The 72,089-nt window shown below is 45.5% G+C and overlaps 4 non-coding genes across 4 annotated transcripts; 2 read left to right on the top strand and 2 right to left on the bottom strand.

The window, feature by feature from the left end:
- Window positions 1–29,224: 29,224 nt before the first annotated feature.
- On the top strand, window positions 29,225–29,307 carry TRNAL-CAG (transfer RNA leucine (anticodon CAG)). The gene has a single exon. It is a non-coding gene; the product is annotated as a tRNA-Leu (tRNA).
- A 328-nt stretch (window positions 29,308–29,635) lies between these two features.
- On the bottom strand, window positions 29,636–29,708 carry TRNAF-GAA (transfer RNA phenylalanine (anticodon GAA)). Its single transcript has one exon. It is a non-coding gene; the product is annotated as a tRNA-Phe (tRNA).
- A 785-nt stretch (window positions 29,709–30,493) lies between these two features.
- Window positions 30,494–30,566, bottom strand: TRNAR-CCU (transfer RNA arginine (anticodon CCU)). Its single transcript has one exon. It is a non-coding gene; the product is annotated as a tRNA-Arg (tRNA).
- A 290-nt stretch (window positions 30,567–30,856) lies between these two features.
- On the top strand, window positions 30,857–30,938 carry TRNAL-UAG (transfer RNA leucine (anticodon UAG)). The gene has a single exon. It is a non-coding gene; the product is annotated as a tRNA-Leu (tRNA).
- The last annotated feature ends 41,151 nt before the right edge of the window (window positions 30,939–72,089 follow it).

The raw sequence follows: 72,089 nt of genomic DNA, 5'->3' as shown, positions 1-72,089 counted from the left end.
CAGGTGCAGCCTGTGATCGGTTACAAAGCCTACAGCAGCACTGAATGTGCGTTCTGAAAGAACGCTGGATGCAGGACAGGCCAGTAGCTCAATTGCATACTGTGCAAGCTCTAGCCAGTGATCCATCCTCAAGACCCAATAACAAAGAGGATTTTCGGTGGGAAATGTGTCCAAGTCTGATCTTTCCCCTAGGTATTCCTGCACCGTGTAAATCAGGCGCTGGTGATGGTTGCTGGAACCAATCATACCTTGGGGCTGTGGACTAAAAAATTGTCTGAACGCATCGGTCAGACGGCCACCTTCTCCACTGCTCCTTCCGTGACTGACCGAAGCCTCAGCAACACGTTGTCCAGGACCAGGAATTTTTAACCTCCCAGTCTCTGGGAACGCATTGCACAGACCTTTCTGCAAGGCCTTCTGAAGATGTTTCATCCTTGGCTCCCTCTGCGATGGCAAGATAAGGTCCACAACCTTACCCTTGTAAGGTGGATCAAGGAGTGTTGCCAGCCAGTAATGATCCCTCTCCTTCCGCAGGCTTTGCAGGATCAGGGAGGCCATGCAGCGTAGGTTAGCTGAGGCATTCGGTCTGGAGTCCACTGGGTCACTAAGGACGACATGATCTGCAGCCACCTCCTCCCAGCCATGTACAAGTCCATGGGTTTCTTGGGACTGTAAATGATCCCTTAAAGACTGCTGCGGATGCGGAGTGCTAAGCTCCACCTCCATGCTGACACAATCCTCCTCCTTCTCGTCCTCTTCCTGTGTGATTGGCAGGCCAGCAGGAACACTCTCTGGATAAAGGGGGCCTTGAGAGGTAAGAAAGTCCTTCTCTTCCTGCCTCAAGTGCCCTGTCCAACAGGTGGACAAGAGGGCGAGGTTGTTTGCCTATGTCAGCTTAGAGTGCCTATCCTGTCCCTACGCGTGACTTCATCAGGGCTTCCCCTGATGAAGTCACGTGGTTGTGACGTCACACGTAGGGATTAGATAGGCACTGTAAGCTGACGTAAGCAAACAAGCTTGTTGCTCATGGAGATACATTTGTTTATACTTGTGTTACCCCCACCATTGTTATATTACCTCCATTGTTATATTAATAAATACCATACATTGGTAAAACTACTACACTATCCTGCACCCACTTTCTTTTATTACTCCTGCATCCACTGAGGGACAAAGACAAACATAGAACCCACATTGGTCCAGGAATACAAGGGAGAAGAAACAGCTACTACCAGGGTTTACTTATATGCCGTTACCTCATTACCGTAAGGTAAGAGGCCACTTCTCACTTGTGTGTTTTTTACACGAAGAGGAGACACCTATTCCTCCAGCACTTCACTTTGCTATTTACACATTGGAATGTTTATCCACACTAAGAAGAAAAGATTCTAATAGACTTTCATTCACAATCTGATTACATTGTGCACACTTTGGATTTGTTTGGATCAGCTATAGTTTACTGGAGTTGGCACTATTTTACTATTGAGTGTATTTTGCACACTGTATTGCATTTTGCACAGGTTATCTGCATTTTGCAAGGGTTATTTTCACTTTGCACAGGACGATTTATATTGCTGATTTTGCACATTCTTGCAATTTTGCACGGTGATCGTTTGTGTTTGTTCGTTTGCAATTCTGCACAAGCTTGTTTATTTGCACAGATTGGTTCATTTGCACATATTATACACCCAGTATATTTATGTCAGTGTTTTTTAGTCATTTATTTTTGGCACTTTGCACTTTGATATCACTTAATATTCTGGTTGTCACAAATTATTTACCTTATAGTAATAACATAACGGTGTTATTAGCAATTTTCACACTCTGCACGTTTATGTATATGATTGACTTATTTAATTTACATTTGTATTGCTACCTGTAGCAATTATTTTCCCTTATTTACTAATTACTGGGAACAGCGCAGCAACCCCCCTCCCCTCCATCTATCGTCCCAGTTTGACAACTGGGGTTGAGGTTGCGGGGCTTGATCAGTCATCCGTTCCTTACCGTCGCTATTGAAGGAGAGTGTTGCCTGTCAGTGCCATCTCAGTGCTGCCCATCAGTGCCGTATGTCAGTGCCATCTCAGTGCTGCCCATCAGTGCCATTTCAGTGCTGCCCATCAGTGCTGCCCATCAGTGCCTGCCATCAGTGCCGCCTGTCAGTGTCAGTCTCACCTATCAGTGTCATCTCAGTGCTGCCCATCAGTGCCATTTCAGTGCTGCCCATCAGTGCCATCTCAGTGCTGCTTGTCACTGCTGCCCATCATTGCCACCTCAATGCTGCCTGTCAGTGCCCATCATTACCACCTCAGTGCTGCCTGTCAGTGCCACCTCAGTGCTGCCCATCAGTGCCACCTGTCAGTGCTGCATATCAGTGCCATCTGTCAGTACTGCCTGTCAGTGCCACCCCATCAATGCTCATCAGTGTAGTCCCTCAGTGCCCATTAGTGCAGCTTATCAATGCGCATTAGTGAAGGAGAAAATAACATATTTGCAAAATCTTAAATAACAAAAAAAGTTGTTATTTAAGATAAGGGAGAGGAAGATGTAGGGAGAGGTTGCTCTGTGGAGCAGGGACAGACTGTAGTGACACAAATCACTAGCTATTAGGTCCACAAAAGTCCCTTTAAGGACTGGTATAGGTGTACAGTATATAGGGTTCTGGTGCACTGCTGCTGACTGCTGTGCTGGTGATTGCTGAGTGCACTGCTGACCGATTTTGCAGCTATCTTTTGTCAGTGTAGGGACAGGACGCTGTGTGGAGCAGGGACAGTCAGTTTAATCACTAGCTATTACTATTAGGGCCACAAAGGTCCTTTTAAGGACTGGTATAGGTGTACAGTATATAGGGTTCTGGTGCACTGCTGCTGACTGCTGTGCTGCTGATTGCTGAGTGCACTGCTGACCGATTCTACAGCTGTCTTTTGTCAGTGTAGGGACAGGACGCTGTGTGGAGCAGGGACCATCAGTTTAATTAATAGCTATTACTATTAGGTCCACAAAGGTCCTTTTAAGGACTGGTATAGGTGTACAGTATATAGGGTTGTACACGTATAATATACTTTCTTTCAAATATACAAAGTATATTATGGTGCACTGCTGACTGATGTGCTGCTGATTGCTGCCCGATTCTGCAGCTGTCTTTTATCAGTGTAGGGACTGAGGGACAGTTTGGTGTTCTGAGCAGGGACAGTTTGCAAATCACTAGCTACTAGGTCCACAAAGGTCCTTTTATAGGTGTACAGTATATATGGTTGTACACATATAATATACTTTCTTTCAAATATACAAAGTATATTATGGTCTACTGCTGACTGCTGTGCTGCTGATTGCTGCCCGATTCTGAAGCTGTCTTTTATCAGTGTAGGGACTGAAGGACAGTTTGGTGTTCTGTGCAGGGACAGTCTGCAAATCACTAGCTACTAGGTCCACAAAGGTCCTTTTATAGGTGTACAGTAAATAGGGTTGTACACGTATAATATACTTTCTTTCAAATATAGACAGCATATTATACTTGACTGCTGTGCTGCTGAGCTGATTGCTGCCCGATTCTGCAGCTGTCTTTTATCAGTGTAGGGACTGAGGGACAGTTTGGTGTTCTGAGCAGGGACAGTCTGCAAATCACTAGCTACTAGGTCCACAAAGGTCCTTTTATTGGTGTACAATATATAGGGTTGTACACGTATAATATACTTTCTTTCAAATATAGAAAGCATATTATAGTGCACTGCATGCAGTGCTGCTGACTGATTCTGCAGCTGTCGTTTCTCATTGTAGGGAGGGACAGTTTGGTTTTTGGAGCCAGGACAGTCTGCAATTCACTAGCTACTAGCTAGCTACTATTAGGTCCACAAAGGTCCCTTTAAGGACTGGTAAAGGTGTACTATTTGGTGTGCAGTATATAGTGGTGTAATACACGTATAAAATACTTGCACATATAGAAAGCATAGTATAGTGCATTTCCATGTTATATACCTTCTTCCACATACATACTGCACTTCTCTAGAGACTTTCGTCACAGGGTCATTTAAAAAATGACAGGCAGAGGAAGAGGCAGGCCCATCCACAGGGGTGGTAGGGGTAGGGCAGGAGCAACAGGCTTGAGCCAAAGTGGCAAATTGCAGAAGGCACGTGCGATTACGTCAAAGGATGCACCAGACTTGGTTGAGTGGCTCACTTAGCCTTACTCTTCTGCACCCTCCTCATCCTCTCAATCTGCACCCTCTTCTTCACTCTCTGCTGTGTGCACCCCCAAAGACACTACCACCAACACCACCACAACCACCATATACCCTCCGCTTGAGTCACAGGAATTATTTTCTGATCCATCACAAGACATTGCCGATGCGCAGCCACTCTTGGCATTGGATCAGGAAGAGGAGGTGGCAACAACCGCCACTCAGCAGTCTGATGACAGTACCCAGATCAGCCCAAGGAGGAGGTTGGTCCCCAGTGTTACTGCCTACTCGAGATCTCTAATTATAGCGGTGGGGAAGGTGACGTCGATAATGATGTGTCTAGTGATGTCACGTGGGTACCCACAAGAGAGGAAGAGGAGGAGAGTTCAGAGGCAGATATGGACCAGCAGATAGGGAGGAGAAGCAGGCAGAACTTAGATTGCACAGGAGGGACAAAGCAGACTGCTAATGTATCAGGAGCGAGGCATCAATCATGTATGGTCACATCTGGTGCTCCCAGGATGCTGGCACATGGCTCCGCAGTGTGGGCTTTTTTTAACGTGTCCGCTGCTGACAATAGTGTTGCCATCTGCAGCCTTTGCAGTCAACGCATAAGTCACGGTAAGCCCAACACTCACCTAGGGACGACTGCCTTAAGAAGGCACATGAGCTGCCATCACTGAGCCCAATAGGAGCAACGGAACCCACAAAGCCACACTCCAGGCTCTCACTGTCCAGCCTCGTCTTCTACTTCTCCTTCTCCTCTCTCCTCACAATTGTCTCCACTCCACCTTCCATCATGCCATCCTCAAGTTTTTCTGGAAAAAGGCAGGCTTCCGTGGGCCAAATGTTTGAGCGTAAAAAAATGATGACGCTGGATAACCCTCTTGCCCAATGGTTGACGGCTGGCTTGTCAGAACTGATAGCCCAACAACTACTGACATATAAACTGGTATAACTTTTACTGCCCACTGGGTGAACCTTCTGACGGCCGTCAAGCATGTAACCCGTGGCACCCATGTAGATTTGGTTTTACCGTCATGGATTGCATGCAGGCCTGCCTCTTCTTCTCCTCCTCCTACTCCATCCTCCTCCCTCTCCTCCTCGGCTGACTCCTCCTTTTTCGCTGCTAGCGTCTCTTCCGCTGTGCCGCCCAAGCTCCCCAGAACCTATTCGACATACCAGGTGAGACGTTGCCATGCTGTGTCTGTTGTGCCTGGAAGCCAAGAGCCACACTGGCCCTGCACTCCTTTCAGCTTTGCTTTCACAGGCAGATCAGTGGCTAACACCGCTCAATTTGACAGTTGGTAAAGTGGTGTGTGACAACGGTGCCAATCTGCTTAGCGCATTGAAACAGGGCAAAATTACGCACATGCCATGCATGGCACACGTCTTAAACTTGGTCGTGCAGCGATTCGTTGTCAAATACCCTGGGGTCCAGGACATCTTGCGGCAGGCAAGGAAAATCTCGGCGACACAATCTGCCGGTCAGACGTTTTATTTGCGATTGTCTGACGCGATGGAACTCAACCTTCTATAGGCTTGATATGCTGCTCCAGCAGAAACGTGCACCTGTACGAACTCTGTGGCAGAACAGGTTCTGGGGAGCTTGGTTTTTTTTCGCATGCAGACTTCTGCGGCCATTTGATGAGATCACCAAACTGGTCAGTCACAGCCATGGCGCCATCAGTGGTATCGTACCTTATGCCTTCTTTATGGAGCGTGCATTGCATCGTGTCATTGATCAAGCCATGGAGGAGCAGGAGCAGGAAGATGAGGAAGTCACAATGCTGGATGAATTCCCAGGGGGCTTCTCTATCTGAGACAAGTCAACAACAGGAGTCTTAAGAGGAGTCAGAGGAGGATGGTGCCGGGGAGGATGTGGAGGAGGGGCAAGAAGAGCATGCTTTAAACCTTTCTGGGATCCCTGTTGTTGTGCGTGGATGGGGAGAGGAGAACGAGAAGGACAACATTATCCTGGATGATGGGCAGGAGCCAGGCCACCACACCACATCCAGTTTAGTGCAAATGGGGGCCTTCATGCTCCAGTGTTTTAACAGGGACCCCCGTATAAAAAGCATAAAAGGTCAAGGACCAGTACTGGGTGGCAACGTACTTAGACCCCCGGTACAAACACAAAATGGCGGAAATGTTACCACCATCACAGAGGGCTGTCAGAATGGAGCACTTACAGGCCTTGCTTCGAATATGTAACCAGTAGACCATGTATATGCATAACTCTATAAACGATTTATTTAATCAAGCACACAGACTTTTTTTCTACCTTTTGGATCACTTCCTTGTACAAAAAAAGCACACCGTACTATATGCTCGTACCCTCCTGTTTGAAGAGGTTGAGCGGTGTCATATTTTTGGGTCCCGCAGCAAGTTGCTGGTATCAGTGCTGTTGTCAGTACTCTCTATCTCGGTGCTGGTGTCAGTGCTCTCTCTCTATCTCGGTGCTGGTGTCAGTGCTCTCTATCACGGTGCTAGTGTGGTGTCAGTGCTCTCTATCTCGGTGCTGGTGTGGTCTCAGTGCTCTCTATCACGGTGCTGGTGTGGTCTCAGTGCTCTCTATCATGGTGCTGGTGTCAGTGCTCTCTATCATGGTGCTGGTGTGGTGTCAGTGCTCTCTATCTCGGTGCTAGTGTGGTGTCAGTGCTCTCTATCTCGATGCTGGTGTGGTGTCAGTGCTCTCTATCTCAGTGCTGGTGTGGTGTCAGTGCTCTCTATCATGGTGCTGTTGTGGTGTCAGTGCCCTCTATCTCTGTGCTGGTGTGGTCTCAGTGCTCTCTATCACGGTGCTGGTGTGGTGTTAGTGCCCTCCATCTCGATGCTGGTGTGGTCTCAGTTCTCGGTGCTGGTGTCAGTGCTCTCTATCTCGGTGCTGGTGTGGTCTCAGTGCTCTCTATCTCGGTGCTGGTGTGGTCTCAGTGCTCTCTATCACGGTGCTGTTGTGTCAGTGCTCTCTATCTCGGTGCTGGTGTGGTCTCAGTGCTCTCTATCTCGGTGCTGGTGTGGTCTCAGTGCCCTCTATCTCGGTGCTGGTGTGGTCTCAGTGCCCTCTATCTTGGTGCTGGTGTGGTTGCAGTGCTCTCTATCACGGTGCTGGTGTCAGTGCTCTCTATCACCGTGCTGTTGTGGTGTCAGTGCTCTCTATCTCGGTGCTGGTGTGGTCTCAGTGCTCTCTATCACGCTGCTGGTGTGTTCTCAGTGCTCTCTATCTCGGTGCTGGTGTGGTGTCAGTGCTCTCTATCACGTTGCTGGTGTCAGTGCTCTCTATCACGGTGCTGGTGTGGTGTCAGTGCCCTCTATCTCGGTGCTGGTGTGGTCTCGGTGCTCTCTATCACGGTGCTGGTGTGGTCTCAGTGCCCTCTATCTCGGTGCTGGTGTGGTCTCAGTGCTTTCTATCACGGTGCTGGTGTCAGTGCTCTCTATCACGGTGCTGGTGTGGTCTCAGTGCTCTCTATCTCGGTGCTGGTGTGGTCTCAGTGCTCTCTATCTCGGTGCTGGTGTGGTCTCAGTGCTCTCTATCTCGGTGCTGGTGTGGCCTCAGTGCTCTCTATCACGGTGCTGGTGTGGTCTCAGTGCTCTCTTTCTCGGTGCTGGTGTGGTCTCAGTTCTCTCTATCACGGTGCTGGTGTGGTCTCAGTGCTCTCTATCATGGTGCTGGTGTCAGTGCTCTCTATCATGGTGCTGGTGTGGTGTCAGTGCTCTCTATCTCGGTGCTAGTGTGGTGTCAGTGCTCTCTATCTCGATGCTGGTGTGGTGTCAGTGCTCTCTATCTCAGTGCTGGTGTGGTGTCAGTGCTCTCTATCATGGTGCTGTTGTGGTGTCAGTGCCCTCTATCTCTGTGCTGGTGTGGTCTCAGTGCTCTCTATCACGGTGCTGGTGTGGTGTTAGTGCCCTCCATCTCGATGCTGGTGTGGTCTCAGTTCTCGGTGCTGGTGTCAGTGCTCTCTATCTCGGTGCTGGTGTGGTCTCAGTGCTCTCTATCTCGGTGCTGGTGTGGTCTCAGTGCTCTCTATCACGGTGCTGTTGTGTCAGTGCTCTCTATCTCGGTGCTGGTGTGGTCTCAGTGCTCTCTATCTCGGTGCTGGTGTGGTCTCAGTGCCCTCTATCTCGGTGCTGGTGTGGTCTCAGTGCCCTCTATCTTGGTGCTGGTGTGGTTGCAGTGCTCTCTATCACGGTGCTGGTGTCAGTGCTCTCTATCACCGTGCTGTTGTGGTGTCAGTGCTCTCTATCTCGGTGCTGGTGTGGTCTCAGTGCTCTCTATCACGCTGCTGGTGTGTTCTCAGTGCTCTCTATCTCGGTGCTGGTGTGGTGTCAGTGCTCTCTATCACGTTGCTGGTGTCAGTGCTCTCTATCACGGTGCTGGTGTGGTGTCAGTGCCCTCTATCTCGGTGCTGGTGTGGTCTCAGTGCTCTCTATCACGGTGCTGGTGTGGTCTCAGTGCCCTCTATCTCGGTGCTGGTGTGGTCTCAGTGCTTTCTATCACGGTGCTGGTGTCAGTGCTCTCTATCACGGTGCTGGTGTGGTCTCAGTGCTCTCTATCTCGGTGCTGGTGTGGTCTCAGTGCTCTCTATCTCGGTGCTGGTGTGGTCTCAGTGCTCTCTATCTCGGTGCTGGTGTGGCCTCAGTGCTCTCTATCACGGTGCTGGTGTGGTCTCAGTGCTCTCTTTCTCGGTGCTGGTGTGGTCTCAGTTCTCTCTATCTCGGTGCTGGTGTGGCCTCAGTGCTCTCTATCACGGTGCTGGTGTGGTGTCAGTGCTCTCTATCATGGTGCTGGTGTCAGTGCTCTCTCTCACGGTGCTGGTGTGGTCTCAGTGCCCTCTATCTCGGTGCTGGTGTGGTGTCAGTGCTCTCTATCTCGGTGCTGGTGTGGTCTCAGTGCTCTCTATCTCGGTGCTGGTGTGGTCTCAGTGCTCTCTATCACGGTGCTGGTGTGATCTCAGTGCTCTCTGTCTCAGTGCTGGTGTGGTCTCAGTGCTCTCTATCACGGTGCTGGTGTGGTCTCAGTGCTCTCTATCACGGTGCTGGTGTGGTCTCAGTGCCCTCTATCTCGGTGCTGGTGTGGTGTCAGCGCTCTCTATCTCGGTGCTGGTGTGGTTTTAGTGCTCTCTATCACGCTGCTGGTGTGGTCTCAGTGCTCTCTATCTCGGTGCTGGTGTGGTGTCAGTGCTCTCTATCACGGTGCTGGTGTCAGTGCTCTCTATCACGGTGCTGGTGTGGTGTCAGTGCCCTCTATCTCGGTGCTGGTGTGGTCTCAGTGCTCTCTATCACGGTGCTGGTGTGGTGTCAGTGCCCTCTATCTCGGTGCTGGTGTGGTCTCAGTGCTCTCTATCACGGTGCTGGTGTCAGTGCTCTCTATCTCGGTGCTGGTGTCAGTGCTCTCTATCTCGGTGCTGGTGTCAGTGCTCTCTATCTCGGTGCAGGTGTCAGTTCTCAGTCTCTATTGCGGTGCTAGTGTCAGTTTTCTATCTCAGTGCTAGTGTCAGTGAGGGAGATAGCAGCGGAGAAGTCAATCAGCAGGCAGTGCCAGCACCATGGCTGAGGATCAGCACTGGACTTGCACCTCTGGACCACCGCAGTGGAGACCTGCATAGGTGGGGGTAAGGAGCGGGCAGAGGGAGGGGCTCAAGCACAGGTTGGCACACTGGGACACTGGGACACTGTGTGCATCCTGTCATTGCAGGATGCACACATACAGTGATATTGCACATGAACAAAAACCATCACAAACACACAAAGAAATAGTTACAAACACATACCGATATTACACATACACAGAAACCATGACACCCAAACAATAGAAATTACTTTCTCGTCTCGACTGCGGAGGTACTTCACCATAAAAGGTTGAGAAACGCTGCCATAGGGGACATGTATCAAAAAAACATGTGCAAAAAAGTTTTTAAAACAACCGTTTTTTTCAGGAGCATTGATTTTACTAATGCGTAAAGTGAAACAATAAAAATGAAATATTTCTTTAACCACTACAATACAGGGCACTTTCGCCCCCTTCCTTCCCAGACCAATTTTCAGCTTTCATCGCTCTCGCAATTTCAATGACAATTGCGTGGTCATGCTATGCTCTACCCAAATGAAATTTTTATCATTTTGTTTGCACAAATAGAGCTTTATTTTGGTGATATTTACTCAGGAATCCGTTTTAGATTTTTTGCAAAAAAAGAGCGGAAATTTGGAAATAAAACAATATTTTCTTCTTTCTATTTTAAAAGAAATCCAATAAAATCAAATTTTGTCATACATTTGAGCCAAAATGTATTCTGCTAAATGTTTTTGGTAAAAAAAAAATCAGTTAAGTGTATAATAACTGGTTTGTGTGATCACGGACATATGTACGCAAATGATCATGTACAGATGTGTACATGTATGTGTACAGATGTGTGTAGGTGATCACGGACATATGTGTGCAGATAATCATTGGGACATGTGATTTTAGTGGGACATATATGGGGGACATGTGTTTTTATTATTTGGGGACATGTGTGTTTTGGGGACCTGTGTGTTTTACACTAGGCTGGTTATCAGTGAGTAAAAAGCTGTAAAAAGCAGCTCATACTCACTGATCACCAGCCGGCTGCAGCGATCCGCTCTCTTCTCCTCAGCGACGACTTTCATGTGAGGAAAGGAGAGCTGATTGCCTAGCATTGATTGGACAGGGGCCGTCATGTGATCAAGAGGGCCAATCACAGAGCCCTCCTGCCGATGCGAGATGCGCCGTGTCCGGGAGACACAAGAGCGCCGGGATCTCACCGATGTGCGGGCATGCGCGTGCGCGATCCCCCTCCTTCTGAAGGACCTTCCTGAACATCCAGTCAGAAGGAGAGAGCTCCCACCCAGCCACCCAGCCATATATATACATTGGCCGGGTAGGAAGTAGTTAAATATCGTGCCTGGGGCCCCCTTAGCCTGCTTGTAACTTAGCGCATCTATGCAATGTATAGAACAGTGCCTCAGGAAAATTACATTTTTAAAGAAAAAAGTAAAATTTTAACTTGCTCACGGCTGTAATGTATTGCCAGCTTCCGGCATATATATATATATATATATATATATATATTATATAGGATGCCAAGGTTGGGTCCTCATAGCACCAATATTTTGGGTTATGGCCCCTTTAAGGGAAGTGTGGTAGTATTCAGGGAGTCACCCAGGATGGGTGAGGAAAAAAAAAAAAGCCACAACCGACCCACCTTCATGGGAGGCTCCCGCCATCTGACACGTCTTCGATGTGAGAGTTCTTATATAACTGAGATGACGTAACCGGATGACCTTGCCCTGCTTCCCCGTGGCATCAGAGAGGGCGGGGCACCCAGTTACATCAGCGGGTGGCCCCGCCCTCAGTTTTATAAGAGCTGTCACAGCGGAGAAGCACCAGGCGGTGGGAGCCTCCCATGGAGGTAGGTCGTTTGCAGCTTTTTTTTTTTTTGGTCCGTCGGGCGGCGTGAATTTACTTTGTGGGCCATTTTTATTTTTTTATTTTTTAATAAAGGACTTGTCCCAAGCTGTTACCAATTCACATAGGGGGAGGCCAGGATCTGGGGATCCCCTTGTTAAAGGGAGCTTCCAGATTACGATAAGCCCCCGGCCCACAGACCCCCACAACCAACGGGCAAGGGTTGTGGGGATGAGGCCCTTGTTCAGGAGGAGGGTGCTCTCTCGCCCGCCCCCTCCCTTTCCTGTGGCCTGCCAGGTTGAGTGCTCTGATAAGATCCCATGTCATTTTTTTACATTTTGGTGCAGGGTTCCCCTTAAAATCTATACCAGACCTTAAGGGCCTGGTATGGATTTTGGGGGGACCCCTACACCATTTAAAAAAAAAAAAATTGGGCGCAGAGTTCCCCTTAATTTTCATATCAGACCCAAATGGCCTGATATGGGTTTTAGGGGGACACTCATGCAATTTAAAAAAAAAAAATGATTCGGGGGTTCCTGGTAAAGGACGGGGAGGGGTGTCCCATGCTCTTTTTTTTAAATTATCTGTATCTATATTGCCGAGACCCTACAATTCATTACAGCCGCAATCCGTTTTAAAATTACATTTTTTCCTTTAGAAATGTCATGTTGCTGTGGTTCTAAACAGGGCAAAAATGCCCCACTTTACAGGCATACTATAGACACCCCCCAGGCCCGATATTTAAAGGAATATTTCATTTTTATTGTTTCACTTTAAGCATTAAAAAACCACTGCTCCCGAAAAACAAAAAAAAAATTGCATTGATACATGTCCCCTGCGGCAGGACCCGGGTCCCCAAACACTTTTTATGACAATTACTTGCATATAAGCCTTTAAAATCGTCACTTTTGATTATTCATTCGTGTCCCATAGACTTTAACAGTGTTCGTGTGTTCTGCCAAATTTTTTGCCTTTTCACATGTTCTGGTGCAAACCAAACAGGAGGGTGTTCAGCTCATCCCTATTGAAGAGCAAGAAATAAATAAAGATAAAGAATACGTGAATAAACTTAAACAATTCATATTTAAGGCCAATTCAAACCACATGCAGTCTAGTGTGTTTTTTTTCTGCATCAAAAACCCATAGAAAGTAGGTTATATACAGTGATGGGACTGTACTGGAAGGCCGCGTACACACGGGCGGACTGTTCGCCCAACTTTGTCCGCTGAACAGTGTTTGGGCGGACAGTCCGCTCGTGTGTGGGCTTTCAGCGGACAGTTTCAGCGGACAGTTGGACGGACAAGGTTTTTCGGAATTTCCGAAAAACTGTCCGCTGAAACCTTGTTTCAGCGAACAGTCCGCCCGTGTGTAGGCTTGTTCGTCAAACAAAGTTGCGCGCATGCTCAGAAAGGATTTTCACGCCGAAAGCTATAATGCAGTGTATAGGACGTCGTATTTTTCGTCCCGTCGTACGTGCCGTTCACGTCATCGCGCACGGTTTCAGCAAACTGTTCGTCCGTCATGTGTGGCCATGTCCGTCCATGCTAAGTTTGAGCGGACTGTTTGCCGAAACTGTTGGACGGACAAAGTTGGGCGAACAGTCCGCGCGTGTGTACGCGGCCGAACACTGTCAAAAACACACTAGAACATCCAGGATGTTCCTAAATGTACCAAAAACACACTGTAACACACATGTACTTACTTATTTAAGGTTAAGAAAAAAGAGGGAGGAAAAAATGCACAGGACAGCATCAAAAATGCATCAAAAACACGCATGCAGAAAAGCATCTGGAACACATCCGGTCTGCGTTTCTATGGCGTGAACTGGCCCTTATGCCCTGTACACATGACCAGACTTTCCAGCAGACTAGAGTCCGACGGACTTCCGCCAGAATTTCGGCCCCAGATCCGGGACCCCCACCCTATGTGAATGAGTATGGGGTAACACACTACACAGGTTTTTTAAATCGTTTATTAGGCAGCTCTGGGGGTCTTTTGCCAACTTCGGGGGTGTTCTTCCGACTTCTCCACGCTTTCCGGTTCTTCTCCCGCTCTCCTCCGCTATCTTCTTCCAGCTCTTTTGCTAGCGCTGGCCCGGTAGACCCCCGAAGTCGGAAGACCCCCGGAACTGCTTAATAAACTATTTTAAAAACCTGTGTAGTGTGTTTTTTTTTATTGACACATTTTCCCCCAGGTGAATGGGTAGGAGTACGATGTACCCCATACTTATTCACATAGGATGGGGGGCCGGGATCTGGGGGTCCCCTTATTAAAGGGGGCAAGCCCCCCACCCGCAGACCTCGACAACCAATGGCCAGGGTTGTCGGGAAAAGGCACTTATCCTCATCAACATGGGGACAAGGTGCTTTGGGTGGGGGGCCCGCAGGGCACCCCCCTTCCCCAAAGCACCCACCCCCCCATGTTGAGGGCATACGGCCTGGTATGGCTCATGAAGGGGGGGTGCTCGCTCGTCCCCACCCCCTTTCCTGACTGGCTGGGCTGCGTGCTCGGATAAGCGTCTGGTATGGATTTTGGGGGGACCCCCACGCCATTTTTTCGGCATAGGGGCTTCCCCTTAAAATCCATAACAGACCAAAGGGCCTTGGAGGGGCATTCCCTTTCGCACTCGCTGCAACAGTAAAATTTGTTTATTCTATTGCAGCCAGCGCGAGATGTACAGTACCCTGTCACGGAGAACCAGCGTGATAGGATCACGCTGGAAACATTGTCGCAAGCAGGTGCTGTAGCTGCCCGTACGTCTTTTTTGGTCCGTTGGACCAGCATACAGACAAACGAGTTTCACACTAGGAACTGAGTCTGGTAACGTTTCGGCAGGAAAATTTAAAACATGTTCTATTTCTAAAGTCCATCAGATTTTTGGCATGCAAAGGTCCGATGGGGCCCACACATGATCGGAATGTCCGATGGATTCGTTCCGTTGGACCTTTGCTTTTAAAAAGTCTGGTCGTATGTACGTGGCATAAGATTAAAATATAATGCAATCCAACATGGAAAAGCTCCCTCTTGTGGCTGTATACAATATCAACACTACATAAAAAATACATACAGACATCACAGTGCATACTCAAAATATATGCATAGAAATACAAAATCATTATATATATATAATATGATATAGTGAGTTTGTATTTCTATGGATGTATTTTGAATATGCACTGTGATGTCTGTATATATTTTTTATGTAGTGTTGATATTGTATACAGCCACAAGAGGGAGCTTTTCCATCTTGGATATATATATATATATATATATATATATATATATATATATATATATATATATATATATATATATACGTGTGTGTTTTATCTATAAAAAGTTAATATACCACAACAAATTTAAAGAAGAAAAACAGAAAATGAAAAATAAAAGCAGTAAATAAATCAAAATAAATTATTAAAAATAACATTGAAAAAAAAAAATTATGAAAAAAATATCACCTTTGATTTTGTAGTATAGTGTCCTATAGAAAATGTTGCTTATGAAAGGAAAGCAAAGGTTTTCTGACAAATCTATTGGGGTGTACTCATTTGTGCTGAGCACTGTATGTCGCTAGCAGAGGAATATTACTCATCAAACAGTATCACAAGGTGAAATTATCCAGGTGAAAAGTGCACTTAATCCTCGATGAGTTAGTCAGCGGATAGAACTGACAATGGGGTAGTAATGATGAGAATCATCCATATAACATGGGATTAGCTACAGTAAATAACCACCTAGAATCAAAATTCCACAGCGATGGATATATTGAAAAAGATGGCAACAGGATGGATAAGGAGATAAGGAGATAAGGGGCAAATGGTTATGCTACTTTCACACTGTGGCCGTGTTGGCAGTAAATCGCTGCTAAAATGTTTTAGCTGCACCTTACTGTAGTTTTTGTGGTGCTTTTCAGCCGCTAGCAGGGGGTTGAAAGCGTCCTTGTTGGGGTGATTCCAAAGCGCCTTTCAGGCGCTTTTCATTCATTCGAAAAATGACACTTACAGGACTTTTTTCCCATCCCGCAAGTGCACCGCCCCAGTGTAAAAGCACTCGGGCGTTCACACTGGGGTGGCATGGTAGGCAGTTTTCAGGCGCTTTACAGGTGCTATTTCTAGCGCTAAAACGCCTGAAAACTGTCTTCAGTGTGAAACCAGAGTTCAGCAGGAGAGTGCAGACAGGCATGGGCAGGGGGAGAGATAACAGGCAGTGTACTCTCAGACACAAATGTGCATAAAATCTTCCTTCAAGTGCCTCTCAACCTTCGAAAACACTCTCATGCATATACTCAACTACTCATGAAGTCAAACCTGTCTGTGGGAAATACACTCCTCTATGTGGGAGAACTGAAGGACTCCTCCAATAACACAGGTGGACACTAATAAGAGGTAATGGCGGGGGATGGGGTGCTCCAGCCCAAGTTATCTGGTCAGGACCCATACAATATACAAACAAATCAGACTTTGAGGGGGGGGGGCACACTCTAAAATGTATTGCATTAAAGATTGTGCAGCTATAAGACCATACAAACAGAAAATTGGATTACAGCGCACATCCAAAAATGTAATTTAATGTTATCTCTTTTATGAAGCACACTGTTTCTTGCCAATACGCCTTTATTTTTGGGCATTCCCACCAGATATGCACCAGTGTTGCCCTTTGATTGCAATTCCTCCAGCGTAGTGGTGAACTCTCCGTTAGTATTTCTATTTTCTCACCGGGGTCAAGTACCATCTAGCTAACAATTTGTAGTTAATTTCGATGGTATTCATGTCCCAAACATTCTTATATGCGGCTCCAATCATCTTCTCAACTTGGCAGTCATCGAATTTTAAATCCAAATCTTTTTCTTATTGGTCTATATAGGCCTGTCTTCCTTGTCCTTCTAAATCTGATAATATTCCATCCACTTTTGATATTCCATTTTTTAGTGGCTGTTGTGTGTAGCAGAGCTTTTCCAAGAACATCTTCTCCCCTTTGTCCCGTATTGGATGTGGTAGTGATTTTACAAAGTTTTATTTGAAGCTGATTCCATTCGCTTATCTTCCATCCTTTCGATTTTTCTATTTCTTGTCGTGTTTTGGTCTTACCCATTGTGATAACATTTTTCAATTGAGGATTGTTTATTTTCCGTGTGGTGAATATCTCTCTCCTCAGTGAAAAAAAATTGGTTCCCGTGAGGGCCATTAAGGGAGAATTGTACTCCCATTTTTCTTTCCGATACACTGTGTCCCAAATTTTAAAAACATTTTTAGTCAGGTCGTGTGTGTCCTGGTCCAGTATCCTATATTTTCATGTTAACCAAATATTTTTGTGTAATGTACTTCTACTTATTGTTTTTTCTATCTCTACCCACTTTTTCCCACTATTTTCATTTGTCCACTCTATCATGCGTGCTAAAACTACTGCTTTATAATATCTATTTATGTCTGGGGTTGCCAGTCCCCCATGTTCCCTTTTCCTAGCGATAAGTGCAAATTTTATTCTTGGCTTTTTATTTTGCCAAATATATTTTATAAGCATTTTTTTTATTTTCTTGAAGAAGCTCTGCGGTATCCCTATTGGTAACATCTGAAATTTGTACATTACTTTTGGTAAAATTACCATTTTAACCACTTACAGACCGGACCATTTTGCTGGTCAAAGACCAGACCACTTTTTGCGATTCGGCACTGCGTCACTTTAACTGACAATTGCGTGGTCGTGCGATGTGGCTTCCAAACAAAATGTACACCCTTTTTTTCCCACAAATAGAGCTTTCTTTTGGTGGTATTTGATCACCCCTGCGGTTTTTATTTTTTGCGCTATATACAAAAATAGAGCGACAATTTTGAAAAAAAAAACGCATTATTTTTAACTTTTTGTTATAATAAATATCCCCCAAAAATCTATAAAAAAACATTTTTTCCCTCAGTTTAGGCCAATACGTATTCTTCTACATATGTTTGGTAAAAAAACTTGATTGGTTTGCGCAAACGTTATGGCTTTTACAAAATAGTGATAGTTTTATGGCATTTTTATTAATAATTTTGTATTATTTTTTTTTCACTTGTAATAGCGGCGATCAGCGATTTTTATTGTGACTGCGACATTATGGCGGACACATCGGACATTTTTGACACATTTTTGGGACCATTGGGACCATTGTCATTTATACAGCGATCACTGTTATATAAATGCAGTGATTCCTATGTAAATGACACTGGCAGTAAAGGGGTTAACCAGTGGGTGGCAGTGTAGGGGTTAAGTGTTCCTAGGGGTGTGTTACTAACTGTGGGGGGGCTGGGCTTTCATTTAGTGAACACTGATCTCTGCTTCAATCACATGGAGCAGAGATCAGCGTCACTAGTTGCTAGGCAGAATGGGGAAATGCTGTTTACAACAGCATTTCCTCCATTCAGCCACCCCATGAGACGATCGCGGGTATGCCCGCGGCAGACTCACGGGGGTCCCGACCGCCACCGATGGCCGTTTTGGTGGGATCACTGATTTTAATGACGATTAAAGTGAAAAAAAAGTGAAACATTCCTTTAAATATCGTGCCTGGGGGGTGTCTGTAGTATGCCTGTGAAGTGCCACGTGTTTCCCGTGATTAGAACAGTCCCTGCACAAAATGACATTTAACGGAAATAACATAATTTAAAACTGCTTGCGGTTTTAATGTTATATCTGGTTCCTGCAATATGGTTGAAAATCATTGAGAAAAATGGCATGGGTAGCCCTCCCTGCCCATTACCAGCCCCTTTGGGTCTTGTACACATATTAAGGGGAACCCCGTACCCATATTAAAAAAAGGAAGTGCGTGTGGCCCCCAGGCCCTATATACTCAGAACAGCAGTATACAGGCGGTGCAAACAAGACAGGGACTGTGTAGGTTTGTTGTTTTAAGTTGAATCTGTTGGTAATTTTCAACTGGTACATTTTTAAAGTGTAGCTCCAGTCAAAAAAACTATTTTTAAGCTTTTTGGAAAACATAGGGAAGGGTTATCACCCCTGTATAATTTGTTTTGTCGTACATCTTTTTTCATCTCACTTGCTGTTGTCTCCTTCCGTTTGCAAGTAGGAGATGTTTGTAAGTTGGATGTTTGAAAGTAGGGGCCTGCCCTATATGCTCTGCAGAAATGGCGGAACAAGGTGTTGGTTTTGCCACAACATTGTAAGCCCTGAAAGTGACTCTTGGTGGGCGCTGGAGCGCCCTGCTGTGAACGATTATATCAAGAATTGTAATTACATGCCATTGTTGAACAGTGGTAGAAAAATTGACCTTTGGTGGTTGTGGTGCTGGTGCCACAACACTATAAGTCCTCACAGTTACTCTGGGTGGGCACAGGAATGGGCCCTCCTGTGAAATATTATATCAAGAATTGTAATTACATGTCCCTGTTAAACAGGGGCAGAAAAATTGGGCCTTAGACACTGGTGCTGGTGCCACGACACTGCAACCTCTCCCATATACTCTAGTTTTAGTGCAGGAATTAGCCCTGCTGCAAAGCATTGCATCAAAAATTGTAATTAAACGCCCCTGTTAAACAGGGGAAGAAAAATTGGGCCTTAGGCACTGGTGCTGGTGACACGACACTGCAACCTCTCCCATATACTCTAGTTTTAGTTCAGGAATTAGCCCTGCTGCAAAGCATTGCATCAAAAATTGTAATTAAACGCCCCTGTTAAACAGGGGCAGAAAAATTGGGCCTTAGACACTGGTGCTGGTGCCACCACACTGCAACCTCTCCCATATACTCTAGTTGTAGTGCAGGAATTAGCCCTGCTGCAAAGCATTGCATCAAAAATTGTAATTAAATGCCCCTGTTAAACAGGGGCAGAAAAATTGGGCTGATGGCATCACCCAGAACCAGAAATGTTCTTCCAACATATCAGCGGAGGAGGAAGAGGATAGACAATCAACATAACAGGACAGTCACTCAGCATCAGCATAGGCAGTTTTGAAGGGATGTGATATTTAAAAAAAAAATTATTCGGTTACATCAGCTTCAGGTGCTTGGTAGCTGTGGGTGATCCAAGACTGATTCATCTTGATGAAGGTAAGTCGATCAACTGATTCAGTGGACAGGCGCACCCTGTGATCGGTAACAAAGCCACCAGCAGCACTGAAGGTGCGTTCCGAAAGAACGCTGGATGCAGGACAGGCCAGTAGCTCAATTGCATACTGTGCAAGCTCTGGCCAGTGATCCATCCTCAAGACCCAGTAAGCCAGAGGATTTTCGGTGGGAAAGGTGTCCAAGTCTGACCTTGCCCCTAGGTATTCCTGCACCATGTAAATCAGACACTGGCGATGGTTGCTGGAACCAATCATACCTTGGGGCTGCGGACTAAAAAATTGTCTGAAAGCACCGGTCAGACGGCCACCTTCTCCACCGCTCCTTCTGACCGATGCCTCAGCAACACGTTGTCCAGGACCAGGAGTTTGTAACCTCCCAGTCTCTGGGAACGCGTTGCACAGACCTTTCTGCAAGGCCTCCCGGAGATGTCTCATCCTCTGCTCCCTCTGCGATGGCAAGATAAGGTCGGCAACCTTACCCTTGTACCGTGGATCAAGGAGAGTGGCCAGCCAGTAATGGTCCCTCTCCTTGATCCGAAGAATACGAGGATCCTTCCGCAGGCTTTGCAGGATCAGGGAGGCCATGCAGCGTAGGTTAGCTGAGGCATTCGGTCCGGAGTCCTCTGGGTCACTAAGGACAACATGATCCGCAGCTACCTCCTCCCAGCCACGTACAAGTCCACGGGTTTCTTGGGACTGTAAATCATCCCTACAAGACTGTTGCTGCTGATGCTGAGTGCCAGCCTCCACCTCCATGCTGACACAATCATCATCCTCCTCCTCCTCCTCCTCATCCTCTTCCTGTGTGATGGGTGGCACAGCAGGAACACTGTCTGGATAAAGGGGGCATTGAGAGGCAAGGAAGTCCTCCTCTTCCTGCCTCTGTTCTGCCTCAAGTGCCCTGTCCATTATTCCACGCAGCGTATGCTCCAAGAGGTGGACAAGAGGTACAGTATCACTGATGCATGCACTGTCACTGCTCACCATCCTTGTGGCCTCCTCAAACGGTGACAGGACAGTGCATGCATCCCTGATCATGTCCCACTGGCGTGGTGAGAAAAAACCGAGCTCCCCTGACCCTGTCCTGGTGCCGTAGTCGCACAGGTACTCATTGATGGCCCTCTGCTGCATGTGCAGCTGCTGCAGCATGGCCAACATTGAGTTTCACCTGGTGGGCATGTCACATATAAGGCGGTTCTTGGGCAGGTTCAACTCCTTTTGGAGCTCAGCCAGCCGAGCACAGGCATTAAATGATCGGCGGAAATGCACACAGACTTTCCTGGCCTGCTTCAAGACATCCTGTAAGCCCGGGTACCTGTCCAAGAACCGCTGCACCACCAGGTTAAAGACGTGAGCTACACAGGGCACATGGGTCAGTTGTCCCTGTCGGAGGGCGGAGAGGAGGTTGGTGCCATTGTCGCAAACCACCATTCCTGGCTTAAGCTGGCGTGGCGTCAACCACCTCTCGGCCTGCCCCTGCAGAGCTGACAAAACATCCGCCCCAGTGTGGCTCCTGTCCCCCACACAAACCAGCGCAAGCACGGCATGGCATCGTTTTGCCTGCGTACTTGCGTAGCCCCTGGAACGCCTATGGAGTACCGCTGGTTCTGAGGACAGAGCACTGGAAGAGGCCATGGAGGAAGAAGAAGAGGAGGGGGTGGAGGAGAGAGGTGTGTCACAAGCAATAGTAGCATTTTGGAGGCGTTGGTGGCGGAACAACCTCCAACACTACTGCACCTTGTCCTGCATCCTTCCCAGCTACCAGAAGAGTGACCCAATGGGCCGTGAAAGACAGATAATGTCCCTGTCTATGCCTGCTGGACCATGAGTCAGCGGTAATATGCACCTTACCGCTGACCGCCCTGTCCAGCGAGGCAAGGACATTGCCTTCCACATGCCGGTAGAGAGCCGGAATCGCCTTCCGTGAGAAAAAGTGGCGTTTGGGGACCTGCCACTGAGGAACCGCACATTGTACAAACTCACGGAAGGGGGCCGAGTCTACCAACTGAAAAGGCAGCAGTTGAAGTGCTAGCAATTTAGCCAAGCTAGCATTCAACTGCTGGGCATGTGGATGGCTGGGAGTGAACTTCTTTCACCGGTCCAGCAGCTGGGGCAGGGACATTTGCCTGCTATAATCAGACGTGGGTGTACTGCTAGCAGAGTGCCCGGAAGCACTTGGCTGTGACACACCTAATTCTACACCTTCATTCCTCTCAGAGCGGGTTTCAGAGAGGACTGAAGGTCTAGTGGGGTTGGAGATCCCAGCTGATGAGGAGCAAGGAGAGGTCCGCTTTGTTCTTTGGTGTGGGTCTTTGAGGTACGGTTGCCAATGAGCTGCATGGCAGGTCAACATATGTCTGGTCAAGCATGTGGTGCCCAAGTGGCTGATGTTTTGGCCCCGCGAGATACGCTTGAGACATATGTTGCAAATAGCAGTGGTGCGATCTGATGCACTTGTCTCAAAAAAGGCCCACACCAAAGAACTTTTAGAATAACGCGCCCTGCACAGGCGGAGCTCTGCGGTGTGATTCAGTCGGTGTGCTGCCCCTAAGCTGGCCCCCGGAGGGCATCCTGCCTCGTTGGACATGTGCCTCCTCCTCCTCCTCTCTCCTACCAGGCACCCACGTGGAGTCAGTGCCCTCATCATCCCCTCCCTCTTCATCGCTGGAGCAAACCTGGCAGTATGCTGCAGCTTGTGGAACATGACTGCCAGATTGCTGTCCTTCTTGAGCATCCCCGCTCTCCTCATTCATGCTACTGCCTTCCTCTAGCTGAGTATCATCATCAGAGCCTACAAAACACTGGGCATCCTCCTGGAGCATGTACCCAACACTGTGCTCAAAGAGTTCAGGAGACTCCTCAGGAGGACGTGGTGGGTCTAGGGAAGGAGTCACTGATGATGACATTGAGAGGAGGGAAGATGATGCCTTGGCAGCTGCTTTGCTAGTACCCTGAGACTGGGTGAGAGAGGATGAGGAGGATGAAGAGGGCTTGGTCATCCACTCTACTAAGTCGTTGGCATGTTGCGGCTCAACATGTCCAGCTGCCGAAAAGAAGGACAAGCGTGTCTCATGGCCACGTGCTGATGATGACGATGCACCGCGTCCACGACCAGCACTGTTGTCTCTAGACACAGAGCCTGCTTGCCCTCTTTTATCGGCTCGCGCCTGTCTGCCTCTCCTTGCTGGCCTTCCAGACATGGTAATGGCCTGAAGGGAGTTGGGAAAAACAGCAATTGGGTAGTGTATATTGTGCTGGAGGCACACACAACTTCCACTAACTCCTGCAGATGGCAGATGGCTCAAATAGAGAAGAGCTATGTAGGTGGATATAGCGGTGTATACTGGGTTCAGAGCACGCAGACAGCACGCACAAGCTCCTACCGCTGACTGCAAGCTCTATTTAAAACGAGCAAGATAGTTTGCTATATAGGTGGATATAGCGGTGTATACTGGGTTCAGAGCACGCAGACAGCACGCACAAGCTCCTACCGCTGACTGCAAGCTCTATTTAAAACGAGCAAGATAGTTTTCTATATAGGTGGATATAGCGGTGTATACTGGGTTCAGAGCACGCAGACAGCACGCACAAGTTCCTACCGCTGACTGCAAGCTCTATTTAAAACGAGCAAGATAGTTTGCTATATAGGTGGATATAGCGGTGTATACTGGGTTCAGAGCATGCAGACAGCACGCACAAGCTCCTAACACTGACTGCAAGCTCTATTATAAAAGATAGATATATCGCTAGCTATATAGGTGAATATAGCGGTGTATACTGCGTTCAGGGCACGCAGACAACAACCACTACAGAAGAGCAAGAACGAAAAATCGGCCGATAACGATCGGTGTATACTGTGTTGAAGGTACACAGAACACCCACTAACTGCTTCAGACGCCAACACACTACACAAGGCCGCCGCGCTGGCGGGCTTGTATAGTGTGGGGCGTGTACTACACAGCCTGAGCTATGATTGGCCACAGGCATCCTGCCTGTGGCCAATCATGGCTCTCCTCGCTGCCGGCACTGTGATTGGCTAAGCATGCGGGGTCACAGTGCATGCTTGGCCAATCATGAGCCAGCAATGCACTGCGCCATCGCAGTGCATTGTGCGCCGTGAGCGCCACACGAATTTGGCGCGAACGGGCGAACAGCCGATGTTCGAGTCGGACATATGTTCGACTCGAACACGAAGCTCATCCCTAGTCTCTTCCCTGGTGAATTCAGGCCGTGAACATTATAGGTCAAAATTTTTATATTACTTATGTCCTCCATTCCTGACCCAATCCCCGCATGTCCCCCCAGGGGGCCCCCGAACCCTTATTAGGGGGTACAGGCTGGGGTCCCCCTGCAGCGGCACTCTTGCAGGGCACTCTTACATCCAATCAAGGCAGAGGAATCCATTATTCTTCCTAAAACAATCACCATCCCACCCTTCCCTCTTCTTCCCGCCTCCCTTCCCCCCTCCCCCCCTTAACTGTTGCTATTTTGACCCTATGGTCTCAAGAGCAAAGAGTGTTTCACTGCTCTCCTTTGTTTGAGGTGGAAATCTATTCGGCGCATTAGGCCTACTTCTCCTATTTTACAAGGAGGGTGGCCTCACCTGCATGCCGAACGTCCTACCCCCCCCCCCCCCCCCCACCTCCGTTATATTCTCTCCGCTCTACTTCGGTCACCGCACTGCAGTCGTCCCTCCCCCTCCCCTCCCAGTATTGGAATTTCTATTTTTTTTACAAAAGTCCGGGATCTCTTCGATAAAGCTTAGTCTAGCACTTATTCCATTTCTCTTAGCAATCAGACAAGCAGGAAAACCCCAGTTATACTGTATTTCCTGGTCTTGAAAGGGTTTTAACAAGGGTTTGAGTGTCCTTCTTCTTCTCAAAGTTTCTTGTGACAAATCATGAAAAACTTGTATGATTTTTTCTTCATATTCAATTGTTGGTTTCCTCCTCAGATTTCTCCAAATAAAATTTTTTAAGGGGTGCGGGGAATGCGAGATCAGAGGCAACTCCTTTCATCTTAGCAGGGGAGGAGAGATCTCGGATCGTCACGGTGCCATTGTCAGTGCCATTGTCGGCGCCATTGTCAGGCTCCTCCCTCGTTTGTTGTAAATGGTTTAGGAGTGTGTTTATGGGAATGTTTTACCATTCTTCCAGAAGCACATTTGTGAGGCCCATCAGGCCCTGATGTGGCAGAGAAGGCCTGACTCGCAGTCTCCCCTCTAATTCATCCCAAAGGTTTTCTATCAGATTGAGGTCAGGACTCTGTGCAGGCCAGTCAAGTTTCTCCATGCCAAACTCGCTCATCCATGTCTTTATGGACCTTGCTTTGTGCACTGGTCCAAATCATTTGTGGAAAGGGGATTATGGTGTGGGGTTGTTTTCAGTGGTTGGGCTTGGCCCCTTACTTTCAGTGAAGGGAACTCTTAAGGCGTCAGCATACTGAGACATTATGGACAATTTCATGCTCCCAACTTTGTGGGAACAGTTTTGGGATGGCCCCTTCCTGTTCCAACATGACTGTGCACCAGTGCACAAAGCAGGTCCATAAAGACATGGATGAGCGAGTTTGGGGTGAAGGAACTTGACTGTCCTGCACAGAGTCCTGACCTTAACTAGATAGAATACCTTTGGGATGAATTAGAGCACAGACTGCAAGCTAGGCCTTTTTGTCCATGACCACATGCCCACTTTCTACACACTTCCAAAAACTCACAAAGATATGCAATCCCCACTTGTGAGACCGATAGTTTCAGGAATCGGCTCCCTAATGGAAAATGACAGCAAATTTGTAGATACATTTATAATGCCTCATGTTCTAAGTTTACCTTCTTATATCTGCGACGCGATGGACCTGCTCAAACACAGGTCCAGGTCCCGGGGCTACTGACATTGAGGCATTGTACTTGAGCATTCCCAATGAGCAGGGTGTCCGAATGGCTGGTACCTTCTTGATGGAGCAGGATAGTAATACATGGCCCTTGAATATCTTTATCCTTAAACAACTACCGTTTATTTTGATTTAAGGGAACTCTTAAGGCATCAGCATACCAAGACATTTTGTACAATTTCATGCTCCCAACTTTGTGGGAACTTCTTGTTCCAACATGACTTTGCAACAGTTCAAAAAGCAAGGTCCTGACCTCAACCTGATAGAACACCTTTGGGATGAAAGAGACTGCGAGCCAGGCCTTCTCATCCACATCAGTGCCCGATTTCACAAATGCATTTCTGTAAGAATGGTCAAACATTCCCATAGACACACTCCTAAAATTTGTGAACAGCCTTCCCAGAAGAGTTGAAGCTGTTATAGCTGTTATAGCTGCAAAGGGTGGGCCAACTCAATAAAAAAAAAAAAAAAAATATATATATATATATGTATATATATATATAAAATAACCCTACGGAGTAAGACCTAGATGCCATTAAACAGACCTGACAGATCAAAGTTGCATGACAAGTTGCACTCTATTTGCCGCTACGGAACTGTTCAAATCGGTGCGACGTGAGTCTTTGAAAAAGGTTCCTGCACTATTTTTGTGCAAATACATGTGCGACTTGCGACTTGTATGAAGTCGCACAGATGTGGGCAAGCTGAACATGAAGCAAAGAAAATAAAAATACTCAAGAGCAAAAATGGATACATGGATATTAAGTGCAAAAAATAAAAAATAAAGAAAACATCTGCAAACACTCAAAACAGGCCAGCCAACCCAAAATAGAGATAATACAATAAATAGTGCTGCACTATATTCAATAATAAAGTGCCAAGTGTCTAATATGTCAAAAAATATAAATTAAATTAACCAAGGAATATTAAATTATATTATATTAAATTATCCCAGGAAAGCTATAATATATGTTACGTTTTCTACAATCTAGCCACAACAACCAAAAGTGCAGAGTGCTAATTGAAAGTGCTAAATAAAAAGTGCCAAGTGCTAAAAAAGACTGAAGATCCTTAATATTATATTCTTATTAAGAGATAACAAGGAGGGATTTTAATCACGATTTAAATTTTATTCACTTTTTTGGGTATTTACTTATTGCCCTTAACGGGGGCTCGGAGGGCTGCAGCATTACAGGAGGTTTTTCACCTCAATGCATAAATTGACAAAAGGGGTGAGGCCGATCAGTGTGACTTCATGTTCGGCTTAATACAATAAATAGTGCTGCGCTATCTTCAATAATAAAGTGCCAAGTGTCTAATATGTCAAAAAATATAAATTAAATTAACCAAGGAATATTATATTATATATTATATTATATTAAATAATAGCAAATAGCAAAAGCCGGTGTCTTGGGTCATGATTGGATGGATTGATATCTGGTGGTCGGGCGGGAGCAGCAGAAACCACCCCCCATATGAACTTTACAAACTGTGCGATGTTCGGCGGCAGCACCCCCAAACCCCCCCATTTAAACTTCATTTAGTGTTCGGGGGCAGCTATCAGAACTATCTGAAGTTCTACTTTAACAACAGTCATCAAAAGGATAACATTGCTGTGCATTTTCATAAATAGGGGTTTATATACAGAGCAGAGGCTGTTCACCTAACAAAGTGAATATTTACTGTGCAATGTTCGCTTTGCAAAATTAATGCTGGCAAAATAAGGTGGAGCTGTATTCACTTTTAATATCCAATCGTGCTAGAAAAAGTATTTTTTTTAATTTCCCCATGCATATGATTGCTAACATGGTTTGATTGATTGCGTAAATGTACAAATATGTGGACAGGTATTATTATTCAGCAAGAGAGGACTGGGCTCAGTGTGCAGCAGCTGGCACTCTGCTTTGCACTTTTCTGTAGGCTCCGTGTAACACCCCCCACCTCTGCTCCGCTCCTCCTTCTTGGCAACAGAATGCTTGAGGCAATCAGGCTGAAGGAGGAACTTGCTATGCAGAAACCAGGGATCATGGGAACTGTGGTTTTTAAATGCGTGCTGCACAAGTGAGTGGCTGGAGACGTGGAGCGGTGCAGACAAAACACTGGAGGTTTTTGGTGGTTGGCGGCAGCACCCAACCCCCCCCCCAGGATGCAGATATGTGTGATTTACAGGTTGCAGAATGCAGTTATTTGCGATTTACAGAATGCAGATATGTGCGATTTACAGGTTGCAGAATGAAGTTATGTGCGATTTACAGGTTGCAGAATGCAGATATGTGCAATTTACAGGTTGCAGAATGCAGTTATTTGCGATTTACAGAATGCAGTTATGTGCGATTTAATAGGTTGCAGAATGCAGTTATGTGTGATTTACAGAATGCAGATATGTGGGATTTACAGGTTGCATAATGCAGTTATGTGCCATTTTACAGAATGCAGATATGTGCGATTTACAGGTTGCAGAATGCAGATATGTGCGATTTACAGGTTGTTTTAGTAGAGCCCTGTGTATAATGTGCAGCCTGGTATATGATGTGCAGAGCCCTGTGCATAATGTGCAGCCTGGTATATGATGTGCAGAGCCCTGTGTATAATGTGCAGCCTGGTATATGATGTACAGAGCCCTGTGTATAATGTGCAGCCTGGTATATGATGTGCAGAGCCCTGTGTATAATGTGCAGCCTGGTATATGATGTGCAGAGCCTCATGTATAATGTGCAGCCTGGTATATGATGTGCAGAGCCCTGTGTATGTGATGTGCCGAGCCCTGTGTATAATGTGCAGCCTGGTATATGATGTGCAGAGCTCTGTGTATAATGTGCAGCCTGGTATATGTGCAGAGCCCTGTGTATAATGTGCAGCCTGGTATATGATGTGCAGAGCCCTGTGTATATGATGTGCAGAGCCCTGTGTATAATGTACAGCCTGGTATATGATGTGCAGAGCCCGGTGTATAATGTACAGCCTGGTATATGATGTGCAGAGCCCTGTGTATAATGTGCAGCCTGGTATATGATGTGGATTATATAAGGGGTGTGGCTTATGAGAAGTGGGAGGAGTCAAATGTGGAGGGGCGGATTATTGCGTCCCCCCATCCTAAAACTTCACCAGCCGCCACTGAGCGCAGCCATTGGCTCCCGCTGCTGTCAATCAAATCCAATGACCCGGGCGCTGGGGGACCACTCTGTGCAAAACGAGCTGCATAGTGGAGGTAAGTAGTATGACATGTTTGTTATTTAAAAAAAAATAAAAACGAAGATTTAGTGTCAATTTAAATTAACCTATTCACTGTCAGAGCCATTTTTTGCGTTTTTGGCGCATATGTTGGAATATTTTAAGCCTGAAGATTACTTAAAACACCCCAAAATGCATTTTCTGAAAGTATAGACCCTCAAAAAAAAATAGTGGTAGTTCCATTTTTTTTTTTATATCTTGCAATATTTGAGCAACATTTTAAGATGCGCAAATTTTTAGTAAGAAACCTACTTTAGGTCATACTATTGCCCAAATTTTGCAATGTAAATTATAATAGTTTAAATAATAAAAATTGTAATAGATTAAATAGACTCTATTCTGTTCAAAATATTGCCAATAATGTATTTTCATGTTTCTCCATTTCTGCTCAAGTGTTTGAACAATAGTTGGGTGTGATGGTCGATGGAAGAATCAGTTTTACAAGTCAGGATGGCCGAGCGGTCTAAGGCGCTGCGTTCAGGTCGCAGTCTCCTCTGGAGGCGTGGGTTCGAATCCCACTTCTGACAATAACTTTTTTTTGTGTAAAACTGCGATAACCCCTCCAAATTTCAAACCCCTCCTGCATTACAAAATAATAAATATGCATTTCCTCCTAAAGATAGAACTGGTTCCCAGCTTTTATTTGTAATAAGCATAGCTGTCACTTTTATTTGCAAAAAATACAGTCTGCTGTTAATAGTTCCACTGGATTAGAAAAATATCAAAAGCAGTAAGAGGAGGATATTTAAAAAAAAAAAAAAAAAAAAAAAATAAAATTACCAAACACAATAGATTTTTTTTGGCTTGTGAATTAAATAATTTACCACCAACTCTGTCATTATCATCAAAAAGATTTGCCGAAACCCGGGATCGAACCAGGGACCTTTAGATCTTCAGTCTAACGCTCTCCCAACTGAGCTATTTCGGCTCTTGCAAACTCTAATGTTCAGCCTAATATTTACCCTGTGTGACATGCTTTTGCTTTCTTCTTTTTATATACGTTGAAAATATTCTGTACAAATTATTATGCTAATTATTTGTTAATTTTAAAAATGCCTAAAATATTAATTTTAGCTAAACTTTTATTAGGGATATTAGTTACTGTGATATGATATGTGCACCATGGATTGACATTATCACCATTATCAAAACTGCATATAGTAAATAATTGCTATACTCCAAATGTCTTTTATACTAAGTTTAGGCTGCATGCACATATTAGCGTCACGGACGCTTTTTTCCTGCTTTTTTTTGCATTTTGTGTGTGACATTTTGACAACACGTCTTTGCGTTCCAGGCACCCTAAATGCGCTAAAGAGATGGGAGCAGAAACATGCTATTCAAAAACACGACCTGAGCTCCAAAAGGCAGCAAAGTAACTCCTGTACACTTTTTTGGAGTTGGATTTGACGTGTTTTTTACTAGCGCCTTTTTGCTCCAATCTCATCTCTAGCTTCTTTTTAACACATTTTTTGGCGACATGATTCGTGGAGTTTGCCGCGATTGAAGGGCTATTTATCGCACGACAATAGCGGCAAAACTACACTGTGCCATTGAAAATGAATGGCACATGAACACATACTGGTACGCTTTTGGATCACGGGTAGAATCACAGCGAGATCCCAATGTGAATGGGCCCTAAAGTCGTTTGCCAAATGTGAAAATTGATTGTTTATAATTCAAAATGTATCCCAAATATAAAAACAGAAATTCCACCCCAGATGGGACTCGAACCCACAATCCCTGGCTTAGGAGGCCAGTGCCTTATCCATTAGGCCACTGGGGCACGTGGTAACCGAGTAAGACAAAACATTTTGTAGTATAGCACCATGCAATGAATGTTAAACTATTGGAGAACTAAATTTTTTTCTGTTTATATCACTTTTAAAATATATTATACCACCTGCATCACCCTCCGGATTTATTTAGGATGAATTCTATAATTACAGCAGTAATAACGTACAATGTATACAAATATATACTACAATGAAAAAAGATATTCGCACACTATAAAGAACGTTTGGCACCTCCAGTCTTTGTTCTCACAATTGTATACACAACTTGCACTAACCAGCTGGTAGCGTGGCCGAGCGGTCTAAGGCGCTGGATTTAGGCTCCAGTCTCTCTGGAGGCGTGGGTTCGAATCCCACCGCTGCCAAGGAATCTTTTGCTAGATAAAGTGTGTGCTTATTAGAGAAAGAGCAGCGTCTTCAGACATGCTATAGTGATTATGAGGCAAAGCAGAATACTGACTTTTTTTTTTTGTAAGAGTGATATTTGTGAAGGAACTAAGATTACATCACTCAAGAAGTCATGACTTATGACAGAGCAGTTACTTAAAATGTACTTAAGGCTGGGTTCACACTGCTGCGGGGGGAGATCCGGATGTGATTCGCACCGCAAATCACATCCGATCTCCGTAGCGATGCGAGTACAGCCATACAGATAGTATGGCTGAATTCGCATCGGTCCCGCAGCAAACTCGCACGGGACCCTTTTTTTGGTCCGCAACAGAATCGGATCGCATGGGGGTTCACACCATGCGATCCGATTCCTGTGCGAGTCGGCAGATCGCACTGCGATATGCGGACGGATCTGGGGGTGTCATTAACATATCATTGACACTCCCAGCCGTCCGCATAGGGCAGTGTGAACTGCCGGCGGGAGTAATGCGATGCGGGAAAACGCCGCGGATTCGCGGCGTTCCCGCATCGCAGCGGTGTGAACCCGGCCTTAAGCGGAGTTTGCACTTAAAAAAAAAAAAAAAAGAAAGAAAAGTCAACAGCTACAAATATTGCAGCTGCTGACTTTTAATAATTGGACAGCGACAGCAAACAGTGAACAATTTGAGCTGTTCATGGCAAATTCGAAAAGCCGGAACACCCTGTACAAGTCTGTGAGAGAAATCTAAAAAATGTAAAGGCTAATATGCAAGTTACTGTCCTAAAAAGTGTTTGGGGACCCGGGTCCTGCCCCAGGGGACATGGATCAATGCAAAAAAAGTTTTAAAAACGGCCGTTTTTTCAGGAGCAGTGATTTTAATAATGATTAAAGTGAAACAATAAAAGTGCAATATTCCTTTAAATTACATACCTGGGGGGTGTCTATAGAATGCCTGTGAATGGGGCGCATGTTTCCCATGCTTAGAACTGTCCCTGCACAAAGTGTCATTTATGCAGGAATAAAAGTCTTTTAAAATCACTTGCAGCTATATGAATTGTTGGCTCCCGTAATACAGAGAACACTCAATGAGTGTTCTCTGTATTGGGAGCCGACAATTCATTCATTGATAAAAAAAAAGTGTGGGGTTCCTCTAAATTCAATTACCAGGCCCTTCAGGTCTGGTATGGATATTAAGGGGAACCCCATGTCAAATTAATTTTTTTTTACGTGGGGGTCCCCCTAAATATCCATACCAGACCCTTTATCCGAGTACGCAACCTGGCAGGCCCGCAGGAAAAGAGGGGGGGCGAGAGAGCGCCTCCCCTCCTGAACCGTACCAGGCCACATGTCCTCAACATTGGGAGGATGCTTTGGGGGTCTGTGACCCCTCAAATCACCATGTCCCCATGTTGATGGGGACAAGGGCCTCATCCCCACAACCGTGGCCGGTGGTTGTGGGGGTCTTGCGGGCGGGGGGCTTATCAGAATCTGGAGGCCCCCTTTAACAAGGGGACCCCCAGATCCCGCCCCCCCTGTTTGAAATAGTAAGGGGGTACAAAAGTACCCCTATCATTTCACAAAGAATGTGTAAAAAATAGTTAAATAAGACAAACACACTTTTAAAAAATTCCTTTATTAAAAATAAAAAAAATAAAAAAAAAGATTCCAGCGGTGCTAATCTACTCTTGCTATCCAGCGATCGATGATCATCTCTCCGGGGTCCAGCGATGGCTGATCTGATCCAGCGACGGGTGATTTTCAGTTCAGCGCAGTTTATCCATGCATCCGTCTTCTGTCTCCACTAAGGAGACACTGCGGGGATCCCAGCGCTGACGTTTCTTATATTAGAAGGGCAGGGCCACCCATCAATTGACCCCGCCCCCTCTGACGCTTGTGAGGGAAGCCAGGGATTCCCCAATGACGTATGGGTGACCGCGCCCCCCTCTGATGTAACGGAAACCTGCGTTACATCAGAGGGGGGCGGGGTCACCCATACGTCATTGGGGAACCCCTGGCTTTCCTCACAAGTGTCAGAGGGGGCGAGGTCAAGTGACAGTTGGCCCCGCCCTCCTAATATAAAAAACGTCAGCACTGGGATCCCCGCAGTGTCTCCTCAGTGGAGACAGAAGACGGATGCATGGATGGACTGCGCTGGACTGAAAATCACCCGTCGCTGGATCAGATCAGCCATCGCTGGACCCCGGAGAGATGATCATCCGTCACTGGATAGCAAGAGTGGATTAGCACCGCTGGAATCTTTTATTTTTTTTATTTTTAATAAAGGAATTTTTCAAAAGTGTGTTTGTCTTATTTAACCAATTTTTACACATTCTTTGTGAAATGGTAGGGGTACTTTTGTACCCTCTTACCATTTTAAACAGGGGGGCCGGGATCCGGGGGTCCCCTTGTTAAAGGGGGCTTCCAGATTCTGATAAGCCCCCCGGCCGCAGACCCCCACAACCACCGGCCAGGGTTGTGGGGATGAGGCCCTTGTCCCCATCAACATGGGGACATGGTGATTTGAGGGGTCACAGACCCCCAGAGCATCCTCCCAATGTTGAGGGCATGTGGCCTGGTACGGTTCAGGATGGGGGCACTCTCTCGCCCCCCTCTTTTCCTGCAGCCTGCCGGGTTGCGTGCTCGGATAAAGGGTCTGGTATGGATATTTAGGGGGACCCCACGTCAATTTTTTTTTTTTTTAATTGACACGGGGTTCCCCTTAATATCCATACCAAACCTGAAGGGCCTGGTAATTGAATTTAGGGGAACATCACGCTTTTTTTTTTTTATCAATGAATGAATTGTCGGCTCCCAATACAGAGAACACTCATTGAGTGTTCTCTGTATTACGGGAGCCGACAATTCATATAGTCGCAAGTGATTTTAACAAAAACACATAGCACATGCTCTTCAGGAGCCCGGCACTAAACTGGCATTTACTGACAGGAGAAAATTGCCTGTTTTTTACTGGCTGCCAGTAAAAATAATGAGGGTTAGCAACACTGATATAAATCCTGTACAATATTAATAATAAATTAACCAAAGTAAAAAAAAAAAAAAACTGCAAGTCAATTGCATAATGTGCTAGTATGCATTGCAAGGTGAAATATTCACCTTGGAACGAAGCCCTCCAGTGCTGTAAAGTCACCGCTGAGTGGGCTGACATGTTTTTCCTGTCTGTCTTCTTTTGATTGCCCGGAGCTGCAATGATGTCACTCCCACACATTTCAGGCACAGGATCTGAAGGTCCGGCACTGTAAACAAGACCCAAGTTTAGAAGATATTCACAGTACCTACAGGTATTACAGGCTTGCCTGTAGATACAAGTTGGTGACGGACCGTCCATTATGCTGGGTACACACGACCGGACTTTTTGAAAGCAAAGGTCTAACGGAACAAATCCGTTGGACAATTCGATCGTGTGTGGGCTCCATAGGACCTTTGCTGTCCAAAAATCTGACGAACTTTAGAAATAGAACATGTTTCAAATTTTCCGCCGGCCCCAGTTCCTATCGAGAAATCCGCTCGTGTGTATGCTAGTCAGATGGATAAAAACCGACGCTAGGGCAGCTATTGGCTACTGGCTATGAACTTCCTTATTCTAGTCCGGTCGTACATCATCATGTACAAATCCGTCGGACTTTGGTGTGATTGTGTGTGGCCAAGTCTGTTCATTTGGAAAGTCCGTCGTATCTCCGGTGAAAGTCCATTGGGAAGACCATTGGACCTAGTCCATCGAAAAGTCTGCTTGTGTGTACGCGGCATTAGGGGCAGCGGAGCGTTTCCCATTCTATCCACAGTCGCCACTCCCATGCTCTGTCTGCAGATGCTATTTTGACAGGACACCGCCACCCAATATTCATGCGTCCAGGCCTTTTCAGGACACTGGGTTCGTGAATTACAGCGGCAAGGTTGTTTTTTGAAGCACTTGATTAGAGCCAGAGGCTTCAAAATAGGATGGGCTTGTGGTGAAGAGCATTGCGCCAGGAGCCCACCTAGATGTTAAAACGGTGAATGAATATTCGCTATTGAAACACTGATCCTCAATCCAGCCAATCAGAAGCAGGTTTTAGACCCCTTTTCCGATTGGTCAAAAAGAGAAGTGTCCCAATTGGCCGCTGAAGAGGAGGGAGGAAACGGACGCCACAGTGATGCCCGTGGAGAGCAGAGGAATGGAAACCCATTGCTGCAGTCGAGCAAGGAAAGCTATCAATTGGGTGGGGGGGGGGGGTTTGGCTTGCCCGCCTTCCGCCAAAAATTTACCACCGGCCGCCACCAATACAAGTGGTAGTACAGAGTTTACTACCACTTTAACAAATCTGCATCAATAGATCATTGGTGTTTTACTATATACATCAATAATCTGTTTGTATAATGACAGCGCTGAAAGTAATACTATTGTACATTAATAATTACTTAAAATAAATGTAGCAAAGTCCCAAGGCCCCTGAAGCCCAATGGTGATCTCCAAAGTCAGGGATAGCTGACATTCTTCTGTGTAGAGTGGGTTGCAAGGCATGGTGGGTGTAATGCAAGATGAAAGGGTGGGAGCCAGACACTTTTAGAATGCAAAAAGAGATTTATTGTCTCTTGAACAGAACTGTGGGAGAGAGGGTTAGGGCCAGGACACCCTTAGGTAGATGCAATGTTAATTGGCAGAGTCCGTAACTTCTATAGGCAGACAGCTATACAGGTGAAGGCCTCCAGCCAGACACCACTTCTGTACAGGTAGGACCGCTGTCTCCTATGGCAACAATCTTGTAGAAGTTACTAACTGTAATTGTATCCAACTATTTAACTCAAACAGTTCTCAACTTACCCCACAATCACTCACTGTGGGCACCCACTGATGCTCCACAAGCATCACCTCTGCTCTCCCGCTGGGTCCCTGACTTGGCACTTGCTGAGGTTTTCACACTTCTTCACCATCCCTGACCGATGAGAAGTCTACTCTGGTACTGGCCTCAGCTTACTCATAGTGGTCTCTGGTAACAAGGTGGATGGTCCCTTAGTGGCAACAGCTTCCCCTCTACCACCAACCACAACTGGTTCCCCGGCCAGTGGAACCGTTACTTCTGGTTGGACTAAAAGCCCACAGTCACAACCCTACACTGTTCTGCTTCTGGATAGGCCGCCAGACAGCCTAGCAGCCAGATGCCCCCGGGAAAGGCCTCAGGCTTCCGGCCTGGCAGCTCAGGACAATATAACACATGTCTACCCAGACAGCCGTCCAGGTGGCACGGAACACAGATCACCTGACTTCATCCAAATAAATAGGCTCTTTCAGCAGGGAAAGGGACTCAAGAAAACCCCTGCCTATTGGCTGAGACACCCTGTTCTTTCCTAATCTGGCCTTGCAATACCCTTGTCTTATCCAATGTCACCAGTTACAGTGCCAACTAGTGACAGAAGAGAAAAGTGCAGCAAGTCCATAATTAGGGGGAAATCAATTGATCTCCTAACAATTGGCCAAGGCAACTATCGCCTGGCAACTAAATTTAATAGTAGCTCTACCTAAACATCAGGATGTTACATAAACAATGTATCAACAATATATGTAACACCACTGTGTGTATTTAAAATAACGTAAAAGAAGCTGTAATTTATCTACAATAAAATACCAAAGTGCTTACAAAAAATAAATCCTTATGATATCTAATGATATGCATATGAAAACTACTAGATGTACTGTAGGATTCCTCTGAATTTTAAACAGGAATACCAAAAAAAATGCATCGTTGTTTCCACCTCCCCTGGTCTCTCCATTCAGAAGACTCCAGAGCTCCTCTGGTCCTTCTCCAGACCTTGCACTTTCTACCTCCCAGCTCCACGCCCAGATTTTTCCCAGCAGCAGCACGAGGTAAGGGGAGTGTACAGTGATGTAAGGGAGGGTGGGGGCTCTTGGCTACTGATGAGGGGGTTGATATCTCATGTAAGGGTGGGGTGCCCTGAACATCTAGTCTCACAGATGGGATACATTTGGCCATTTGAGGGCAACCATAATGCTGATGTAGCCCGCAACAAAATTAAGTTTGACACCCCTGGTCTAGGCTGAGATGATGTCATCAGTCTGCAATGTAGCAAAGGACAAGGAGGCAACAGACAGTGGAGGTTACCAAGAACACAGCAAAGGTCAGGCCAGGCAGCAGGCAGGAGAAGTATCCAAATGATACCAAAGCTGAGATCATGAAGGTATCTGGTAAATGTGGCAAAGGTCAGGACAAGCAGCAGACATTAACAGAATGTAGTTGCAAAGGTCAGGGAAGGCAGCAGGCAGTGGAGATATCCAGTAATGCAGAAGGAGTATCAGAAATCATACCAAAGTTGAGGTCCTGAGAATGAAGGTAATTGATAATGTGGCAAAGGTAAAGGCAAGCAGCAGACAATAGCGGAATGCTGTTGTGTAGTGAAGGTTAGGGAAGGCAGCAGGCAGTAGAGGTATCCAGTAATGTAGCAAAAGTCATAGCAGGCAGCAGATGGTAGAGGCATCAGATGGGGTAGCAAAGGTCAGGGCAGTTAACAAGGGTCAAGAGTGAACAGACAAGTAATAGGGTCACCACTGAGAGCCAGAAGCAGGGAACAAGAGTTGCAAGCATACAGGTATTTGTCTGAGCCACAGCTGAGAACCAAAAGCAGGCAGCAAGCACCACAAATGAAAAGGTATGGCTTCACCACTGAGAGCTGTAAACAGGTAGCGCAGGCCATGGGTGAACAGATACGTGTTAAGGCCATCACAGGAATGCATAGCTCCCAACTTTCCCTGATTTGTCCCCTCTGCTTCAGTTACTAACAAAAAAAATGAAATAACTAGATAAACAGCAAAGGGCTGCACCCTATATATATCCTGCATAATAATAATAATAATAATAATAATAGATCAGCTTTAACTGTCACTCCCAGGTGTTTTCAGGCTGCATTGTCTATTAAGTCGCTATTATTGCTCCCTTCTTTATGGCCACAGCCTGTTTTGAAACCTTTAACATGCCATGTGACAATAAAATTATCATAAATGAGCAAACTATCTTCATAAAAAATGTCTGTGCTCACACCCAATCTATGATTACACCCAGGTAGATACAAAGTGTTCCTGATGGGCTGTGCTATTTGCATGAGAGGTGAATGAACCCAAGGACATTGAAGTACTGAGTGTTTCTTTTCTACTTTTTATTTATTTATTTAGCCTGATAGTGGTCTCCTTTATCTTCCCCTCCTGGGGATTCTTCCATTATTCTAGTCTAGGGGTTCATAACCATTTTGCGATTGCAGGCCACAAGTGGATTGCACAATATGTCCTTTTACCCCGTTCACCAGACTGTCCAAATCACCATTATTATCACCAGTCCTATTGGGTACCAGAATAAATTAAAAAATTGTAACTTTACATATGGATAGCCAGGAACAGAACGGCTGAAAGAATTTCATATTGTGCCTGTGTCTGCCTGCTGTACCATGTACCTTTATGAATAAGTATCCAGTTCTCTTTGTGTTGCTGCCTTTGTGTGAAATCCCTGGTGTTCTTGCCAGTCCCCCTGCTTTCTTATTGAATACTGACCACATTAGGCAGGAGAACACTGCGTGGTCAGTTTTCTAGCTGTGCTGTCTGTTCTCCAATGATCAAATTTGCATGCCAACCCCAACTGTCCCTGATTTCGAGGGACTGTCCCTGATTTGGAACAAAGTCCCTCTTTTCTCCTCATTAGTCTCTCAATTTAGTCTGATCTATATACTTAAGTGGCGGCTGGTGCTCAAAAATTTTGGGGGGTGCAAGGAAACTGAAAAATTCAGAAAAAAACCCATTAATTGCAGCCTCACTGTGCCATCATTCGCAGCCACTGTGCCATCAATCGCCGCCACTGTGCCATCAAACTAAGCCACTGTGCCATCAAACGTAGCCACTGTGCCATCTAATGCAACCACTGTGCCCCATAAAATGCAGCAAGTGTGCCCATCAATTACCACAAATGTGCCTATCAAATGCAGCCACTGTGCCCATCAATTGCCACTAGGAATGAGCCAAATCCCCCCCCCCCCCCCCGTTCGATCCGCACCAGAACATGCGAACAGGCAAAAAATTTGTTTGAACACACAAACACTGTTAAAGTCTATGGGACATAAACATGAATAATCAAAAGTGCTCATTTTAAAGGCTTATATGCATGGTATTATTTTATGTACCATGTTTCCCCGGTAATGTCAGTCCTCTGCTATTTTTATTTTGTTACTTTTTGCTCCGGTCTTCTCTGATTATCAAGTGGGAAGTACACAACTTTTAAAGTGGATTTTTAATTTGGTAAGATAGGTAAATATAGCACTAATCATAAAGTCAGTATGAACCAGAACAAACTGTTACTGGTTATCTTTCTCAAATTCTGGGTCATTGCAAGGACACGTTCAATCATTTTTTTTGCTATACTCAGAGACATTGCAGTCAAAAGAAAGGCAAAACCTTTTTTTCAGGCCAACAAAATCACAATTAAATGAAAGACAAAACCCATTCCCAGCTCAACTCACCAACCAGTCTGCTTACCAACCAAATTAACCTGTTTAACGGTCTGGGGTTTAGTTAGCACACATTTGCAAATGCATGCGTTAGCTGCAAGGCCTCTTCATTGCACCCCGTGTATTGTTTGTAGTCCTAACACTACTAAATTTATGAGCGTCTCCACAGTGGGAGCACATGCATTCTAATGGATAGATAAGGGGCAGGGGGCCTGGAGGTAGCCTAGTGCTCCTTAAAGGCCTCCCAATTAAAGGGCTCCATCCACGAGACTGAGCAAGCTAAACAAACTGATTTCACTGTTTCTGAAAACAGTTACATTTAAGGCATGCCATGAATGATAACTGTCACAGTTGCTTGTACTCTCGACCGAACTGTCAAGGCATCAAATGACTGGTATTAACACCAATTACATGGGCAGCACCATAGTTGTTTCTGGATATGTTGAAGGGGGGATTTTAATTTCTTTTTATATATGACATTATTTTCACATTTATTTTAAAGGTTAACACATAATGACAAGGTGGCGTGTAAGGAGGCAGTGGTTACTGCTGCCCCAGCTGAAAGTTAGGTGTTAACTGTAATTCCCGTAAAGTAAGGGGAAAGGAGTTTGGCTTAGCCCTGGTCCACTTTGGCAGGCCCGCCCATGTCATTACCGAAGTCAGCATTTCCAGTATCATGCCAAAGTCGGAGCTAGATTCCAAACATGGACTCAACCAGTATGGGACTTTTGCTTGAAAAGGCATGCTGTGGCAGCCACAATTCTGAAGTTAGGGATTAGGGATGTTAGGAAATGTTAGCACTTTATCTTGGACTGTCGATTGTCTCTGTCATTCTGTTAATTATTCTTCAAGTAAAAAGTTTAAAGCATTGTCTTTGCCTGGACTGTGTTTACTAAAGGGGTGCAATATAAGTAACAGTCTACAGCTTGCGTCACTAGATACAGTGGGTTATGAAGACAGATGTACAAGGAGTTAATACAGTGTGAAGTTCCAAATGGTTACCACAGGTAATGAAGGTTTCTCTAGTAGCTTGTTGTTAAGCAAGTACATGTGACAGGTGAGATAGTATATTGCAGTGAGAGAGATGTTGTTGGCACTCCTTCTGCCATGATCCATCTCCCATAGTAACGGGAGCAGATCTGCACCACCGGGGCTCTCACCCTGTACACAGATGCAGAAGAGGAAGAGTTAAAGCAGAGTTCCACCCAAAAATTGAACTTCCGCTTTAAGTACTGGTGACCCCCTGGCATGCCACATTTGGCATGTCATTTTTTTGGGGGGGATCGGGTACCCTGTTTTTACAGGCACCATGCCCTGAGGTAGCAGTGATACCCTGGACAGGTGGAGAGGTCAAGGGCTACAACAGGCACTCAAAAACTCAGAAACTGAATTTGCTGAGATTTAGGCTCACACTTAAGAATGCAGCGGCTCACAGCAGGAGTCCAGTACATCTCCATTCACAGTTTCAGGTCCTAATTCAGCCATGCAATTCGCACCAGAGCCACTGCAGAGATGTGTGAACCGGCTCCATAGAGAGCTGGTCACAATCTCCTGCTATGCAAATTGGATGCAGGGAAACCTGAATCCAATTCGCAATAGCGTGAAACCAGCCTTAAAGGTATACCCAGTGATATGACTGGCCTCAGGTGATACACAGAGATGAAGTAAGTCCTCCAGAAGTCCGGAATTTATAGGCTTGTCTGAACTTTGAGAAAAAAGGGGGCGGAGAGCTGAAGTTACACTATGCAGAGCTCAGTGAGGAGAGCTCTGAAAGTTGATTGGAGGGAAGGGACACACCCCCCTTTGCACAGTGCACATCAACAGAGCTGATGCTGTTAAACAACTGGGGATCCTGACTCTAAAACCTTTTTTGTCTTGGTGCTAGGAAAACTTGTCAAAAGTGTATGTTAACAGCAGAAGAACAAAGCAGCAAACAAAAATTAGACTTAGTACTCTTGAGACAACTACATACTATAGAGGGATGTGCTTTGTTCATATTTCATGCCTGAGATTTAAACCACTTTCAAGAAAGAGCTGGAAGCGGCCAGAAGCAAATCTGGTAGCAATTCTTTGAGTTGCTAAGCTTACTGAAGTGCATAATGGATATAAGATCATAAATGTAATATTCCCGAAATATGTGAAAATCCTGTTTTCACAAATATACTGATACTGGAACGTTTCATTTCGTTTTTAGAAAAAATATCCTATTATGGAGTCACGTAAAGAATAAAGAATAGCATGCTACTGCTTATCCTTAGTTCCTAATGTGCCCGCTTCAGAAAGGTTGACTAAAGGGATGATGAGCTAAACGGCCAGCAGTTTCCAATGGTGGACCAGTCTCAGCTAGGGGGCTCTCGCATGTCCATGAGTGAAGGACAGCAGATTCCAGTGACATCCATGTCATGCATTCACAGCTACATTCTAAATAATCTGTAAATTAAATACAAGTCCAGTCTGCTTACATGGAAGAGTGACTCAAATGTTCACACTTGCAGTTGCATCACCACACGTGTAGTTCAGCGATTCCTGGCATTTAACCCTTGTGATAAAGTCAGAGCCCCCCTGCAGGGGTTCATTTTGTGGTGCCTGGAGTTAGACTTTTAAATAAAAACAAATCCTTTTAATTTCCCTAATGCCGCGTACACAAGATTGTATTATCCGCTGGACAATCCTCCTGTGTGTGGGCTCTGGCGGACTTTTCATTCCCAAAAGTCAAGCGGACATAGAAAGAAGTTTTGACTCAAAATTGTCAATCCGCCCGTCTGTGTGCTAGTCCGCTGGACTTTTGAAATGAACGGACTTGTCCACACACTAAGTAAAGTCCATTCATTTTGAACGCGGCTCCAGGTAGACAGAAATAGCGAAGGAAGTCACCTCGCTAGCCCCGTCACCTGGTATGGATTTAAAGGGGAAGCCCTACGCCGAAAAAACGGTGATGGGGTCACCCCAAAGTCCATAGCAGACCCTTATCTGAGCACGCAGCCTGGCCGGCCGCAAGGCCCCCCTCCCCAAAGCACCCCCCCTTTCCTGACCGGCCGGGCTGCGTGCTCAGGTAAGGGTATGCTATGGACTTTGGGGGGACCCCCACGTCATTTTTTCAACGTAGGGGTTCCCCTTTAAATCCATACCAGGTGACGGGGCTAGCGAGGTGTCAGTCTCGCCGATGGAGGTGGCAACATTCACTTCCTTCACTAGTTCCGTCTACCTGGAGCCACGTTCAAAATGAATGGACTTTACTCCGTGGGTGGGCAAGTCCGTTCATTTCAAAAGTCCGGCGGACTGCTGGAAAAGTCTGGACGTATGTGGGGAGGTCCGCTCATTCGGAAAGTCCGGTGGACCTCCGCTGCAAAGTCCGACGGGTTGTCTGAGGGACTCATTCCGCCGGATATTCAGATCGTCTGTATGCGGCATTAGACATTTATTGTCTATGATCATTATCTTGCAGACAGCACATCCATATGGAAAACTATAGTATCTCAGGATCAAACGATGACAAAAATTCAAGTGTAATATTAATAGATGGGTTTTGACAAAGTGTAATGTCCTGTGTATTAATTTTATTATTATATTCCCAAAGCTCGTTCTCAGAGACCTTCAATTTTGTGACCAACAACTTTGCAATCAGCAAGAAGGGAAAGAGACCATAGAACCAAGAAGTTATGGATGTGGCCATACTTTCATTTATGGATGAGATGTAGGCATTCAGGAGAGAGAACTCCAATCATGAGGATCCACATTTGGATTCAAGTAGCCCATAAAAAGTTGAATTTGTGTTGGCTAAGATATCCAAACACAGGATGATGCATGTTCAGCTGGTGCTTTACAACTTTTTTTATCCAGAAAACTGTTTTTATTTGAATGCATACAGTCCAAAAATCCACAGTAGTACAAACAGAATCCAATATCCATATGGAACATTACATTTTTATAGCAGCCACCATCATTACAGAGCACACAATTTAGATCCATAAACCGCCTTACAGTGCAACGGAAGTGTAAGTGACTTTGCCTCCTACTCATATTCCATCCTCTATACATCAAAATGTCGACATTTCTCACATTTTCTAGTGCACCCCCTATGCTGGTAAATAACTTTTTCCATTCTCATTGTATTTCCCACTGCAGCGATCCATTCTTTGACCGTGGGAGGGGATTCAGATTTCCAATGTAGCATTATCAGTTTATGGGCCAGAAAGAGGGTCCTCGTAAGGGCTTCTCTGGTGTGATGTTCCCATTCAAACTCCTGTAAAAGATTCAGCAGACAGTGTTTGGGGTCTAGCGGGATTGACACCCGGAACACTGTGTTCAGGCTATCAGTCACTCCCTTCAGTATACGTTTAGTTTGGGGCAGCGCCATAGCATATGTATCAGGTCCCCATGATCCTGCTTGCATCTAGTGCATGTTGGTGTGGGGAGCAGTTCCATACTGTGTAACCTATGAGGTGTGTAATAGACACTCAGGAGAGTATATAGTTGTGTCAGTCGTTGAGTCACATTTAAGGAGCAAATGGTCACTGCCTGTAGGGCTTCCTCCCACTAGTCCTCATCTAGTGGGCCTATGTCCACTTCCCATTTCAGTTTCACTTTCAAATGGTTGTTTCGTAAGATAACGGTGAAGCAGTATACTATAGCTTTGGGATATAAACCCCTTTGAGGTCTCTGCTGCCTTAAATTGAGAGAACAGGGGTACTGCAACCATATTCCATTCAGAGGTACTAGTCTGGGCTATAAAGGCATGTCTGAGTTGCATATGGTAGAATTGCATAAATATTGGTAGTATTTTATATACCTCCTGCAAAGCTTCAAAAGTCAGTAGTTCTCCATTATGGATGATTTGTCTCAGATATATAATACCATATTTTGTCCACCTATCTCCATGCTGCAATTTAGTCAGCTCAGGGTAAGAATCATTTGACCAAATAGGACTAAACTCAGTGATGCCTGTCACACTTTGAAGATTTCTAGATTTGTTCCATATTTTCTGTAGTAAATTATAAGTAGGGAATTTTTTGGGGGGTTTTCCAAAAGCTAAAGCCTCAAGGGCAGTTGGAATAGAGCTTCCACCCACCGTATGAAGCATAACACTCTCGGAGGCACTGGGGATCCTATTGGTCCTTTCTCCCTCTGCGACCATGGTGCCTATCAAGTGTTGCAGTTGAGACACTAAATAGTATAGCCACGGGTTTGGTAATGCGAGGCCTCCATCATCCTTAGGACGTTGTAGGTGTTCCAATTTTATTCTAGGGGGCCAATTCTTCCAAATCAACGTGCGGAATATAGAGTTTACTATCCTAAAATTATTTTGTGGGTCCACCACAGGAGAGTTGTGAAGCATGTATAAAAGCTGGGGCATAAGAATCATTTTAATAAAATTCACTTTGCTCGTAACTGCCATACACAAAGCGCACCAGATTTTTACGCGTGATCAGAAACTTATCAGGAGGGGAAAGATATTTAGCTGACTGTACTCCCTAATTCGTGGGGTCATCCATATCCCAATATTTAAAAGAGGTAGCTATTGGGATGTCCCCCACTAATTTCTGATGCTGCAATTGTGCCTCGTCTATTGGCATCAGTGCAGACTTGGTCCAGTTAATGTTTAGGCCAGAGAACTTCCCAAAACGAAGGATGGTATCCATCATTTCCTTCAGGGATTGTTTCATATCACCCAGCAGAATCATCGTATCATCTGCATAAAGCATCACTTTCTCCTGTCTATCTCCGTAGCAGAAGCCAGTGGTACTCGGGGTGTCTCTAACCCGAATCACCAATGGTTCTATCTCCAGGGCAAACAGCAGGGGTGATAAAGGACAGCCCTGTCTGGTGCCCCATCCCAGAGCAAAGGGCAGTGACAATCTACCTCTCTTACAGCTTCCTGGGGGTGTTAATACAGCAAGCGCACCCAAGAGATATATACCTCTCCAAAGCCAAAACGTCTCACCACCTCCCAAAGGTATGGCCACGCTACACTGTCAAAGGCTTTCATAGCATCTAGGGACAGCAGAGCTCTGGGACCAACATTATTAGCTTGGGACTGCATATTAAGAAAAAGCCTTCTTAAAGTGGGGTACCCCCTAAAAAAAAAAAAATTAAAAGTCAGCAGCTACAAATACTGCAGCTGCTGGCTTTTAATAATCGGACACTTACCTGCCCCAGGGTCCAGCGATGCGGGGGAACGAAGCCCCCCCCCCTCGCTCCCCGCTCCGCTCGCGGCGCCGTCATGCATACTGTGGGCACCCACTGCGCATGCGCGAGCGGCGCAGGGCGCCGTGATACGCCGTACAGTCACCTGGGACACATGACAGGTCCCAGATGAATGTGCGGCGCGAGGGGAAGTGATGTCACCAACCCGGGCAATGAAGAAGGCAGATTACGAGGGACCCCCTAGCAACCGGTATTCAGAGGTGAGTATACATTTTTTTTTTTTGCCAATTATTTTTTTTTTTATTTTTTTTTTACGAATTTTAAGCAGCTTTTAATTTTTTGGTGGCAACACCACTTTAAGTTGACTGCCGTGGATTTGTTGGGCATAAATCCCACCTGGTCCGGATGTATAACCGACGTAATGACCTTGTTTAGCCTAAGGGCCATCACTTTAGATTGTAATAGTGATATTGGCCTATATGAGGCCAGGTCTACTGGGCCCTTATCAGGTTTTAGTATCAACACTATGTTGGCCTTAGACAAAGAGGGCGGCAGAGCGTTTTGTTCCCTAGCTGCATTGAACGCCCTTAGTAATCGGGGCAGCAGTAATTCTGCGTAGTGTTTGTAAATCTCCATGTGGAGACCATCTCCCCCCTAAGCTTTACAATTGGGAAAGGCTGCAACCGCCGACTGTAGTTCCTCCAGCCTGAACGGAGAGTCGAGTTCTCAACTTTGAGATGCAGTGAGATATGGAAACGTTATCTCAGAGAGGTAGTTTGTCAATTCCTCAGGACCGTACTCCGAGGCCGGAAGATATAATGTCTCATAGTATTCCACCAGTGCCTGTAGTATCATATCTGGTGAGTGTACAAGGTGCCCGCTATTTTTTTTATTGGTACAATAACCGGGGATCTTTGTTCTGAGTTTGCTGTTCTAGCTAGGAGACAGCCCATTGTCTCCCCCGCCTTGAAAAATGCTGTTTTTGAGAAAAACCTCTTCTTTTCTGCCGACGAGGCCAGCAGGTGTTCGTACACAGATTGAGCCGACTGCCAGGCCTCCCTGGCAGAGTCAGTGGGATCCTGTACATACTTCAGCTCAAGTGAGTGCACTTGTGATTCTAGATCACCTCTCAGTCCCTCAGAATGCTTTTTTACTTTATTAATCTCAGCAATAATTAGACCCCTAAGGTAAGCCTTAAATGCCTCCCATTCAATAAGGGTAGATTCTGCATCATGTTGGGCAGTAAAAAAAAAACAGATGCTCCACTCCAGTTCCTTGGGATAGGTAAATAACTTGAGCCCAAAGGCGTTGAGTTTCCCAGAGGCCTTTGGCAGTATGGACAATGATGCCACAGTAAGGCATACCACCATATAGGAATGGTCTGACACACATCTGGGTTTATAAGAAATTTCTGAAACTGAGGGGAACATAGCTGAGTTGCCCACTGCTAAATCTATCCTTGAAAGTGAGCCATGTGACTTTGAAAAGCAGGAAAACTGTTTCACTGCAGGGTTTTGATGTCTCCATAGATCTATCCATCCCACTTATCGTAGTATTCTTGCCAGCGGGGTCTCCCTGTGAGAAGTGAGCACCCCTGTGCATTTATGCTTGTCCAGCTAACAGTTGAAGTTCCGCACGAGTAGTAGTGGGAGGTCCGGCTTTCCCTCCATAAATTTGATGAAAAGCTGGAGTACCCGAGTATCAAATGGGGAAGGGGTATGTACACACATGCCAAAATACATTTCAGGATCCCAATACGGCAGTATAAAAACACAAACGGCGGACGGGTTGTCATTTCATTGCAAAAAAATATAGCAAGTAGTATAGTCACAGTTGAGTTCCTAGCACTTGTAAACATATTTTGTCCCCCAGCAAAAAAAAATAGGAGAAAAGCACAAGGGAAGAAAAACATGAGAAAGCCGTCTTATTGGGCAGAAGAGCCTAGTAGTTGGTCATGTCCTTCTGTTCTTACCCCCAGGGATAGCTGCTGGATCAATCCCCATCTGCTCCAGCTTGGCAGTGATGAAGAGCCTGTTCATTGTGATCTAGCCACGCAAATGCTTCTCTAGCAGAGTCCAAGAACTGAGCATGCCCTTTGGCCAATACACGCAGTTTAGCTGGGTAGAGCATGGCATATGGCAGTTGCAGGGACCGTAGGTGTTTCTTCACGTCCCAAAATTTGGTTCGGTTCTCTGCCCCTTAGCGGAGAAGTCTGGGTAAAATGTAACTCTGACTCAGTTGTACTGGATATTAGCCCCGCTCCTGGGTACAGCACAGTGCTGCACTCGGTGGGCCCTTTCCATCATAAAAAATGGTGAGAACACCTCTCTACCAAAGACGTCTATTTATCAGTTCTCCACAAATGTAGTGGGGTCTTTACCCTCTGTTTTTTAAGTTAGTCCGACAATGTGGACATTGTTTCTGCGTAAGTGATTTTCTGTGTCTTCTGCTCTATTATAGGTTTCTTGGGTTATGCGGTGGGCTGCTCTGACCTCCCTTGCAAGCGGTGGCAGCTTGTCCTCAATATCGCTTACTCTGCTCTCTACTGCTGTTGCTCTTTCCCTGACCTTCTGGAGATCTTGTCTTAGCAGTGATACCTCTTCACGGAAGCCCCCAAACTGGTCCTTCATGATGTTTATCGAGACTGTACACATATGAACAACCCACAGGATTTATGGTAATGTGGGTTGCTCCAGTGCATCTGGTATATCCTCTGTAGGGGGAGAATGGGGATGTGCGGCTTCTGCAGCCGATTGGCTGGGGATGCAGTTTGTGTCATGTCCCCACTCTGCCTGTGTAGTTTGGCCTGTACCCTCCCCACCATTTGCAGCCTCCCCCATGTCTGTTGCATCATCCCTTGTAGCATTTGGACATAGTAGAGCATGTCTCTGTAGTGCTCCTTAACCTGTGTCTTCAGTTCCTTTCTGCTGCTCTTTTCTTTGGACTTGCCAGCCGTTTGTGGTGTGCACAGTGTGAGGGCCGTGGCGGTGCCATCTTGGGAGTCCGGTTCCGCCATCTTGATCTTGCCTTGGTGGGTCTTCCCCCTGTGTGCAGATGGCCGGCGGTGGGTCCGGAGGGTGCAGCAGGTCGAAGGTCAGCTGGGGAGCCAAAGAGAGTGGGATCGAGGATTCCCGGGGGAGGATCAATGGATGGATCAGGCAGGAGCTGTGAGAAGTGCGTCCTCTCACATGCCTGTCTTGGCCACACCCTGGCGCTTTACAATTAAATCAACAGCTTGTATAAAAGCTGCCGAAGTTGAACATCCTCTTCCTGTGTTTATTGTAGAGGATCTTGCACAGGGATCAATGGGCCAATATTCCCCTGACCAACCATTTTTATCCCATGAATCACAACATTATCCTCCTCAGAACCACCACCTGCAATAGCAGTGCCAGGCTGCCCCACTTGTCTCCCAGTCTAATGTCTCAAGCATTTCCATACCCTCTCAGACCTCCCATTCTACTTCATCCCAACTCTGTTCCCAGTATTCCCCCTCCCATACTCCCTACTATCACAACAAAAATGTTGATTACAATATGGTTTAAACACCGTGAGTAAAAGTAAATTCAATTTGGCTTTTTGTGTTGTGTAGTGATAGAGCAAAATAATTAATAGAAAAAGTATAAACCGATGACAAAAAAACGATATAAACTGAACTGAAGATGGATGTGCAAACTGATGTAAAATAATTCAGTCTTTATTTTTAATGCCACAGAACTAAACGGATGACTTTAGTGTGAAAGGATCCTAAGGCTTGGTTGACACCTATTACCCGGGGGCATTAAGTACACATCTTATCAAAAAAAAGGGGCAGAAATAACCTTTTATCATTACAACAAAAAATTAGACGTCACCTCTTTCATTTTCCCCTCCCTCTACCCTCCTCCCCCCTTCCCCACCCCCCCCCCCCTCGCCTTGTTCCCACTCTTCTCCATCCATTCACCTTTCATCCCTTCCACTCTTACACATCCTTCTATCCCCTCTAACACCAATTTTTCCATATCCTTACATATTTCCTATAATTACATCTTTTCCTATATATATATTCCTCTTTCTTTATCGTGTCTTTAACTATTTCCATCCATTCTTTTACTGTAGGTGCTTCTTTCCTCTGCCAATTATAAGCGATCGACTTTTTACCTTGGAAAAGACATCTAGTTACTGCTGTATGAGTATCTCCCAACACACCTTCCCCTTCTATCAAACCCATTATACAGATTTTGGCCTCTACCTCTAATGATGTCCCAAATACCTGATTTATTTTCCCTATAACTCCTTTCCAATATCTGTATAACCTTGGACATCGCCATAACATATGTATTAGGTCCCCTCTTCTATCTCCACATCTTTGGCATTCTGCATCCTGTCTTCTCCCAAACCTAAACAACTTAAGGGGAGTGTAATATGACCTATGTATCAGATACAGTTGAGATATAATTTGCGAGGGGGATAGTGAGACTTTAGCCCCCAGTGCCATAGCCCACCCCCACTGTTCATCCAACATTGGACCCACGTCTCTCTCCCACTTTACTCTTTTTTCACTCTCTATCTCTCCCTCTTGTTCTGCTCCCTTTATATAACCGTAAATATCGGAAATTACTCCTTTCGATGTCTTACTATTCACGATTTTCCTAAGTGCAGGCATCTTACTCCACTCCAGTTTCTTTCCTCTAAATTGTACCTCCAATGCATGTTTCATTTGCATGTAATTAAAAAATGTGCGGCCGGGTACTTCATATTCTTCCCTTAATTCCTGAAAAGTTTTTTCCCAAACTGGGAAAAATTCCGCCTATCCGCTGTATCCCAACATTGCCTTTACCGACTCCCAACATTTTACCATCAGTTGAACTGTTGGTCACCTGGACCTAAACGAGTCGGCCTCCACTGCCTCCACAACTGTATTATGCGGGGCATCATTCAATAGGAGCTTATTTCCTATCTCCTCTTCTACCGTTAAATTACTTCCTTTCATATATTGTAGTTGAGCTGCCAAGAAGTAGTATCTCATATTTGGTAGCGCCAAACCTCCCAGTTCCCTTGATCTTTGCAACGCCTGTAGGCGAATTCTTGCCACTCCATTTTTCCATATTACTTCTCTCGGAATCCAGACTGGGGAGTTGTGTATTACATATAGTATTTGAGGCATTCACACCATCTTAATTAGGTTACACCTACCAGCTACTGAAAGGGGAAGGTTTTTCCATACTCTAATTTTACGCCTCAGCTTTATCATAAGTGGGACTAAGTTCCCTGTTATGTACTGCCTCAGGTCTCGTGTCATATTCACTCCTAAATATTTCATTTGATTAACTATTTTAATTTGGGATACCTGTTTTGGCAATGGATCTTTTAAGGGATCCGCTGGCAGGAGGACTGTTTTTTCCCAATTAATTTCAAGTCCAGAAAAAAAATTCCAAATTCTTTTATCATTGTCATTGCTGCTACCAATGAGGGCCCCGTATCCCCCAGGAACAGCAGCATGTCGTCCGCGTACATAGCGACCTTTTCCTCTTCATGACCCCTTTTAAATCCCTGTATCTCCTGCGCTTCTCTCAGGGCTATAGCTAAGGGCTCCATAGCAAGGGCGAAAAGCAGGGGCGACAGTGGGCACCCCTGTCTTGTCCCCCTCCCCAAATGGAACCACTCCGAACACTCTCCATTTATCCTCACTTTTGCCCTTGGCCCTGTTTACAGCAGTCTTATCCATTGCGCAAACCTCGGCCCAAACTGGAATTCTGCTAACACCTTCCCTAGATAATGCCAATCTAGGCTATCAAAAGCCATACTTGTAGACCTATCTGGGATAAACCCCGTCTGGTCCACATGTACCAATTTACCAATTATTTTATTTACTCTTGTTGCTAATACTTTTGCCAAGATTTTTACGTCTGAGCACAGTAGTGAAATAGGCCTATATGACGCGGTCTCCAACTGATTTTTCCCTTCTTTTGCCAAAACCACTACTGTGGCCTCAGTCATTGATAACGGTAACTTCCCATCCTCAAAGGCTCCATTGAACACCTGCAGGAGGGCAGGTAATAATATTTCCCCAAATTTTTTTATAAATCTCTGTTGGCAGTCCATCCAGACCTGGAGCTTTCTGATTTGCCATTTCTGCTGTTACTTTTTGCAACTCCCCTGGAGTCAAAGGAGCCTCCAATCCTCCCCTATCTTCCTCCGATAATTTAGGTACTGTTATTTTTCCGAAGAATTCCCACATTTCCCCTTCTACAGTGGGATTTGAGACTTTATATAGTTCCTCATAATATATTTTAAATTCTTTCGCTATCTCAGAGGTTGATTTCTTTATACTGCCTTCCCTATCCAGGATCGCCGGTATAATAGGAGATTAACTATTTGCCCTAACTATTAATGATAGAATTCTCCCCACCTGTTCCCCCTCTCCAAAAAAGGTCTGCCTCTGAAATAGCCTTTTCTTCTCCTCTTTCTCCCATATAAGTCTCTTATATTCTGCTTGATTCTCCTCCCACTCCCTATAACTATCCCCCGATGGTGCCCTCAGGTACCTTTCTTCTGCCCCCCTTACATTCTCTTTCGCTACTATTTCTTTAGCTGTCACCTTTCTCTTAATCTGAGATATTTTTTTGATTAGTACCCTCCTTAGAAAGGCTTTCAAAGTGTCCCACATTATTCCCGATGACGTGGATCCTACATTTATACTCAAAAATTCCTTTAAACTTATTTTTACTTCCTCCATATTCTCCATTAACTCTAACCAGAAGGGATTTACCTTCCACTCTTTTCTACTGCAACTTCTCCCCATTTTTATTGAGAAAGTTACCTCCGAGTGGTTTGAAATTCCCCTTGGATCGTACTCCACCTTCTCCATTATCCCTAATGCCTCTTCATTACATAGCACCAGATCAATCCTGGACAGGGAGGAGTGCGTCCTAGAGTGACAAGAATACTGTGTCTTCATGGGATTCCACCTCCTCCATATATCCACAAATCCTGTTTCTTCACAAAATTGAAATAATGGCCCACTGGGTCCCTCCCTACTACCTACCTTATGTGGGAACCTATCTATGTTTTGATCCATCGTCATATTAAAATCCCCTGCTATTATGACTGGGACCCCTGGTTTGTCCATTATAAACCTCATCAGCTCACATAATATTTCTGCATTAAATGGCCGAGGGATATACACATTAGCAATCACACATACTTTGGCCGCGTACACACGCGGGGACTGTTCGCTGAAACTTTGTTCGTCAAACAGTTGCCGCAACAGTCCGCTCAAAATTTGCATGAGCGGACTTGCCCACACACGAGCGGACTGTTTCAGCGAACTGTTTGCCAAACAGTTCGCTCAACTTTTGAAATGAACGGACTCGCCCACGTAAGGCGGAGGCAAGTCCGCCCATTTCGAGCGCGTGTACAGGTAGGCGGGGCCCGCGAAGGAGACGTCGCGGGCACCGCCGCCTGGAATGGACTTAAAGGGACACCCAACGCCGAAAAAAATCGGCGTGGGGGTTCCCCCAAAGTCCACAACAGACCCTTGTCCGAGCACGCTACCCGGCCGGCCAGGAAAGGGGGTCGAGCGAGCGCGCCCCCCCTCCTGAGCCGTACCAGGCCGCGTGCCCTCAACATGGGGGGTGCCTTGGGGAAGGGGGGGCCGCGCGGCCCCCCCACCCCAAAGCACCTTGTCCCCATGTTGATGAGGACAAGGGCCTCTTCCCGACAACCCTGGCCATTGGTTGTCGGGGTCTGCCTTCTTGTAGCTCTTTTGCAGGCGGTGGCCCGGTCTTCTGTCGCCGCCGCCTTCCGTTCTTCTGCCGGGCCACCGCGCCTTCTTATAGCTCTTTTGCAGGCGGTGGCCCGGTCTTCTGTCGCCACTGTCGCCGTCGCCGCCTTCCATTCTTCTTCTTGTTCTTCTTGTTCTTCTTCTTCTCCAGGAGATGTTGACACGACGCTCTCTCCGGCCGGAATGCCAGAGCCGCCCTGCGCTGCCACTTATATAGTGACAATGGGGCGGTGTCACATGGTATATGTCACATGGGTTGGTCACATGGGTTGATGTCACATGGTGACCCCGCCCCCTTACGATGTCATAGTCCCCATGTGACATCAACCCATGTGACCAACCCATGTGACATATACCATGTGACACCGCCCCATTGTCACTATATAAGTGGCAGCGCAGGGCGGCTCTGGCATTCCGGCCGGAGAGAGCGTCGTGTCAACATCTCCTGGAGAAGAAGAAGAACAAGAAGAAGAAGAAGAACGGAAGGCGGCGGCGACAGAAGACCGGGCTACCGCATGCAAAAGAGCTACAAAAAGGCGCGGTGGCCCGGCAGAAGAACCGAAGAGGGGGACAAGACCCCCGAAGTCGGGAGAAGAGGCCGGCGGCGGGGAGGAAGAAAGCCGGACTCCTCCGCTAGCAAAAGAGCTACACGAAGATAGCGGAGGAGTCCGGCGAGAAGACCCCCGAAGACGGAAGACCCCCGGAGCTGTGCAATAAAATATTTTTTCTCGTGTGTTGTGTTTTTTTTTTGGGTACTTTTATTTTACAGGTGAATGGGTAGGGGTACATTGTACCCCATACTCATTCACATAGGGTGGGGTGCCGGTATCCGGGGGCCCCCTTCTTAAAGGGGGCTCCCGGATTCCGATAAGCCCCCCGCCCGCAGACCCCGACAACCAACGGCCAGGGTTGTCGGGAAGAGGCCCTTGTCCTCATCAACATGGGGACAAGGTGCTTTGGGGTGGGGGGGGGGCGCGCGGCCCCCCCTTCCCCAAGGCACCCCCCATGTTGAGGGCACGCGGCCTGGTACGGCTCAGGAGGGGGGCGCGCTCGCTCGCCCCCCTTTCCTGGCCGGCCGGGTAGCGTGCTCGGACAAGGGTCTGTTGTGGACTTTGGGGGGACCCCCACGCCGATTTTTTTCGACGTTGGGGTTCCCCTTTAAGTCCATTCCAGGCGGCGGAGCCCGCGACGTCTCCTTCGCGGGCCTCGCCTACCTGCACACGCGCTCGAAATGAGCAGACTTTCCTCCCAGCGGGAACAGTTTGCTCATTTCGAAAGTAGCCTACACACGGGCGGACTGTTCGCTCAAACAAAGTTTCAGCGGACAGTTTTTCGGAATTTCCGAAAGACTTTGTCCGTCAAACTGTCCGCTGAAACTGTCCGCTGAAAGCCCACACACGGGCGGACTGTCCGCTGAAACACTGTTCAGCGGACAAAGTTGAGCGAACAGTCCGCCCGTGTGTACGCGGCCTTTGTCTTCCATCCCACAAAAAAGAAAAACATATCTCCCTTTATCATCTACGATGCTTTGTCTACAGGATAAACCCGTCCCAGGATCTATCAGGACACTCACTCCTCTTGAATAAGGGGTATACGTAGAGTGATATTGTGTCCTATATTTCCTATGTCTTAGAACACTAATTGTGTCTCGGTCAAGATGGGTTTCCTGCAGGCAAAGCATCCCATAACCACCCGTGCTACCCATGGAAAAAATAGCCCGTCTCTTCACTTGATCTTTCACCCCCGTACGTTCCATGAACAAATTTTTACTCTTTTAGTGAAGTTTACCCCTTTACTTCTCAATTCCTTATTTAAACTCAGTTTCTCTGTGTCAATTTGTTTCCAAACCTATTAATTCTATTTTCCATTCTGTGCATCCTCTCTGTATATTATAGTATTTTCTCCCCCCTACTATTTTCCTGTGCTCCCTAACTGTTTTAACCACACATAATATTTCTACATTCACTGACGGAGGAATATACACAATGATAGTCATACATACTTTAATTTCCTTCCCACCAAAAAAGAAACACACATCTACCTTTATCATCTATAATGCCCCGTCTGCAGGATAAACCCATCCCCGGAACTATCAGGACACTCGCCCCTCTTGAATAAGGGGTATTCATAAAGTAATATAGTATCCTATATTTCCTACATTTAAGACGCTGATTGTGTCTTTTTCAAGACGGGTCTCCTGCAGGCAAGGCATCCCATAACCATCCGTGCTACCCATAGTGAAAATTACCCATCTCTTCATTTGAACTTCCACCCCCTATACATTCCATGCAAATATTTTAACTCTTTTAGTGAAATTTACCACTTTACTTCTCTGTTCCTTGTTTAAACTCAGTTTCTCAGTATCCATTTATTAACAACAAAATTAATTCTTATTTCTGTTCTGTGCATCATCTTTATGTTTTAATATTTTACTCTTCTGTGTACTCTTCTGTGTACTCTGCAAACCTTTACCGTGCCTTCCTTTTCCTACCCTCATCCTTTCAACCACCTTTCTCACACTGTCATTCATACATTCATCCTCCCTTTCACCTCTACATTCCCCCCACCCCTTTTTTCTTTCCCTTCCCTTATCTTTTATCCATGTTTCCATAAATTCAATGGGATTATTTCCTTCACTTTTCTCAGGGAGGCCTAGTACCCTAATGTTTTTCCTGCGTATCTTATTTTTCATATTGTCCATTTTGTCCATGCACATATTCAGTTGCCCCCTCATCACTTGCATCTCCTGTTTCAACGGGTACAAATCATCCTCCACACCTATTCATTTTTTAGTGCGTTTTCAGTTTTTCAGAAACAAACTACAGTCCATTTACTGTAACATGTTTTCCTATAAATTAAATTCACATCTGTGATGTGTTTTTATGGAAAGGGAGGGAGCTTTCTGGAGAGGCAGCAGGAGCAAAGAGAGACAGAGTGAGTATATCAGCATGGTGCAGGTACAGACAAGGAGAAAGACTGCCACATGCAGCAGGTCTCTCTTAAAGACAGTGATGAGCTTAAGTCTTCAGCCTTGCCCTGGGAGGTCTCCAGTGTGTCAGTCAGGAGGAGTGGGAAGAAGAATCAGCCAGGTGGGATGATGAAGCAGCAGCCAGATGGGCTAGAATTTCTGAAAGGAATAGAGCTGGGATCAGTGCCTACAGGGAAGCAGAAGGTATTGCAGGAAGCAGTTTATTCCACACATGCTACTTTTTCAAGAGACTGAGAGTTTCCAACCTTTAATGCTATGTACACATGACCATTTTTTCCGTCAGAATAAACTCTGACAGTTTTTTCGACAGAGTTCCAACAGAGTCCCACTGAACCGACCTTGCCTACACAAACGATCACACTGCTGTATTTCACCCAGACTGGAGCAGAGACTATTAAAGCATTTTTTCACCCCCTAAAAAATAAAGATCCTGCTCCTTTAAAGCATGTTATACAGCACAGTGCTTGTGCGGGGTCATTTGGCCCCCTGTACCACCTAAAAAACCTGGCTAATCCTGAAAGGTTTCTGCCTCCCCTATGTAAACTAACCACGGTTTATCATGGCTGCTGAGCCCTGACACAGTGGCCAGTTTATGTGCCTCCGTCATTCACTGTCCCTCCTGTCCTCCTCTGTCCCCCCCCCCCCCCGTCTGTGAGCATCTTGTCCATGCCTGCCCACTCCCCTTCTGTTGCTCAAATTAGAGTACAATTTACATTATCCCCTTGGTTGATGAATCTAATGTCCCCCTGTGACTGTGCTTTATCAAAAATGCAGCTATATACCTGTTTACAGAGCACAGATAGGCGATCATGTGACCCGCCGGCTCTCTCCTATCTCGCATGACAGCTGCAGCAGGTGGAGCCGCCTCTCTCCTCCTCTTCTTCTCCTCTCCTGAATGATGTCAGCAGGGGATACTCTGCCCCGCCCACTGCAGCTGTCATGCCAGAGAGGAGAGAGTTGGTGGGTCATGTGATCACCAATCTGTGCTCTGTAAACAAGTATATATCTGCATTTTTGATAAATGCACAGTCACAGGGGGACATTAGATTCATCAACCAAGAGGATAACGTAAATTGTACCCTGTGGGTTAACAAACACTTTAAGCAAGTATTCCTATGTAGCACCCTCTGTGTGTACAGTGTAGGGAAATGTAGTTGAGGTCCTCTGTAGGCAGAGGAGGCAGGATTCATTTGTTTATAGTTACCTGGCAGAGCTCCAAGGGCTAAGTCTCTGTTGCCTCTCCCTGGATTCTAGAACTGCTGGAGAGTTCTAGAACTTAGAGTGCGAGGGGCAGAGACGAGGCCTGAATATACCTGAATGGGGATGGCTCAGAAGGTGGCAATATAGCTCATAAATATTCTGGAGCATTTATGTGGGTCCAGTTGCCTGGAGGGGACCCCTGGGCAGAATAAAGTAGCCAGAGAGAGAGAGAAGCAGCTGAAGCCTCACACGCTTCCAGCCTCCGCTAGGCATAGCTGAATCCATCCTGGGAGCCATTGGGGCCTGTCCAGCAGGAGGCATGTTCAGCAGTCATATGCGCCACAGGATTCACCTAAGGGACTGAGTAAGTAGCTTCAAACATTACACCCAAGAGTCTATGGAGGAGAAGCAGCCAGGTGCAATACCCAGGTAGTTTTATAACAAGGGGCAGCTACTCTACACCTCTTACTTGGGGAAACTAAAGAGCCACCAGGTGCATTGAGCATTTGTACAGAGATGGAGCACCTGTATTCAGTAATTGGAGACCTTTCTTTACCAGCTGAGCTGATCTGTTTTTTCTACTGGAGGACAGCCTTGTGATTTTTGGTAGCCACAGCCAGTTTCAACTCATCAAGTTACATTCAAGCTACAGTTCTGGGCATCCCATACCATCTCATTCCTATCCAAATTCATCCACTAATAAACCAAAAACAAAACAAAGCACCATGAACTCGTTTTTGACTACTGAGTGAAATTCCGGATGCCTGGCTGTGCATCTGAGGGGGGACACAAAAATCCAGTGGCTTTTAAGGGGGTAGCGCTACACCTATGTTCTACTAGCTTAACTGCAGCTGCCCATAGCTTCTTCAGTGTGTATCTAAATCCTTGTGACAGACATATCTCTGTCCTTTAGTTATTATCTCACATGCAGAGTCCCAGAGAGCTAGGTCTATTGTACTGTATTTGTGTAGTGGTCACCCTCCAGTAAGGCCCCTTTCACACATGCGGACGGTATGTCTGTATTTCATCCATCCGCTTGCGGATGAAATACGGGCATACATTCATCCCTATGGGATAGCGGGTGTCTGCGGATGAACATCCGCAGACACCCGCTATTGTCCGCCTCCGCTACTGTCCGATTCTGCAGACGGAGGAAAATCCTATTTTTCTATCTGTCTGCAGAGCGGATCGGATGAACATGGACAGACGATCCGTGTTCATCCGATCCCCTATAGAGGAGAGCGGAGAGCTGACAGGGCGGTCCCTGCACAGTGTGCGGAGAGCGCCCTGTCTGACGCCGGCTCAGCGGGGACAACGGAGCGATCCCCGCTGAGCGAGCGGATCATCACGGGGCGGATCATTACTGAGGGTGATGGGGGCCCCTGGGCTTGAGTCACTTTTGGGCCCTACCTTCTATACATTACTTTAAATAGAACAAAATGATACATACACAAGCTATGTATTAGAGCTACACAATTCAGGATAAACTGAGAATAAAAATAGGCTCACAATTCTGAACAAACATCTAAACAAAATGACATAATTTATATTAATTGCTGAAGTGTATTAAAAATGTTAAATTAATCTGAAAATGAAGATTTTTATTTTTTCCACAAAATTGCCATTGTAATAGGTTATTTCTCTCACATGGTATGTATATACTACAAATGGCACCCCAAAACACATTCTACTACTCCTCATGAGTATTACGATACCACATGTGTGGGACTTTTTCACAGCCTAACCACTTAGAGAGGCCCAACACGCAAGGCGCGCCATCAGGCGTTCTTGGAGCATAAATTACACATCTAACTACCTATTACACTTTTGAAGGCCATGGAGCACCAGGACAATAACACGTGACACTGATGTGGCACTGATGACAGATGGCACTGATACGTGGCACTGATGACACATGACACTCATGTGGCACTGATAACAGATGGCACTAATACGTGACACTGATGACAGATGACACTAATACGTGACACTGACAGATGACACGTGGCACTGGGGACAGGTGGCACTGACAGATGGCACTGTGAGCACTTTATTTTCCCCCTTTTATTTTTTTCTTACCTTGACGCTGCAGCTGTTCGCTCTCCCTTCTCACACGCTGAGAGATAATCTCATATGTTTACATATGAGATCATCTTCCATTGGACACTGCGATCGAGTGCTAAATGGCCGATGTGATTGGCCATTTAGCACGATCTGTGATTGGCTGTGTCCAAGGGACATGGCCAACACAGAACTTCCCCGATGCCCACCCATGGCTGTGCGCATTGGGGAAGTAAACAAAAGGACGTCCAGGGACATCATCCCGGCAATTGGAGTCCACGCTGCAGCTGTCTTTCGGCTATAGCGCGAACGCCTAGTGTTTAAAATGTAAACAGGTGGGGCCGGCAGGGCCCCCTATTGGGCGGGGCCCATGGGCTTGAGCCCAGTCAAGCCCAATGGTAAGTCCGGCCCTGGTAATGGTAGATAATGTCAATTGCTTCCAATTGTATCCTAACTATTTTCATCTGTCAACAGATTACACATAAGCCTTATTTAACATCAGTTGTATGCTATATATAAGAACAAATTAGCATGTTGGTGATTTACTACAATATGCAAGAGTTGCTCCTCCTATTAAATTTAGTAATAAAAACAGTGTAAATATACTGTAAAGTATTAGTTCTGCAAATAGAAGAAGGACATGGAGATGTTTGGTAAGTGTTGTTTGCTGCTTTCTTCAAAGTTATATTGTTTTGTTATTGGGAATGAAGAAAATTGTCAGTTTGCTTTTAGAAAATTTCAAAAATTATTTCTTAAAATTTAACTGAAATTTTACCATTTTATTGAAGTGCTTTGTCAATGTGGAAAAATAAATTAAGGTGGTTTAAAGTGTTATTTGGTTGTTTTTATATGTGCAATGGGCTTTATATGGCTCCTGATGAGCATATTTTACTTGTATGTTCTTTTACTTTTTGTATACTGTACCTTAGTGTTTTTTAAATCTTTTATTTTTTTAATGTATACTTGTATACAAAATACGCATTTTTCGGTGCACACTGCAGCTGGATTGACATGTGTAGCTCCCATCCGTTTTCTATTTAAGTCAATGTAAACACATCAAAACATACCTTAACACCTGTATGTACAATTTTTTTTAACATTTGTTTTTTTATGCATACTTGTCTAGAAAATTATTACTTCTAAATACACATTGAGGCTGGACTCACACGTATGTGTTTCCCCACTGGTGCATTTTCTATATAAATCAATGGAAAAGTATCAAAATGCATCTCAACACATGCATTAAGACTTACGTTGTTGGGCATTTTCAACGTGAACTACTATAATACTAAAGTCAATTAGAGCAACTAAAATATACACACATATCCTGTGCTCAAATGTATAAAATAAAAATAATAATAATGCTGCCAGCTGAAAAGAAGTGAAATCACAACACATCAGTGGTTCTCAACTCAGGACCCACTAACAAGACAGATTTTAAGTATTAGCTTGGGGAGATGCAGACCAGAATCCTGCAATCACCTGTCATGTATTTTAGTTATCTTGCAAACCTGGCCTGTTTGTGAGTCCCGACGACAGGAGTTAATAACCACTGCCATAAATAGATAGAAAAGCAGAAGCAATAAGTCTTTTGTACTGAATATCAACACCAAAATATACAAACAAGGGCTATACACATCTAATACAAATTATAATGAGCAACAAATATGATAGTTCACACAGTGTAAATTAAAGTCCAAACAGTATATGCAATCACCATGTGATACTGTGATCCAATAGAAGTGTTCCGTGTTCTACCACCATACAAACGGCCACTCACCTCAAAGCCATGCATTGAACTACCCATGACCATTGCACTACCGAAAAGGTCAAAATAAGCAGTATTCCCCTCAGTGATAATAGCTCTGACAGACTCTTGTCAGATTCTCGCTCCTCTTTTCCCATAGGAAGGTACACAGGTTCTCAGGCACTCAGGAACACTTGATGTATATGGGAAGAATAGGGAAGCACACCAAATCTAATGCTCTGTTTAAAAGGTTTAATAAATAAAAGAAGAATATTGCACTTACAAAATAGAGCACTGATGCCAGTGTTAGCTCAAATCGAACACATATGGCTACTCTTGTTTTAATGGTAAGATGGCCACGAGATGACGTGAAACTCAAAGCTCCTATACGCATTTTGTTCAAAGGCAAGGACTTCTTCAGTACGGCTCCTACTGAAGAAGTCTTTGCCTTTGGACGTAACGCGTATAGGAACCTTGGGTGTGATGTGGAAATGTGAGGCCTATGATTTTTTACCTTCAAATGATAATAAACATTAATAAATGGACATACAATATGGCTTAAACAGTGTGTCAGAAAGCTGCCTGGACATTCTGAGAACAGACAACATCATAAAATAGCTCTGGTATGTTATCTAGAGTCAACATCTAGGAAGCGCCACTATACTACCTTGTTTTTTAGATGTGCCATAACTAAAACAATCCCTTGTCTGGAGGGAATCACTTGGGGGCTGTGAGGATGACCTTTAACTGAGAGTGGTAATGTTACCAAACATGTCTTACTTAAATGAGGTTGGGCAGAGAGGGGATATAGAAGCAAGCCAAGCTCTTTTGTTTCTTATAACATGTTATGACCTCCAGTTGACCAAGTGTGGCCACCTGGCTTATGTGAGGGAATAGGACTCTCTTCAACCCCCCACCCTTGAGTGAATATATGAGAGGGGGTGTTTCTACCGGGAAGGAGTTAAAGCGGGGTTCCACCCTAAAGTGGAACTTCCGCTGATCGGAACCCTCCCCCCCTCCGGTGTCACAATTGGCACCTTACAGGGGGGAGGGGGGTGGAGATACCTGTCAAAGACTGGTATTTACACCCACTTCCGGGCATAGACTCCCATGGGAGTCTATGTCATTTCCTGTCCTGCTGCGCTGTCTGCTGGGACACACACGGGTCCCAGTGACAGCGCGGACAATTCCTATTGCGCTGCGCGACTCGCGCATGCGCAGTAGGGAACCGGGAAGTGAAGCCGATTCGCTTCACTTCCTGATTCCCTCACCTAGAATGGTGACGGCAGCAGCCGAGAGCCGAGCGATCGATCAGCCTCGGCTGCCGGCATCGCTGGAACCCGGAACAGGTGAGTGGCCATTTATTAAAAGTCAGCAGCTGTAGTATTTATAGTTGCTGGCTTTTAATATTTTTTTTTTTAGGTGGAATCCCTCTTTAAGGAGAGGTGGACTTTTTTGAAAGTGTATATATTGGAACACAGATCACTGGCCTCTCAGCCTCCAGGAAAACAAAGCATGGTTACGTAAGGTTTCTCTCTGTAATGTACCTCCTTCACATTCTTGGTGTGTAACTTCATCTTTTCTGTAACTTTTCCTGTCCTACAATTTGACCTGATATACTGATAGCATTTGTAGGTCAATTATATTAATATTCCTATTTGTATCACTTTGTATCATTGGCAACATCTTTGTTTTAAGGTTGTATCATTTATGTTATAGTTGGTAATATCGGATTAATACAAGTTTCTTTTCTTTACAATAGTAAGTTTAAATACATTTGATTGTTATTCTTTTTGCACAGTTAACATCCTTTTTACTTCTATCCGCAATAGCGGCAACCTCAGTGGCTGATTCTTATATAGATAAAAGGTTTTTATCACTTATTTTATGTATCATTAGGCGTATAAGTGAGGTAGGTAGAAAACTTGCCATTACAGATGGTGCCTCCTTTTGTGAGGAAGTTTAACGTTCGGATGAATGTTATCTCTTGTATGGAAGACTCTGGTCTATACAGTCCTAACTACAGAAACGTTAAACGTTTTATTTTTATGTCTTTTGTTTTCACCTGTCTCCCATCTGAATACCCAGACTAACAAATTTCTCAGAACATTCCTTTTTACCTTTGGTCTATACTAATACTTTGAAGAGACAAAAAGCAATTTCAGTTGACCCTTTGAATGAGATTAGGCCAATCACGTGTGGGCATGGGGCTACGTTTCCACTGGTACAACTCCAAGGTCGCACGATTGAGAGTGTGACTGAGGTGCAACTTTAGTGCGACTTTGATCCAAATTTACACTCTGGGTCGGAGTCACATTACGCAGTTGCATCAGGGTGGTGCAGGTACCTTTTCAGAATCGCTGCAACTTTGAGTCACATAGATTGGAACGGGTGCTATTGAAATCAATAGGCTGCAACTTGTAAAGCAACTTTATATGTTCAGAGTCGCATGACAAATTGTATCAGTGGAAATGGAGACTAAATGACACTGAATGATCTCTCTTCTTTGCAATTACTAACTGGGGATTGTAAGCTTTGTAATTAGACTAGGAACACTGGCTATACTGTAACTGATACAAATCATATTGCAAATAAGTGTGCCTCAGTTGACTGCCTTCTGTACTCCAAGCGGGCATATATTTTCTTGATTATTCAAGTCTGCTCAAATCATTCTTTTTTTTTTAAAGTGATGTTTATTAGATTTCACAAGGTACAATAGTATAAAGAATAATTACATCCATTACAATTCTTGGATGTCATAACATATATTGTCAGCAGTAACAATAACAATATCAATAACCTCGGCACATAAGTGTATCGATATCAGAAAACAGGTATTAGCAGTGTGTAACCTGTGAGTGTGCCACTTAACATAATACAGTAGTAATATTGGGCTAAGGGTAGGGTAGGGAAGGAAAGGAGGAGAAAAAGGAGGGAAGAAGGTGGGGGGTAGAGTTTTGAGAACAAAGCATGGAGTGAAGAACCAGCAATCACAGGTGTATTAGCAAGAATGATAATCATCAGGAATAAAATCAGGTTATCTGGGATGAGTACCATTTGTGCCATGGGAGCCATTTGGCCTGGGTTTTCTTATAGGATGGTAGGCCTCTGGACCCAATCAGCTCGTAAGTGTAGTGGGAGTGTACTAAAGTGGTGACGTCTAGGATGCTAGGTATTGTAGCGGATTTCCAGTTTCTAGTTAGGAGTAGTCTAGTTGCTAAGAGAATATGAGTAAGGACCGTGTGACATGTATGAGGGACATCGTCCGGAATTATGTTGAGTATAGCAAGTTGTGGCGACAAGGAAATTGTGACATTGCTTACTTCCCGAATAATTTGTGTGACGTCTGACCAAAGGGGTCTTATATTTGGACACAGTTGCACCAACACAGTGGGGCAGTGTTGGGTTGAAATTTAGCGAGTCTATGGGGAGTCATGTACCAGCGAAGAGTGATTTTCGACGTCAGTTCCCATAAGCCTGTGCACCGTGTGGCTTTGTAGATAGAAGTTAAGGCTTGTTGCCATTGGGCATCGGAGAATTGGCGATGTGTGTCTGATTCCCAATCTATGAAGGGTTTGGATTTGAAGAAGATATTTTTCTCCTGCAATATGGGGTATATAAGTGATATACCTTTATACGTGGAATCTTGTTTAAAATAAAAATTCCATAATTTCAAAGGTAGTGCTCCTTCTATGCGGGTGTGTGTGGTCAGAAAGGAGCGTAACCTGTGATAAGTGAAAAAATCTGAAGAGGGTGCCCCATAAATGGACTGGATCTCAGGAAAAGACTTGTGATCTGTGAGGGTCCTAAGATCATTAGTGTTGGAGGCCCGGGACTTGAGCCATGTAGGTAGGGTTAGATCAGGAGATAAGATTTGAAGGGTCTGTAAGGATATCGGTATGTCTTTCATGGGGAAGGATGACCATTTGCTATTGCGAAATATTTTCCATGCAGAAATCGATGCTTTTATGGTTGGTGAGTAGAGGTTGAAATTTGGTACCGAGACTAGGGAGCTAAATAACCAGCTTTTGAGGTCAGGACCTGGTGTGGCATGATTTTCTATATCCCCCCATAGTGTAGTATGGGGGGGTTAGTCCATTCCCGTAATTGGGAGAGGACGGTGGCCAAGTAATAGTCCCGGATGTCTGTATAACCCATACCCCCAGCATGTTTATGTTTGATGAGTTTTGAATAGTTGCTTCTAGGTTTTTTACCTTGCCACATGTATTTAGCAAAAATAGATTGTAAGGAAGCTAGGTAAGACTTGGATAAGGGGATGGGAAGGGTACGAAATGTATATAGAATTTTGGGTAGTATGAGCATTTTAAAGGCTGCTAGCCTACCTGACCATGAAAGTTCAAATTTGGCGAGATTGGACAGTTCTTTGATTAATAATTGTTTGGTTTTGATATAGTTGGATTGAAACAATCTAGATACCGAGTTAGTGAGTACAATGCCTAAGTACGATATGCCGTGGTCGGCCCAGGGGTATGCATATTGGTTTCGTAGAATATTGCTAGTGATAGCATCAAGGCCCAATTCTAAAACGTACGATTTGGTTTCGTTGACCTTATAATAAGAAATTGAACCAAAGGTAGTAAAACATGTTGTACCGAAGCCAGGAAAGTCATGGGGTTAGTAAGCATCAATATGACATCATCTGCAAATAAATTTATTTTGTGTTCGATGTGGCCTATTTTAAATCCAGAGATAGCGGGGCAATTTCTGATATGTGCTGCCAGGGGTTCCATGATCAGGTTAAAGATAAGTGGCGATAGGGGACATCCCTGGCGGGTACCATTGGTTATTGGAAAAGCACGGGAGGTTATTCCGTCCGTGTAGACCTGTGCCGATGGAGAGGAATATAAGGCCATGATTGCTGAAAGAATATGGCCTTGGAATCCAAATTTGTGAAGGGTAGCTTCTAGGTAAGCCCAATGGACTCTATCGAACGCCTTCTCTGCATCCAGAGATAGAAGCAGAGAAGGCGTTCTGCTAGTCTCTGCGTGATGGATTATGTTTATCAATCTCCTTGAAGCGTCATAAGTTTGTCTACCCTTCGTGAAGCCTGATTGGTCTGGGTGGATTAAAGTGGGCATAATTTGGACTAAGCGATTGGCTATGAGTTTAGCGAAAATTTTGGTGTCGGTATTAAGAAGTGAAATTGGCCGGAAGTTTTGTGGTGTGTTGGGCTCTTTCCCTGGCTTCGGTAATGTAATTATCAGAGCATTAAGCATTTCATTGGGAAGAGAAGAGGAGGAGGCAGCGTCATTACATACTTGGGATAGGTAGGGAGCCAAGGTAGTACTGAATTTTTTTATAATATTCGTTGGTTAAGCCATCAGGCCCTGGTAATTTATTGGAAGGCAAAGTTGATACAATGTTTTGAACTTCTACTTGGGTGAAAGGGGTGTTTAGGTCAGATAAGTGTTGTGATAATGTTGGCAGGTCAATTGTTTGAAGAAAGGTATTCATGTCAGCAAGAGAGGGTTGAGTTGTGTTAGGGTCATCTTTCAAATTGTACAGAGTATGGTAGTAATGGCTAAAGGCATCTGCAATAGCTTGAGGGTCAAAAAGTTTCTGCTTTGTGGTTGGGTGAAAAAGGTGATGTATTCTGGATTTAGCATAGTGACCCTTAATCCTGAGAGCAAGTGCTTTCCCCGCCTTGTTGCCTGTAGTATAATAGTGTGCCTTGAATTTCGTGTTAGTTTGAGTGTGATATTCTAGGAGTAAATTTCTGAGTTCCTGTCTGAGGAGGACTAACTGGTCTTTTAATTTAGGGTCTGGTGTGGTTTGGTTTTGAATATCGAGTGCATGTATCTTGGCTATTAAGGTGTCTAGACGCTGTGATCTCCTCCTCTTCTCTCGTGCAGAGAGTTGCATTATGATCCCTCTGACGAATGCCTTGTGTGCATTCCAGAGGACAGTATTACTGGAGACTGAGCCAGTATTTAAAGTAAAAAACTCTTCAAGCTGAGTACGTATGTACAAGGAGTGTTCTGGGGAGTGAATGATGTCCGCATTCGCTCTCCATACCGTATGCCGTGGGGAATTCAGATGATCGGTGACAGTGAGTGAGATTGGAGCGTGGTCCGACCAAGTTATCGTACCAATGTCTGATTCAGTGGATTTGGTCAGCGTCCATTTATCTACAAGGAAGTAATCGATTCTCGTGTAGCAGTTATGCCTGTGAGAGAAAAAGGAGTAGTCTCTTTCGGTGGTATGTTGGCATCTCCAGATGTCATATAGATTGTTGTTCCTTATGAAGGTAGTCATAGGGGAGGATAACCTGGAGGAATGTGAAGAGGCATCCGTCGAATTATCTGGAACTATATTAAAGTCTCCGCATATAATGAAGCATCCCTGTCGAAATTTGTTAAGCTTTTTCATCAATCTAGAGAGGAATTTAATTTGGCCAGTATTGGGAGAGTAGACGTTTACGATAGTGTATCTGGTTTTGTTGAGAGTACAGTCCAGGGCTAGATATCTTCCATCCTCGTCCACCATGCTATTGTGGAGGGTGAAGGTAACAGTGTCCTTCACTGCTATCATAACCCCATTACGTTTGTCTGGTCCTGAGGATTTAAAGATGTGGGGAAAATGGCGATTAGAACAGCGGGGACTTTCTAGCTTTTTAAAATGGGTCTCTTGGAGACATAGGACATCACATTTGGATTGAAGGGCAGTCCTCCACATGGAGGATCTTTTCGCTGGGTGGTTAAGTCCTTTAGTGTTAAGGGAGAGGAATTTTGGCATTGTGTGGGTCAGGCGCAGGTGTCAGGTGTGGTAGTAGGTACTTACAGTAAGCGAGAGTCTCTTTAAGGAGTCAGATGGTTTCCGGATGCGAGTTCCTGTAGCTAGAGCAGGTGCAGTTCTCAAGGTGGAGGCAAACCGGGGAAAAAGAAGAAGGAAGGGTGGAAGGAAAGGGTAGAAATTAACACTTCATTAGTGGTAGGCAGAGCAATAAAGAACTAAGTAATACGGTAGCTTAGAACAGCCGGAAAACACTAGGCTGTGTGAACTGAGTGGGGTAAAAGTTTATGGTTAACGCAGCCCAAGCAGGGCACCAACCGGAGTAATGTAGTATAAAATATGAATTGAAGCGGATGACCATCGCCTGTAGGAAGGTTTCAGCGGGCATTAGGCGGTTGTTTGGGATAGAGGGGCTGGGAAGGCCCTCTGCGGGTGTTGGACAGTGTGGTAGGCTCTTCCGGGATAATATCCCATTGTTGTAGAAGCTTTATGCCTTCAGGGACTGATGTAATAATGTGTTTTGACCCATTTCTGGTAACAATGAGTTTAGTCAGATAACCCCATTGATAGGGGATTTTGTGGTTGAACAGTGGTTTAGTAATTGTTATCAGCTGTCTGCGCAGTTGTCTAGTATGTTGAGACAAATATGCAAATAGTTGGAGGTCAGAGAACGCTTCAGGTAATTTGTTCAGATGCCGGGACTTGAACATTAGCTGATCTTTAGCGTGAAAAAAGTGCACCCTCATCAAAACATCTCTGGGTATGGTTGCTGCCAGGTGCGGCGGCTTGGGGATGCGGTGTATGCGGTCAATTATGGTCTCCATCGGTGACAGGTCAGGTAGCAATATTGAGATCATTTTCCTGGCGTAGGTGTTAAGGTCATGAGGCATGACCGATTCAGGGATACCCCTGATCTTGACGTTATTACGTCGAGAGCGGTCTTCGAGGTCCGCCATTTTGGATTTCATCCATTTTTGTTCATCATGTGTGTGGTCCTGGGCATCCACAAGGTCATTAACTGTAATAGTCAGGTCACTCATATGGTGTTCAATACGCTGAATTTTTTGTCCCAGATGCAGCATATGAGATGAAAATTTAGTAAACATGGATGATATTTCATTATGTATAGAGGATTGTAAGGAGATGAGCATCTCCTTCATAGTAGTGTCCAGGACAGGCTGGTCTGATGTGGGGAAGGCCGCAATAGCTGAGGGCTGGTGTGTGGGTAAGATGGATGCAGGGCTTACCTCTGAGTTAGGCCCCGCAGAATCCATTCGCATCCGCGCTTTGGCTGGGCTATTACTGGCTGAGGAGGGAGAGTTCTGTGGAGATGCTTCAGGAGAGTGCTGCTGGATAGGTATTGCAGATTCGTCCGCATCAGGGAGATCAGTGTAGGCAGATGATTCTCTGACAGGGCCGCGGGCGCCATCTTGGATGTCTGTGTCTGGCGGTTGGTTGAAGTAATCTGTCAGTTTCTTCAGCGGCCGGTAATCCTTTCGTTTGCGGTTTGCCTGGGGCATAGCTGGGCCCTGTGGTAGTCTCCCTGTGTGGTAAGGGGTTAGTGCGGGTAAGCTGAGCGGCGATGCTCCGGTATATAGTCCGGTCGGTGCGGGAGCTGAGGAATCAGACGTCCATCCTGCTCGGCGGTTAGCCACGCCCCTCCCTGCTCAAATCATTCTTGAGATAACAAAAGTAATAGCCCTACTTTAAGCCATTTTTTAGAATACTTCGGAAAAGTCCACTGGGGAGATTAAACTAAAGAGTTTGGGAAAATCTCCAGGCTGACTTGAAGGACTATCTTCACAAACAGGGAAAATATTGCTCTGACAAGTAGTGAAAAGCAGCAACGGTGACAGGGGTGGTACCTGTCAACCCAATCACTGGCCAGAGGGTCACTACCTCTGGAGGAGCAACCTATAAAAGGTTGGGAAATCAGGTCAGGGTCCAAGCATTCGTAAGGATGGGTAACAGAATCACTTCGAAGAGGGAGTCTGAGTGGGGGGAACCCTACCAACTGATCCCAAGGGAAGAGATGATAAATATGGGCCCTGGTTGGTAAAATATATTCGTGATTGGGATTGTTGGACGAGGAAGAGGTTTTCTAAGAAGGGTACATTTAAACTTAAAGTATTGGAAGATCTGTACCATGCTCCCCACAAAAAGATGACATGGCCATATGAAAAAGATACTTGGAGTATATGGATGTTTGAATCAGAGAATAAAACCAATGTTTTTACTATGGGATTTAAGGAAAAATCATTCCAAAGAAAAATAAAATTGGGATGATCAGGGAGACAAGGAGCAATTGTCAGGACCTGGGCCTTATGCAGTTACCCAGTCCTTGTCAGCAAAGTGCTAAGGGGCTGAGAAAAAGGGAGAGCCACAACACAAGTCTGATACTGTGAAGTACAGAAAGAGAAAGGCAGAGCAGCAAGACATGAAGAGGAAATGGCCATGCTGGCATTAGGGATGAGCTTCGAGTTCGAGACGAACGTAAGTTTGACTCGAACATTGGCTGTTCGACCGTTCGTCGAATTACGAACATTGCGATGATGCAGTGCATTATGGGCCGTGACGCAGCGCTGCTCGAATTTGGTGCGAACAGCCCATAATGCACTGCATCATCGCAGTGCATTGCTATGACCCGCATGCTTTGGCCAATCACAGCGCCGTAAGCAAACAGAGCCATAATTGGCCAATTATGGCTCAGGGGGTTAAGTACATGCCCCACACTATATAAGGCCGCCTGCACATTGGCCATGTGCAGTGTGTTGGTGGCGTTTGTGAAAGAGAGAGACAGAGAGACTGTCATTTCATTTAGTTTCAGCAGGCATGCAATTCCTTCCTGGTGTTCTGTTGTTAATATACTTCAGGCAGGCAGGCGAGACATTTAGATAGCTGCAGTGTATTGTGTATATATATGTATATGCATCCCGGCTTTATATATATATATATATATATATATATATATATATATATATTTATGGTTCAGAGCCCTCTGACCGATACGGATAAGGATGACAAACAAGGTTAACATAAACTCGCTTACTTGAAATGGACCTGAAAGTGTGCCCTGGTCTAATGTACGGTATACCAAAATAAGGGGGCATACCCTAGATTGAGAAATGAGTGTTAAATGAGATAAATATGAAATGGAGTGAAATGAGTACTCTCATGAGGAGTATAATGCTTGAGAAATGCCCTAAAAAGGGGATGGGTGGGTGGGTATCGCGCACCGGAACCGACAAGGAAGACAGGCGAACGGGCTGGATATATACCCCACCGGGCTCCTCCTATAATTCCAGGCCACCATACTGGCCTTTTTATTTATGGTTCAGAGCCCTCTGACCGATACGGATAAGGATGACAAACAAGGTTAACATAAACTCGCTTACTTGAAATGGACCTGAAAGTGTGCCCTGGTCTAACGTACGGTATACCAAAATAAGGGGGCAAAAACATTCAGGTAGGGGTTGTACTTTATTGTTTCAAGTTTGTTACTGGGTGAGCTTGACAAAGGCCTGGGCCATCTCCACTTGTGGATTGGGTATATAACGGGTAAAACAGGTGGACTTCTATCTGCCCAACTTCTTGATGACATGGTCCGGAACCCCTTGGCGGGAGGCTGTTGAGGCTGCTCCGATACGGAATGAATGTCCGGAGTAGTGAGTAGGATTGAGCTGAAGGATACTCAGGAGTATCCTGACATGTTCCATAAACCGGGCAGCGTTCAGAGGTTTATTATGAAATGGCAGAAGCGGGCTAGTTTCTGGTTGATCGGCCAGAAGGGTCAACAAGCGGGTGAGAGTGGCGACCGGGCACCAGCGGTTGTTGGTCTTATAGAAATGTATGTCCGTACCCGAGCCAAGCTGCTGCGTTTTGGAGACTGCAAAGTGTACGATGAAATGGTCTTCGTATCGGACCAGGTGGCGTTTGCACAGCATGCGTGCTGTGGGGCTGTTACAAGTAAACTCGCTTGGCCGTAAGA

The sequence above is a fragment of the Lithobates pipiens genome, unplaced genomic scaffold (assembly GCF_037356315.1).
Source record: "Lithobates pipiens isolate NorthernLeopardFrog02 unplaced genomic scaffold, aLitPip1_a1.2 Scaffold_27, whole genome shotgun sequence".
NCBI classification, from domain to species: Eukaryota; Metazoa; Chordata; class Amphibia; order Anura; family Ranidae; genus Lithobates; species Lithobates pipiens.
This window is presented reverse-complemented; position numbering and strand designations above follow the sequence as displayed.